The sequence below is a fragment of the Castanea sativa genome, chromosome 6, assembly GCF_040712315.1.
Source record: "Castanea sativa cultivar Marrone di Chiusa Pesio chromosome 6, ASM4071231v1".
NCBI lineage: Eukaryota > Viridiplantae > Streptophyta > Magnoliopsida > Fagales > Fagaceae > Castanea > Castanea sativa.
In genome coordinates this window covers 48,893,474-48,965,562 of record NC_134018.1, presented here as the reverse complement: position 1 = coordinate 48,965,562, position 72,089 = coordinate 48,893,474, and the positions used below count along the sequence as shown (strand labels likewise).

Below are 72,089 nucleotides of genomic sequence, written 5' to 3'. Positions count from 1 at the left end.
TGTGGAGGTAGCAGCCTTTATCTTTGACATTTCTCCAACATCGGTGCTTCTAGGGCATTCAAGGGTTCACCCCCTTTAATCATTGGCCTTGACCGTGTCATTTCCTAACCTTTACCATGAAATCCCGAGTTCTCCGGTGTCCATCCGCAGAGAAATTCACCCTCGGCTAGATCCTCGGATCCTCGGCGTATGGGCCGACCCATAGTACTAACAAGTCCTAAACCCAAGAGCAGGTCGACCTTCCTTAGCATGGCCCAACGGCCCATGTACCCATCAGGGTCTTTTTACTCCCCACAATAGCCCCTCAAAACTCTAATTTTCAACGTCCGAGGAGAAAAATAGGGTTTTGATCTGACGAGAACTTACTCCACACACTTTGTGAGTTATGGCACGTGTGGAAATCGTTTCGCGTCCCAGAAGATGCCACTTGGCGGTTTTATTTTCAAAAACGCGCGCATTTATTACTGTAAGTTACACTTTGTCCCCCATGTTCAACGGTGAGATGGGCATCCAACGGTCCTCGTTACTCCACGAAACTTTAGGCGGGACAAATATAATTTCGAGGCCGCATTTTCGCACGTCGTGACGCTTCAGGAACCTGCGCCTTCATTTAATTCCTCAGGGGCTAATCCCATCAAAACATCAGCCATCATACCTTACCTGCAGAAAACCGTGGAAATTTGGACACCTTCAACCTTGTAAGTTCTTGCTCTTTCTATTCTTAACCTTTTCTCCTCGGTCTTTGTCCTCGGCTGTCACTACAAACATTCTCCCTCTTAGAGTTTAATCTCTCGTTCCTCTGTAATGGGAAGATTCAAGTGTCTAGTTGATACCGCCGCTGGGATGGAAGGCTTTAGGGCCAAGTATTGTATTCCCAGCGACGTAGGTCTAAAGTATTGTCCGGCGGAAGTAGTGGCCGATTCTAGGAAAGAGGGAGAGGTTATCATCCCAATGATAGCCTTTATAGATGGTGGGATGACCCTCCCAATGAAACCTGTAACTAGGGAGTACCTTCGCAACCACCGGTTGTGCCCCGACCAGTGCCTCCCAAACGTTTTTAGAGTTTTGGGTAGTGTCGATGCTCTAAATGAGCAAATGGGTCTGAACCTCACTTGGCACGATGTCGTCTTTCTGTATGAGTCCCATAAACTTTCCAACGTAGGTTACTACATTAAGTCTCGTTCTAGTATCGTTAGGTTAATCTCCTATCTGCCCAAATCCAACAAAGGCATGAAGGACGACCACCTGATCGTCTCTGGGAACTGGCACGACGGCTTCCACTGCCCAGTTGAGTGGGGGGATCCAGGTGCGATGCCGTAGGATTAATCTCCCCACAACACAACTTCCTCTAACACACACAGAAATGCGTATTCATACTTACTTAAACTTATTAAATATCTGTGTGAATCTGACCAGGTTTGTTTGTTTTGATGTCTTTTTTGCAGATAAGCAACACGTGCATCCTCGTTTGAGTCACTGTAACATCACAGACCTAAACCGAGTACTTCGCTCCGAGGTGTTCGTTAGCGAAGACTTACAACTCCGGGCTGCTCATCTCATTCTGGGATACACTCCCATTTCCTCGGACTTCCAGGAGATAGAAAACGCTATAGTTGCGGGTGACCGAAGACGAAGGAGGATAAACGTAGCCCGGCCCCACTTTCTGGGCGACTGCGATCTCCCGGACGCCCCTCACACCGTTTTGTACAACCAGCCTATAGCAGCAATTCCCCTCGCCGTGCCTCACGGGGCACGTCGTTCCCGGAAGAGCGGGTGTCTTCTTCGCATACACTAGACGACGAGATAGATCAATTCCATTTTGAAGACAGAGACCTCGCGGGGAATCGGTTGTTGTACTTTCCGACGAGGGAGGAAGAAGCCACCGAGGCCTGCGGAATTGCGGGGGTTTGTAGTTGCCCTACCCGAAGACGAATGCGAGGAAGATATGGGCGGGATGCGGGGTCTCTAACCAATAGAGCTGCGAAGGTTGTGGAGAAAAAGACGGGGACGTCCCAAGTTCCCCCGTCTTTACCACCTCCGCCTCCTCCGGTGAGCCAAAACTTCCACGGCCGAGGATCCCAAGAAGAAGAAGAAAGGGGGATACCGAGGGGACGATCAATAAGGACCCCCGAAACCACGACAACAACTCCCCGGTTTAGCGACGGCGTGGACAAAGGCAAGGGTAGAGCCCGCTCGGTTGAAAGCGGGGAAATCGGGGACGAGGCCGAAGTGCGCCGAGCACCGACCACACAGTCCCCCCGACCTAAGACTTGGGGACGGCGTACCCATCTCCCGCCAATCCGGTATAAGGGCGGTTCAACAAGGCCATGCCCACCACTTGGCCGAAGTGTTGGAGCGCCCTCTTCGTGCTTGCCCAAGGACATGGAGACCTTGGAAAAAAATGAGCCGGCCACAATGTTCCTTTCTTTAAAAAGGGATTTAGCGCTGGTAATTTTACCCCTTTTTAGGAAGATTCCACTTTTAATAATATTCATAAGTTGTTTACTATTCCTGATTCCATCATACTTTGTTGCGGGCCATTCGGAGGTCTTTGTAGCCGAGAAATTTATAGAAGACACTCGGAAGAAGGCCGAGTAAGCTGGAGATTAAGGCGGAGACCGAGAAGTCCTTGAGCCTTGCTCTTGCTTGAGAACGAAAAGCTTACCTCGGAGGTGGGCGAGCGAGAGAGAAAAATGGGGTCGAGTCAAACTTGAAGACCATGAAGACCCGGATAGAAGGACGGCGCAAGCTCCTTCGCGAAAAGAGATGAAGAGCTCTCCCGAAGCCCCAAAGGGAGTGCTCGGATGCGAAAAAGGAATTGGCGCGACGAAGGAAGAAGCCGGCTCATTCCAACTCTCTCTACAGGGCGCAAGCGGCGAGTTTCGAGGAAGGGGTAGCAACCACCGAGGAGCAGCTGACAGAGGAGTTCGCGGCTTTGTGCCGGGAATACTGTCAAAAAGTCTGGGGGGAAGCTTTAAACGTAGCAGGAGTTCCTCTATCTTCAGATCTGAGGAAGTCCGAGAACTTTTGGCTTCCCCTGGAAATACAGGAGATTGAAGAGGCTCCTGCAGCTACTCCTACTCCTGAGACAACTCTTCCTGCTCTTCCTCCCATGGTCCCGAAGCCAATTCCAGATCCTATAGAACCTTCGGGTTCCAATAAAGACAAGGAAGGAGGCGGAGATGCCGAGAAGGAACTTAGCCAAGCCATGGAGTCCAATGTCCCTCCAACGAAAGTAGCAGACAAAGAAAAAAAGGTTATGTCTCCTTTTGAGTTGGAGTTGAAAGAGACAGAGGGAACCAGCACTTCTCAGCAAGATCCTCCTCCAAAAGCTTAGGACTTAGCTTAGGGCTTCTCTTTCTCCATGTTCAGCCTTTATATGTAATGCATACCCAAATGATTAATGAAGAACAACTTTATTTGATTTTTACTCGTGTTGCATCTGTTTTTACTTTATTCTTTTTATATTTATCGCAAAAGTTTCCCATTAATACATAACAAAAGTTTCTCAGAGTAAACAAATCTAACTCCAAGGATTGCACAATCATAACTTCCATATAATCATACGCACATTATTAAAGATTTAACAGAAGGTGATATGGTTGAGATATTTAAACAATGCCTTTGATTAAAAAAGGAAGAGAAGATCTCGTATAACGATTAAACCCTTGTAATGTACAGCATCTTTTCTAGTAGGATGTAAGGTCCGAGGACCATTCCTTACACAAATTTGCTTAACACTTAAAGATACAAAACTTAAGATCCAAGTTAATAAACAGCAACGCATTAACACCCAGACATAATAAGAAGTTAACTTTGATCAAAGTCGTGGTCCGAAGATAAGACTTAACCAATTTTTCGTTTGATTCTTAAAAATTGTAACTTCAAATGTTAATTTTCCCAAAGCAGGAGGTCCGAAGACCCGGCATAACTAAGGTTCTGTTTAACAAATGACAAGACATCAATTTCCACAAGGTTTGTGGTCCGAGGACTGCACTTAACCAAGTTTCTGTTTGATTCTTAAAAATGATAACTTCAAATGTTAATTTTCCCAAAGCAGGAGGTCCGAAGACCCGGCATAACTAAGGTTCTGTTTAACAAATGACAAGACATCAATTTCCACAAAGTTTGTGGTCCGAGGACTGCACTTAACCAAGTTTCTGTTTGATTCTTAAAAATGATAACTTCAAATGTTAATTTTCCCAAAGCAGGAGGTCCGAAGACCCGGCATAACTAAGGTTCTGTTTAACAAATGACAAGACATCAATTTTCACAAGGTTTGTGGTTCGAGGACTGCACTTAACCAAGTTTCTGTTTGATTCTTAAAAATGATAACTTCAAATGTTAATTTTCCCAAAGCAGGAGGTCCGAAGACCTGGCATAATTAAGGTTCTGTTTAACACATGACAAGACATCAATTTCCACAAGGTTTGTGGTCCGAGGACTGCACTTAACCAAGTTTCTGTTTGATTCTTAAAAATGATAACTTCAAATGTTATTTTTCCCAAAGCAGGAGGTCCGAAGACCCAGCATAACTAAGGTTCTGTTTAACACATGACAAGACATCAATTTCCACAAGGTTTGTGGTCCGAGGACTGCACTTAACCAAGTTTCTGTTTGATTCTTAAAAATGATAACTTCAAATAACAGAGCTACTCATGACATTGGAATATCAACTGACAAAAGCACATTGCATTAATAATAATACCTTCTAAGATTATTTACATTCCATGGACGTGGTACAATTCTTTCGTCTAGGTAAGCTAGCCTATACGACCCTATGCCTGCCACTGAAACAATACGATAGGGGCCTTCCCAGCTGGGTCCTAGCTTACCCCAAGCTGGGTTCTTAGAAGTGCCTACAACTTTCCTTAGTACAAGATCACCTGGCGCAAGTGGTCTTAGTTTCACGTGGGCATCATATCCTCGTTTTAGCTTCTGTTGATAATAAACCATTTGGACCATAGCTGCCTCACACCGTTCCTCAAGTAAATCAAGACCTTTTTCTAGGAGGCCCTTGTTATTCTCTGGGCTAAAAGAACTCGTCTTTAAAGTAGGAAAACCAGATTCTAGTGGTATCACCGCCTCGGCTCCATAAGTCATAGAGAATGGCGTTTCTCCAGTGGACCTGCGCGGTGTGGTCCGATACGTCCACAGGACATGAGGGAGCTCTTCTACCCATCTGCCTTTCGCATCGTCCAACCTCTTCTTGAGCCCGTTGACTATGACCTTGTTAACGGCCTCGGCTTGCCCATGTCCCCGAGGATAAGTCATTTGGGGTGAGTATCTATTTGTGATACCCATGTCACCACAATATTGCCTAAAGGCGTTCTTTGTCAAATTGAACACCATTTTCTGAGACAAGTGTATGTGGTATACCGAATCTAGTGACAATATTTTTCCATATAAATTTCTTGGAATCAACATCTCGGATATTGGCTAAGGGCTCAGCTTCAACCCATTTAGTGAAGTAGTCGGTCCCTACGAGCAGCCATCTTTTGTTTCCCGGCGGCTCTCGGAAATGGCCCTACAATGTCCAAGCCCCATTGTGCGAAAGGCCAAGTGGAGAGAGGGTTGAGAACCCCTCCGGGTTGGTGAATATTAGGGGCGAACCTCGACATTGATCACATTTTCTAGCATAGTCCGAGCCTCCCTGCGCATATTGGGCCACCAATAATGCGAGTCAGGGCTCTATGGGCTAAGGACCTTCCCCCAGTGTGGCTCCCACAAATTCCTTCATGCAGTTCCTCCAGTAATGCTTCTGTTGATTCAGGGTGCACACACAACAAGTACGGTCCTGAAAAGGATCGTTTGTATAGCTTCTGGTCCTCGGACAACCGGAAACGCGGCGCCTTTCGACGTATCTTTTCTGCTTCAGCCTTGTCCTCGGGAAGGATGTCATTCTTAAGAAAAGATACGATCGAGTCCATCCAGCTAGGACCAGGCCTTATTAGATGGATGCGAGGCGCGTTAGCAGTTACAAGAGAAGGTTCTACCAAATCCTCAACGAGGATAACCCTAGGTAAACCTTGAGCCGAGGATGTTGCCAACGTAGCCAAAGAATCTGCATGAGTGTTTCCACTCCTAGAGACGTGAGCTAAGGCAAAGGAGTCGAATTCAGCCTGCTGACGTTTGACCTGGGCCAAATATTCCTGCATTCTGGGGTCTCTAGCCTCCATGGTCCCCATGACTTGGCCGACCACTAACTGAGAGTCCGAGAACACATGGATTTCCTTGCCACCCATCTTATGTACCATCTGCATGCCTACCAAGATTGCTTCATACTCGGCCTTATTGTTAGTAGCCGAGAAGGCCAATCTCAAAGATTTTTCGAAGACAATTCCTTCAGGGGACATTAGAACAAGTCCAACACCAGACCCTTTCTGATTAGCAGCCCCATCCACATACACTCTCCAAGCCGAGGGCAATACGGCCGTGATCACACCAACTGATTTTTCATCCATATGTGCTTCTTTTGAAGTTTCTTCTAACAATGGTTCGGTAAACTCCGCCACCAAATCAGCGAGGACTTGACCCTTCACCGAGGTGCGAGGCTTGTATTTAACATCAAAGGCTCCCAAAATGGTTCCCCATTTTGCCACCCTGCCATAATAATCAGCACTGCGCAACACAGCCTTGAGAGGCAACTGGGTCAGAACTACCACAGTATGAGATTGGAAATAATGAGGAAGTTTGCGCGTGGCGTGGACTACAGCCAGAAGCGCTTTTTCCAAGGGCAGATAGCGCACCTCGGCCTCATTCAAGGACTTACTAACGTAGTAGATCGGTCTTTGCACTCCGTTTTCATTCCTTATAAGGACTAAGCTCACCGCGTGGACAGCCACGGCCAGATAAACGAACAAAACCTCGTCCACCTCAGGGCGAGACAAAATGGGTGGCCGAGAAAGATATTGCTTAAGCTGTTGGAAAGCTAACTCGCAGTCCTCGGTCCATTGAAAACCTATCCACTTGTTCAACAACTGAAAGAAAGGACGGCACCGGTCAGACCGAGAGATAAATCTATTCAACGCCCAGCAATCATTAGGTCAATTTCGAATCTCTTTTGGGTTCCGAGGCGGCTGCAAATTCTGAATAGCCTTAACACCGGGTTTACCTCTATGCCCCTACGAGTAATCATATATCCCAAGAACTTTCCGGACCCCACGCCAAAAGAACACTTGGAGGCGTTAAGGCGCAACTTATACTTCCTTAGCATACTGGAAGGTGTCGGCCGAATCATCATGTGTGAAGGTACTTGTCTTACTCTTCACCACCATATCATCCACGTATACTTCTATGGTTTTCCCCGATTCTTTGTTCAAACATTCGGGTCATCATTCTTTGGTAAGTAGCCCCGGATTTTTTAACCCAAATGGCATGACCTTATAATGATAGTTCCGGTTGGAGTAATGAAAGCGGTCTTCTCCCGATCCTCTAACACCAAGGGAATTTGGTGGTAACCACTGGAAGGCGTCCAAGAAACTCATCCGAGGATGTCCGACAAGCATCTACCGGTTGATCAATCCGTGGCATTGGGAACGAATCTTTAGGACAGGCCTTGTTCGGATAAATTGGAAAGTCCACACATACTCTCCATTTGCCGTTCTTCTTTTTAACAACAACGATATGAGCCAACCATTCGGGGTAGAAAACTTCTTTGATAGCCCCCGCCATACTTTTTGCGTTTAAGAACCTCTTCCTTCACGGCCTCGAATGTTCTCGGGAAGATCGTCGAGGTGGCTGCCTCCTCGGAACAATGGCGGGATTGACGTTTAAACGATGACAAATGAAGCTCGGATCTACGCACGGAGCCTCATGGGGGTCCCACGCAAAGACATCTATATTATCCTTCGAAATTCCAACAACTCCATCTTCTCTTGGTGTGGCAAACGTATGCCAACTTGGAAGACCTCTCTGGATCATACGCTATTACAAACTTCTCTAACTCCTCACAAACGGCCTCATCTCCTATCATCGCTCCAGGTGCCTCCGTAGGCGGTAATTGCTATGACTCTGGATGGGCAAAGTTGATGACTCAATTTCGGCGACGAAGCACCGCAGCCGATGTATGCTGGCACAGCCTACCCTGGCTGCCGAGGGATTTCCTCAACATGCTCCCCGAGGGGAAATTTAACCTTAACGTGCAAGGTAGAGGAGACGGCTCCCAAAGCGTGCGGCCATGGCACGAGGGATGGGCCGTATATGGAGAGTACGCGTCGGCCACGATGAAATCCACCTCGACCGTTTGTCTTGCCGGATTGAACGGGTAAACGGATCTGTCCCTTCGGCACAACGGCTCTCCCTTCGAAGCTTATAAGTGGGGAGTCGTAAGGAGTTAGATCTTCCAACTCCAACCTTAGCCCCTTAAATAGATCAGGGTACATGATATCTGCACCGCTGCCCTGATCTATCATCACCCTCCTCACATCATGACAAGCCAAATATTGCAAACACTCGAAAAATAATGGAGAATATTGTAAATCAACCTCCTCGGACGTAAGCCAGGGGTTGTTATTATATTATCTTTTCCCTTTTTTTCTTTTCCTTTTCGATTACAAAGAAGTCCGTCCCCCTTTTTTGTTCTAGGTTGCCCCTTAAATACTCCTCTTTTTGATACTTTGTACACGTGTTGTCCCATCTCCCCCTTAGCCTAGATATTTCTTTTCTCAGTGTCTTTGAATAGTAACCAGAAGTTTCCCTTCCACTGTTCAGGTGTCACTTCCCCATTAATGCGGCCAGAGTGGTAGGTGCAGAGTCTTTAATGTGGAAGTAGTAGCCTTTATCTTTGACATTTCTCCAACATCGGTGCTTCTAGGGCATTCAAGGGTTCACCCCCTTTAACCATTGGCCTTGACCGTGTCATTCCCTAACCTTTACCATGAAATCCCGAGTTCTCCGGTGTCCATCCGCAGAGAAATTCACCCTCGGCTAAATCCTCGGATCCTCGGCGTATGGGCCGACCCATAGTACTAACAAGTCCTAAACCCAAGAGCAGGTCGGCCTTCCTTAGCATGGCCCAACGGCCCATGTACCCATTAGGGTCTTTTTACTCCCCACACTTATACTATATCATATCTTATATTTAATTTTACTTACATCTGAATACCTTAATCACTTACAAAGATTAAACACTTTTCAAAAATATAAATAAAGACAAAAAACACATACCTTTTGGAAACCCCATATGTTGTTAAAGCATTGTATCAAGCTTTGATAGTGTTGTTAAGAAGTTTAGATCATATGCACCTAAAACCAAAGCCAATTTCATACTCTTTTTTACACTAATTTCTCACTCTTTGTCTCTCTATCTCTCTAGTCCTATTTTTCTATTGGCCTTTTGATATTTTGTGAAACTGGAATATATAAAAGAACATTAAAACTAACATTGAATGGAGAAAACCTTTCATTTTTTAAATTAATGAAATTAAAAGTGGAAGAGTTCAAGAAATTGGAAAAGGGAGTACAAAACAATCATTGATAAGAAGATGGGAGGTGAAAGGCTGAACGAAAAAATACTCATACAAAGCGCCACATGGTAGAACCTCATGCACTTCCGTATGAGATCTCTACTTTTATATATACTAGCATATGACCCGTGTAATGTGTGGACTACTTTTATTATTATTCATGGAAAAATATGTAAAATCATAAAAATATTATGACAACTCCATAGATAATTAAAATCAAATAAATTGTTTTTTTTTAAAGAAAACGAAAAGGAAAAAAAGAAAAAGGAAAAAAACTTCCCATTTATTTTTATCTTTCTTAATTATTATTATTTTTTAAAATGATGAGAAACTCCCTTAAAATTGAAGGTGTGTTTATGCATTAAATATGGTCTAATGAAGACATAATGAATAAAGAAAGTACAAAAAACCTCAATTATACAAACTATGTTGTCGCAATTATAGGATTCTTATTATAGCTATCCAAATTAAACTACACAAAGGACAACTAATTTCAAGAATACATACAAAAACCGCACAAAAGATATTTGTTGGGGTAGGGGAAAAAAAAAACCAAAACTCTTGAAAAAGTCAAATTGTGGAGTTTTATCAATACCAATCACTGTACTGCCCCATAAAAAACTAAAAGATGGTGGCACTAAATCAAAGTTAAATTTGTGAAATCTCAAAGAGAAATCTACAGCTACCTACTCCTTTCCTAAGTCATGTACATTTGGTTGATGCTTTTTAGCACAATCATTTTCCATAAATTTCTTGAAGCATAAGGATATTGACAATTTTTGCATTCTTCTAAACTTCACTAATGCGTTTTCTTCTTTGTCTATGGCTCTTTATCGACTACTCTCCTACTCCTAATGAGGACAGAGAAGATGAGGGGGAAAAAAAGACAACAAATACAAACTTACATGAGGCATTCTGAAGTAGAAGCCACACAATCAAACAGCCATGCCATCATCCTAGCAAACTAGTTCTTATTAAGTTAAAAGAATCTTACCTTTCAATCGGGCAACTTAGCCCTATAAACACTACCAAGCATACCTTCACCATAAAATTTTCATGAGAAAAGCTAATTGTATACTGTTGAAGCAACGCAATAGTGAACTTTTGCAGAACTTGCATTCGGACTCTTTGAAGGATTTATACTTGTAGTTACTTTGAAAGGTACCATCAGTCCACAGAGACCTTCTCGAAATGATAAAATGGAGGAAGTCGTGGTGGCAAGAACTCCATATCAATGCGGCTTATGACTGAATCATGATTCTTCTTGGGCAGCGAAACTGCTAGTGTGTTTTTCACATCTCTGAAACTTTGGAAATACACTTGTTCTTCCATTGTCTTCAACATAACTATCTCTTGGTTTTGCAACTCTCCCTCTTGGCACAGCTAAAGATATACAAAAAGACAATTTAAATTTAGAACCGAATAAAAAAGGTAAGGAAATTTCAACAATTTTAAAAAATAAGAATGGACATTACCTTATATTACATCCCTATTATTCTATACATAGCAACTTATATAAATTTACAAACTTAAAAGCTCTGCAAAGATTATTATGGTTTTGACACAACCAATTAATGGTAAGCACCCTTCACACACTATATACATCATTCATAGTAGGTTGACAATTTCCCTAGAGCATTAGAGTGTGTACATGACTAAATCTAAGAAAAGGGCAACAAATATAATGCATCTTAAAGAATATTAAACAGTCAGACATATTATTGTCTTATAAATGCAAATGAGGTTAAAATTCAATTCAATAAACATAAATGATAATAATATAGTGTACGGGTGGGGCCAAGATTTTCTGGACCTAAGCAACTAATCCATTCTCTGCCATAGTTTGTAATTCGACCTTTTCTTAGCATTAATTTGCAATTCGAACTTTGTGATACATATTTGTATTGTAAATGTTATTGATAGATTATTATGGTTCTTTATTGTTATCTTTTTGCTTAACTTTCAAGTGTATTGGTAAGAAATGATGTTTGTGCTTTCTGCATGTGTGTGTGTTTACAATAACGAAGAGGTGAAATTCGATTCAGAGACAGGAGGGTCTTGTTTATCATAAGGGAAAGTCGAAGTTGTGCAATATATATATATATATATGTAAGGTCGCAATTTGCACCTAAGCCCAAGACAAGATGGGTGTAGGCCCAAAGAGCCCAATACAATAAACTTGTAGATAATGAGATCTAAATCTAGATTCTAATGAGTTGAATTAATGATGATAACAGGCTAAAATTACAGTGGAATGAAGATGAAACAGTTTAAGTACTGAGATTTGTCCTCGGATTCAAGCCGAGGAGATGGATTCTTGTATTTCTCTATTCTAAAGACAAATTACATATATTGTTCTTGAGTCTACAGTATTTTTCTTTCTCCTTCTTTTTTCTCCATCCCTCTCCTATGGGGGATCTTTTATTTTGTATAGATATTTTCAGATGATCTTGACCCTCCACCTGTTCATTCTGCAGATCATGGCCCCTTTTCCAATCTTCTCCAGCATCTTCTTCAAGTTTCTGAGAGATGTGGCACCCAAGACAATATTGTTCACATGTCTTCTCCACATAAATGCGGTCAGAAAATAGTATTAAAATGTTTTCTCCACATAAATGTGGCCAAAAGGTTTGGTGGGATGCATTAAATGTGGTGACAGTATCTAGCCTTTCACTCCCGTCACTGCCATCTCCCCTCTCAAAGCTGTTTCTGCACAGTAGAGCTTTCTCTGATAGCGCATTGATGACATGATCATAAAATCCAAGGACGTGGCCTCCTGGGCCCAGCAACTGTCATTCTTGGCCAGGCGTGACACGTGGTGTGATCACCTTACTTGGAATTGTCATATCCTACAATATATATATATATATATATATATATATATATATATATATATATATATATATATATATATATATATATATACCAAGAAATTATCAAACAGTGTTAAGATTGTGAAACAATATAATTTATCACTTTTTAATTATGAACGTGACAAATTTTTAGATGGGCTTTTTTTTCTTAGTTGCTAACCCATGTAATGCACAGAAAACTTTTAAATTGTATTTTAACATGTTAAGTTTAAATATTTCTCTAAATTTAAACTATTTGAGAGCTAAATTGGCTCTAATATAAGATGAAAATTGTAGTTTAAACATTTCTCATGAAAAACCTTCAAAATTTTATATATAAGATCCTTATAAATGAGAAACAAATAAAATTTTATATATACGATCCTTATAAATGAGAAACAAACAAATATTATAAAGCAATATATTACAATCATCATAATGTGCTATACATTTGGTTTAATAAGTATTACAAAAAAAATTAGTCATTTACACTTAAATCTTGAAGCTTTATCAATGCTTTTCAAGAATCTGTTTCCACCTATTCTTAGGCTCTTCTCTTTCCTCAACTTCTCAAGCTACTTAACTCTTCACCAAGTTTTTTATAAGCATTTGATATCTTTATCTAAAACACAAATAGTCCAGTTTCAGATTCTTCCCATAAACAAATTGCCAATAATGATGCGGCAAAAAACAAATAGAGACTAAAGTAGAAAACTAATAAAGACTTATCACTGCTACGGTGCTACCCTTGAATTGATGAACATGGGCATCTAATACAACAAAACTACTCAAAACTGACAAAGCCCATGGAAAAAAAGACTTTCCCAAGGAAACAATAGCTTAAACAGAACGAAACCCACTTAGGATCCACTTCACACAATCATCTAATGAAAGATGATGAAAAGAAATTAAAAAAAAAATGAAAAACAAATAAAAGAAACAAACAAACAAAGATAATGACCTCTTTACGTAACAGCCACAAGTCTATAGTGACTTTTTCCTGCCTAAAAGTGTTATCAATCAGCAACACTGACTCAAAAAACAAAGTGTGTGTGATTAACACAAATCTTATTATAATCCTAGAGAAAACTTAAAATTTTGCATATAAATCTGTAAGTGTCTCAGCTTTAAAAAATTTCAAACTAAATCCATGCAATAGTGTCTCAGCTGTAGCCGCGTTTTTTAGCCGCGTTTAAAAAAAAACGCGGCTATACTTGACCTATAGCCGCGTTTCAAAGAAACGCGGCTATAGACCAAACCTATAGCTGCATTTCTAGGAAATACGGCAATAGACCTAACCTCTAGCCGTGTTTTTTATAAAACGCAGCTTTAGACATAACCTATAGCCGTGTTTGTATGTGTGTAGCTGCGTTTTTTTAAGGGCCTATAGCCGCGTTTCTGAAAACGCGGCCATAGGTCCAGCCAAATTTTACTTTTGAGCTTGATAGCATGTACAACCCAATAAATTTTTTTTATAAAGTGGGGGCTATAGCCGTGTGTTTAGAAACGCGGCTATAGGTAACAGGGCAAATCCACATTCAGCATGAGCTTTGATCGGATTAAAATATATTTTTTTTAAGGGAGGACCTATAGCCGTGTTTTTTAAAACGCGGTTATAGGTAACACAAAAAACAAAAAAGGAACACGCTGAGATATGTAGAAGAATAAAATATAATATTTCTAACAAAGTAGGACCTATAGCCGCGTTTTTAAAAACGCGGCTATAGGTCCTACTTTTAAAAAAATAAAAATAATGACCTGACCCCCCACCTACCCCATTTACTCCCTACCACTCAATTCAAAATATCTCATCTTTTCTCTCTATGCCCGTGTTCTTCGTTTCTTTTATTTTCTTTTTCTCTCAACACATCCATTCTTTTCTTTTTCTCTCAACACAATGGATTCTTTTCATTTTTCGGGCAAAGATGACCGAAAATCTTCATTGGAGAAGCTAAGGTTCACTCATCTCTACTATTTAAGGTAAAAAATTTCTAATCTTCTTATGGGTATTATACTTTTGCTAGAGCTTATTTTTATCTAAACTTTATGAGCATTGGGAGTAATATTTATGTGTTTATATGTATGGGTTTTACATTAGTGGAATTATTTGATTTTGAATTTTTTGGATATGTGCTTGAATTTGTGCTATAGTGCTTATGTTTAAATGGGTTTGTGTTCTTGAGCTTATTCTTTTCTATTTTTGGGCTTATGCTTTTGTGTTCCTTGAATGGATTTAGTGTTAGCTTTGGGTTGATTTTGTTGAATGAGAGGAGATTCATGGGTTTGTGTTATCATATTTTGGAGCATATTATGTTTGTATTATGAGAATATTGTGTTTGATTTTGAATTTTTTGGGTTTGTGTTTGGTTTTGGATTTTCTGGGTTTGTGATTAATTTTGAATTTTTTTTGTTTGAAGTTTGAATTTTTTGAGGAAAAAAAAAAACCCAGAATTTTTTTTTTTGTTTTTAATAAAACCTATAGCCGCAGTTACAAACGCAACTTAAAGTGGGTCTGTAGCCGCGTTTTTTAAAAACGCGGCTATAGACCCAATGCCTATAGCCGTGGTTAAAAAACGCGGCTATAGACCCGTAGGGCTGTTGCTGCGCCGCTTAGGCCTCGGTTGTAAACGCAGCTCTAGAAAACGCGGCTATAGCCTATAGCCGCGTTTTTGGGGTCTATAGCCGCGTTTTTGAAATGCGGCCATAGACCCTTTTTTTTGTAGTGAGAAGAGAGAGAAGGGGAGAAATAGAGAAGAGAGAGGAGAAGGGGAATGATGTTTGGTGTTTGGGATTAATTTTCAGGCTTAGTTTGGATTGCGTTGAATGCGTCCAGCGTTCAGCGTTTTCCTTCTTTCTTTCTTTTTTCCTTTGCTGCACGCATTTCAATAGGGTACAAAGTACTGTTCAAACACTGTTTTTCACTGTTCATATAATGTGCACGTACTGTTCATGCATTGTTCACACACTTTTCTGCCACTTTTTTATTAAAAATGGGTTCCACGACACTATTCACACATTTAAAAATTATTTTGCTACAGTGTTTTCAGTTTTCAGCTGTATCCAAACAGATTCTCAGATTTGAGTTTTGGAGAAGGAGAAGATAAAATTTCAAGAGTTTTTTTTTATAGCTAAAATTCTCACCCAAAACTCAAATGAAAACAATTAAACATTCTAGAATCTTTACCTGCTCTTCCTATGATATAACCATAGCCCTTGAAACAACTTGGGTGCAAGTCACAACTAACTTGGTTGGGATTTCAAATGGTGTTATTTGGTAAGTTTCAATTTGAAGCAGTAAGTTTCAATTTTGAGTGAGACTTTTTGTCAAACATGTGGAGTACATATTCTAAATGGGAGTGAAAAGAATGTTTACAGCATGAATACACCCAAAAAATGCACCTAAATTAAGCACACTACAATTGAACATTGACAGAAGTGAAGGAAAAAACTTCAAAATAATCCATAACGAAATTTAAGAAACATTAGTTAAAGGCAACCCCTTGTATATTTTCCCTATATAGCAGCAACTTTAAAGAAATCAGGAAAGTGGACACATATTTTGTATTGATTGTAACCCATGACTTAAATGAAAGAAATTTTATGTAACAATGATCATAGAGTTAGATATGACTGAAGCTAATTTCTTTACAACTTTGATCCTTCACAACAATTCACAACAGGGTATCTAATAGTTATAAAAGATGTTGTCTCTATAGAGAATCATTTGAAATGTCACTATTATACTCACACAAACTGCTATTTAGCATTCCCTTTGCTAAAGTTTAAAGGATCAAATCTAGGCAAAGTAGAAAGCAGACATTGAATCTTTTGCTGGAGAGACAAACAAAATGGAGAAGATTTTAGGAATGATGGTAACTTGACAAATTAGTGCCAATTACTGATGCTACAATAAAAGATTATAAAGATCACAACTCTTGCGACATCAAAAGACTTGTCTCTGTCTCTCTCTCACTCGTCGGTAGATTTTTTTTTGAACAAATAGTAAGGATTTATTAATTGAGAACCAGCATTAAACACCTATCAGTAGGAATGGCAACGGGTCGGGTTCGGGCTGGGTTTTTGCATACCCGGGCCCGACCTGCGGGCCAAGACCCGAAACCCGGACCTGGCCCGATTATTAATCGGTTTTTTTTTTCTCGAGGCCCATACCCGCCCCGCCGGGCCCCATTTATCTTCTTGGGCCCAAATCTAGCCCAACAAAAAAAATTTTGAAGCCCATTAAATTTTTTTCCTAGATTCAAGCCCATTCAAGCCATTTAACATGGCCCAAATGCCAAAATTTGGCATTTAGGCCACATTATAGGGCAGCCAAATCAAACCAAATTATAAGTTAATCATAAATCAATAAATCCCCTGTTAATTATATATCAATAAATCACAACTAAGATTTTAAATCAACAAATCACTTAAAAAGCTACAAAATAAATTCCACAAGTCTAAGAAATTACAAAATGTTTTATCCTCCAACCAACAAATGAAAAAGACTAAGAAGTTCTTACAAAATGTCTTATCCTCCATAACCGGGTTTTTATCCAGGGCGGGTCTCGGGTCAGGTTTCGGATTTTTTTATAAAACCCAGACCTGACCCGAACCCGCTTCGGGTTTTTAAAAAAAAACTCATACCCGACCCTATTCTTTATCGGTCCAGGTAAAATCCGGCCCATTAGGGTCGGGCCGGGCCGGGTATCTACGGGCCGGATCTAAATTGCCATCCCTACCTATCAGGCACTATAACTGAAATTTCGAAAACCCTAACTTTAAACTAAACGGATTTAATTTGGAATGAAAAGAATTTGGAGAATTACCAAAAAGTACCAAATTTCTCAATACCAATAGATCTAAGAAAGAAAGGAAAAAGAAAATTACCAGTGGTAGTTCTCACTTTATTGCTATATGCTCTTACGGTGTTGATGGTCCATAGATTTTTCTTCTATGACGAGGCTACTGACGATGTAGGAAGCTAGATTGATGCTGGTCGCAGCAACATTCACGAACATTATCTCTATATCCCTCCCAATCATTCTGTGTTTTAAAAACCCGAAACAAAAACAAATCAAATCTAAACCTATCCAACAGGAAAACCCAATCAAAAGTAACATTTCATACCCAAATTAATATTTTTAGTGATTTCTGTAATCTAAAAAAACAAACAAAAAACAAAACAAAACAAAAGCAAATATCTAAAATTGAGAAAACAATCATTTTGACAGAGATTTCTAAAGCCCAAAACAAAAACGAATCAAATCTAAACCTACCCAACAAAAAAACTCAATTAAAAGTAACGATTTATACCCAAACCTACAAAATTGAGAAAAAAATGTACCGTTGTCGATGTTAGTTCTGGCGATTTGGTGGTCTAAATCTGGCAAGGGAACGGACGGTATATGGTTCAGACAAACTCTGTTCTCTTTCCCTTTTGATTGTAACGCACAATGGACGGCCTTAAGAACTCTACCTCTTTCTCTGTTTCTTTCTCCATGTCCCAAGCCTTATTTTATTTCATCGCCTCTCCCTTTTTCTGCTTCTTTCTCCGTGTCCTCATTGCCTCTCTCTATTTCTGCTTACCATTCACTTTTGTCATTGTCTAATGGTGGGCTTAGGAGGACAACTGAAACATGGTCATGGATTTGGAAGTTGAAAATACCTCCTAAAATCAAATTATTTGTTTGGAAATGCGCCCACTATCACATTCTCACCAAATTAGTCATTTTCCCTCACGCTAACTTGAATGCCTGACTGTGTCCCCGTTGCACTGATATTGAAACGCCGATTCATGCTCTTCGTGATTACTCCTTTGCACGACACATTTGGTCCTTCTCACCGCACTTAATTATCTCGGACTTTTTCAGGCTTGAGCTCCGTACTTGGTGTAAAACTAACTCCAAAATTACTACACCTTCATGCTATATTCCATGGAACATTATCTTTACTTTCACCATTTGGACTATCTGGGTAGGCCGAAACTTGTTAATCTTTATAGGGAAGCTCATTCCACATCACATTTTAAAACCAAATGCTATGTCGCCTGCCACATAGTTCTTCTTTCTCAACTCTGTCTCGGCATGGCACCCATCCTCATCATCACCAACTACCTCAACTAGGTGGCGTCCAGCACCTCTACCTTATGTTACTATCTATACAGATGGAAGCTCGAAAGGGAATCCAGGTATGTTCAGTGCAGGTGGTGTGGCACGTTCGGCTACTGGCGAATGGCTATGGGGTTTCTCCTTGCACCTGGGATTTACCAACAATACCATGGCTGAACTATGGGGTATTAGGGAAGCTTTGCTTCAAGCCTGGAACAACGGTCACCACCAAGTTTGCCTTTAAACCGATTCTTTTCTTGCTTCTAAATGGTTGAATACTAACGTGGTTTACCCTATGGAGTTTTCTAACTTGATATTGGATGGCTCCTCAACAGGGATTGGGAGGCACGCGTTAAGGACCTATGGAGAGAGGAAAATAGCTGTGAAGACTGGCAAGAGGTGCATCTAAGTGCCCCACCTTTTTGTGGCAATCTTTATATTGGGACTGCATGGTTTTTGTTTCATCCCGGAGTCGTCGTGGTTAATAATGGTCCAGTTGTCTTGCTTTTTGTTTTGGTATCAGCTATTAGCTCTCATGGTTTGTGGTAGTAGGTTGGTAATGGTCTGTTGTTGCCCTTTGCGGTTTAGTGGACTGCTTATGTGTTGTTCTAGTTTGGTTTAGTGTCTATGTGTTGCTGTATGTACTGTCGTCGAGTGGTGCTTATTGTACTGTTTCTATTTATCTAATCTATCCTCTCTTTACTGTCGTCGGTTAAGTCAGGTTATTTTATTGCAAGGGAAATATCAAGGGAGATGTATGGTATGGAGGAGTGCTCAGGCGTGAGAAACAGAGGACTAATATGGCCAAGGCTGTGGAAGCTCCATTTCCAAGTAAAATCAAGGTGTTTGGATGGTGAGCTTGTCAGGAATTTTTACCTACGATGGAAAATCTTGCTCGTCGACGAATCATTGAGGATGGGACATGCAAATTATGCAGGCAAGAAGCAGAGACGGGGCTGCACGCTATGTGGGGTTGTAGGGTGGCTCGGGATGTGTGGGCTGGCTGTCAAGGAAGAATTCAAAAGAGAACAGGAGGCCAAATTGATTTTATACAACTGGTTGAGGAAATGATGGACAAACTAGAGGTGGAGGAGCTCGAACTCTTTCTTGTTCAATGCTGGGTGATTTGGAACCAAAGGAACTCTGTTTTACATGGAGGGGTGCTTCAGGACCCTTCGCGGCTTGTCAAGCGTGCAACAGATTTGCTAGAGGAGTACAGAGGATCAAGGGAACTTCTGGCTGTCCATAACACTACAAGGTTGGTGCAGAAGTGGGAACCTCCAGTGGGTTTAAGTTACAAGGTAAACTTTGATGCAGCGGTTTTCGCCGATGCGGATGCGTCAGGAGTAGGGGTGGTTGTGCGCAATGATAAGGGAGAAGCCATGGCATCACTGTCTGCTAGAGGGCCACCGGTACAGAATAGCGAGGAAGCAGAGGCGTTGGCATGTCGGAGAGCTATGGTGTTCGCGGTGGAGGCTGGGTTCACGGACGTGGTATTGGAAGGAGATAACAACACGGTTATTAAGTCTATCATTTCTCTAAAACGTAATAGATCACGGCTAAGCCATATGTATGAGGATATACAATGTATTGCTGCAAGTCTCCGGAGTTTTGAGGTTAGCTTGGTTAAACGTAGTGCGAATATTGTGGCCCACTCGTTGGCTAATTATGCTTGGCATGTGGAGGATGAAGTTGTTTGGCTGGAAGATGATCCACAGCCAGTAGTTGAAGCTTTGTATGCTGACACTCCTTATTTAAATAATTGAATGAAGTCTGATCACTTTCAAAAAATAAATATATATATATATATATATAATCCTCTCTTTACGCCAAAAAAAAATCAATTATTTAAATTGGTAAAGTCAATATCTCCATTGTTTATAATGGTAAATTCAAAGAGCCCATTAATGTAAATTAATTAAAACGTGTGGCAGAAGATGGGGAATGGTTATTTCATTACTTCCTTGGATCACATGTCCTCACGTTGATGTGTTTGTTCCTTTTAATTTTTTATTTGCTGTTTTCTTGTTTGTTGCTTTTAATTTTTTTTTTAGGGAGTTTTAGCTTATGGTGTCTGTTATTGATGATAGCTTTTTATTATTAGACCAAGATATCAATCAGTTTTTTTGTGTAGGCGGGGATTGAACCGTAGATTTCTAATACAACCATCTAAGACTTTATCAGTTGAGTTAACTAGAACTCACATTTGTTGTTTTCTCTTCATTTTATGTGACGTGTTACAACTTGCAAATAACAGTGTTCTTCTTCTTTTTAATATAAGTGAGTGGTGTGTGACATGAGATTAGGGCTAGTTTAATAAGAGTTTTCTAGTAATGTTGTTTGTATTTTTTGAAAATATGAATAAGTGAAAAAATGTATAAAAATACGTGTAATATTGTTTAAATACTGAAAATTATTTTTTAAACAATAATAACAAATGTGCCATATTTTACTCAGCCACACATCCCACATTGTGGCAGTACATTGGTTTTAAAAAAAAATTAATTTCAAGTTTAACAAGTATAACATTTTTTTTTTAGAAGGTTAAAAGTGGTTAATCTCATTTTTTTTAAAGAAAAAGATTGTCGATTCCATTATTGGAAAGCCAAATCGGCTTGGAAGACAACATTGAGATATGGTGGAACATTCTCCATTCATATAGAAAAAATTGGTAAATTAATTTTATATTATTTGTTAGGAAACACTTCCTCAAATTAAAGGATAATATTTAACAACTATTTTATTTAAGTAAAACTTTATCATTTAAATGTCATCAAATTTAAATTATATTCAAACTAAAAGTCTATTATAACAAATTTTAAACTTAAATCCCAAACTACAATCCATATTTTCTTTATTAAAAAAAACTCACGTTTTGACTTCTACTCTAACTAAAAGTCTATTATCAATATTTTAAGAACAATTAATTAGTAAATTAATTTTATACATTTAAACTTCAACAAATTTGAATTCTATTCAAATTAAAAATCTAACATAAAAAATTCTAAACGTAATTCCAGACAACAACCCAAGTTTTCTTTCTAAAAAAATAAAAACTTTTGACTTCTACTCCAATTAAAAGTCTATTATCAATATTTTAAGAAAAACTAATTAGTACATTATTTTTATATTATTTTTATGATATATTTCCTTAAATTAAGGGATAACATTTAAAAACTGTTTAATTTAAATAAAATTAAAAGTCTATCATCAAAATTTTCTAAACTTAAATTCTACACTTTATTATCTAAGTTTTAGAAATTTGAATTATATATGATAAGGAATGAAGAAAAGTTACTCCAGACCGTCCATGGTCATCCACACCAGCAGCCGTCCAGAAGAAAACACCAAGACGAGGCTAACGCTCATGGTCGTCCATTGACGAAAACACACCCGCATCACTCGTCCTAGGAAAACGCCCATCCCCGTCCTGAAGGGATTCGTCCACAAGAGGACCCCTGGACGAGACTTTTACACTTAGGAATTACTAAGTACATTTCACCACTCCGCAACATACGCATAACTTCCGGTGACCGTTGTATGAGAAAATATAACTCCTAAACATCTGTGAGAGTTATCCTTGAACCCTCCAACCTCCTCAAATCCAAGGGAGGTTACAATTCCAATAACTGTTCATAGGACACTATATAAACACCTATTCAGACCAGAAAAAGGTATGTTTTACTTCTCCCAAAAAGTTGGAACTCCAAAAATATAGAGAGAAAACTAACTTTGCCATCGGAGGGTTCTTAGCCGGCGACCCTGGTCACATTTGATCGCTTTTCTTTGTTTTTCAGGCCATCGAGAGAGCAAGTAGTCATTTCAAGTCCGAAGCATCCAGCCTACTGATTTTTTTTGTATCATCAATATATATATGACAAGACTTGGGTACAATACTTAGGTACTGTTTCTTAGGTAATCCTATTTAGATTCTGCCATGTGGATTTTTCCTCATAGAATGGAATTGTATTTTTTAATTAAGTAGCCACGTAACTCAATCTTAAGTGGAAAACCTAATGAACAACACCTAAAGTATTGTACCTAAGTTTTGTCTATATATATATATATATATATATATATATATATATATATATATATATATATATTAAGCCATGAATTTTTGATATAATATCTGTTAATTAATAAAGTCATCCTTATAATAAGATCCCACACAAAAAACCCCTTATTTTTGTTTTTTTTTTTCCCAAAATGCAACTTATTCTTATGTTTTAATCTAATAAATTCATCTTTACTTATTGTTCTTTGCTTATGAATTGCGTGCAGGATATTATGTCAAAAGAAGTTTATTATAAAGAAGTAAAATAATGGACAGCAATTTAAGTTCTTGGTTCTCTTAAGTTTTTAATTTTTTTTACTCTCAATAATTAGTAAATTAATTTTATATTATTTTTTATGATATATTTCCTCAAATCAAGGGATAATATTTAACAACTTTTTAAATTTAGGTAAAACTTTATCATTTAAATTTCAACAAATTTAAATTCTATTCAAACTAAAACTTTATTATAAAAAATTCTAAACTTAAATCTTAAATAACAACCCACATTTCTTTAAAAAAAAACCCTGTTTTGACTTCTACTCCAATGGTCTATTATCAATATTTTAAGTACAGCTAATTACTCCGTAGTAAATTAATTTTATATTATTTATTATGATATATTTTCTCAAATTAAGGATTAACATTTAACAACTATTTAATTTAAATAAAACTAAAAGTATACCATCAAAATTTTTAAGCTTAAATCCCACACAACTCACCTTTTGTTTTCCCTCAAGTTGCATCTTATTAAATTAATATTTTATGAGGACATTAAACTATAGGACTCTTGACTAAGAGATAAGATTTAACAATAATTAAATTTAGACAAAATTTTATCATCTACATTTTAGAAATATAAATTCTACTCCAACTAATAGTGTATTATCAAAATTTTCATATATATATATGTGTGTGTGTGTGTGTGTGTGTGTGTGTGTGTGTGTACATATATATATATATATATATATACATATATATATATATATATATATATATATATATATATTTTTAGTCATGGCCTTTCAATATAATCTCTCTTAACCAATAAAGTCATCTCTATAATTAAATCCCACGCAATACACCCCACATTGTTGTATTTTTATTTTTCACTTTTTTTTTTCCCAATATGCAACTTACACTTATGTTTTAATCTAATAAATTTATCTTATTTATTGTTCTTTGCGTATGAATTTGCATGCAATATATTGTGCGAAATGAATTTTACTATAAAAGAACAAAACAATGGACACCCATTTAAGTTCTTGGTTTGCTTATATAAGATTCTTGATGAAGCCATTGTCTCCTCCGCATTAATTGCACTATACCAGTTAAACATGATGCATTAATGGCCGAACGACAATTTTGAACAGTGCCTCAATAGCCTGTTACCTACTTAGTTTAGTCTCAAAATAAGGGGAATGGAAAGATGTGACAAGTATCTTACTTGAAGGATCATCCACTCTACAAGTGGACGACTGTTGATACCCATTTTCGTGACACATTTTCTACAAGCTCGATTCAACCAAGCTCGACTTCCTTCTTGTATTATATTTTATTTATTCTTTTAAGCATGACCTAAGCCCATGCGACATATTGGAGAAATTGAGAAAGTGTGGTTTGAAGGGTATGGGTCGGTTTGTTTTGGATCTTTTGCATGTGCCCAACACATGCGTGCTACCAAGTGGGCAAGGGACACTGGTAGCACCTCGGTTCATGGAGGAGGTCTTGTACCTGAAATTTCCACCCTAAAACAACTTTTATGCTTTGGCTGATTGTGGCCCAAAGTTTCTGCTCTAACCTAATTTTGCTACCATATTTTCTTTTCCACCCAAAAAACATAGCTGACCTTAAACTAATTAGCTAGCCTATTGTAGCCAAGCTGTCAAAAGCCTACAATGACAAGGAAACAATAGCTAATAGAATCAGCCACTTTATTTCCAAAATCATGTTAAAAGCATGCCAAAATCTTCCCTAAACAAAAGCAACACAAGCCAAAACACCAAATTAGTATCATGGGGAATAAAAGCCTCTTCCACTACTCAAAAACAAATCATTAACGACACCCCAAACTCTATATAAAACTCTATCTTCAACAAAAAAATAACCAACTATGTTCTACTCTCAGAGCTGAAACTTTAGAGCAAAAACCCATTTAGGTAATTAACGTTCTCACAGTTCCAAAGCTTGGGGGTGGTGTGGGTCGAAGTTCCAGACTTGTTATGTTTTTATGTTTTTTCTGCACTTTTGTTATTAGCATTTTGATTCTCTCTTGTCAAAACACCATTAGCTTTTTGTTCATTATATATTTGGAATTTTGGGTTTGATTCTCTACAATAAACACTTCAAAATAACCCAATAGGCGATTTGGGGCGTCCTCACATTTTCAGTCCTTGTCGCAAAAACGTCCCCGACAACGACTAAGATGGAAGCACTAGAACTATAAATAGGAAAAGATCACACATGTTGTGGGATCGAGTATTACCAAGCCTAAGAGAGAAAGAGAGAACATTGTATGATTGTAAACACTTGGGGGAATTTCATCTTGTATTCACACCACTGTAATAGTGCTCCTCAGCTATTCCGAGGGGAGTTAATAAACATCAAGATATTGCTTGTCCTTAATCTGTCTTGATTCCAAAGTTTCTTTTCTTTATTTGAGTCTACTTTCATTGCTTGACTGTTAACCCTAAGGTCCATCTCTTACAAAATAATTATTTGGGATAGAGGCCTAGCCCAAAGATGGTTTCTTGGTTTTTAGCCTATACAAAAAATATTTACTTATTTTATAATTTATTATAATATTTATTTAATAATATTGTTTCAATTATATTTTAAAAAATTTAGCTTACATATGAATTTTTATGAAGCCATACATTGCATGGGAATAATACTAGTAAATTAAAATAAATTTATCCAAGAACTGATTATTATTATTATTATTTTTTAATAATAAAATAGCAAGTAGGTGTGTGACATAGGGTTAAAAGTGTGATTATTGAATAAACACGTGGCACCCCAGCCTTCTATTGCAGTTGACATTGTATTTGTATGCTCTCATTCCTCGAGAAAATTGGCGTTTAAATTCTCCACCTTCCCTTATCGAAAGTTTGAAACTAGTGACATTAAAAAAAAGAAAAAAAAAAAGAAAAGAAAAGAAAAAGTTCTAATAATATACGATCCATATGACTATGTGAGACACATATGAGGACTGAGTACTACATTTAGAATGCACGGGCCAGTATTATCGGCCCTATTTGTAACAGCTAAATGGGCTAAGAGTGGCCCAATGGATGTCAGGTGGACCTATCTCATTTCATCAATAAAATTTGTTGGAGCTCATCTCTTTCTTGGCCCAAGAATGAGTGCAGTCATACTACATTGCCATGACACAGTTTATTCAATAGGTGGACTTTTTATTAATAATTTTGAATCTTTTTTAAAATTATAAAAGATCAAAATGACGTCGTTTTGGGACACTTAATTGCAATTCTAACAAAAATAGATGGAATGACTTCATTGAATAAAGTTAAAAGTTAGAGGACTAAATTGAACGAAATCAAAATTCTTGGATTGAATTAAATTCTATGACTGCTTTGAATTTTAAACAAATTTATAGAGTATAATTTGTGATTAAAAAAAAAAAAACTGATTCAAGTTCTAAATTATTGAAAATTTCAATCAAGTGAATCATGTGAATAATTGAATTGTTGAAAAATCCGGTTATTGACAAAAGAATATTGATACAACACATTCAAAAATGTCTACTTGTAAGGTTTCGTGTGATTATGGCAAGATCAAGTATCTCAATGGAAATCTATAAATGGTCAAGATTTTCAAATAATGCATTTTAAAGTAGTAACTTCTTGTGAATAAATTAAAGTGATCCAAGGCACTAATAACCTTTTTTTTTTCTTTTAATTATGTATCAATAAGGCACTTTTTATTTCCCTTACTTTGAATATTCATGTAGCGTTTCAATTGTTATCCTCATAGGAGAATATGAGTATTGATTTCCTTAGAGGGCTACCTTCTCACTTTTCAAATATTATTTTCTTAAACTTTGTTTGAATATGAATTGTGGGGAGTAAAAGGACCCAAATGGGCATTTGGGCCCTTGGGCTTTAGCAAGGAGGGCCAATCTGTTCTTGGGCTAAGAACTGGTTAATACTGTGGATCGGCCCATACGCCGAGGGTCCGAGGGCACATCCGAGGGTGAGTTTCTTCTCGGACAGACCCAAGAAAACTCGTAGATTCAGTACGAATGTCAAGACAGAACTCTGGAAAGACTGTTGGTTAAGAGGGGGAAGCCCTAAACCTCCTGGATACACCGATGTTAGAAAGGTATCATGAGCTAGGGCTACCACATTCACATTAAAGACTCTGCACCTACCTCCCTGGCCGCATTAATGGGGAAGTGACCCCTGAACAGTAGAGCTGAAACTTTTGGTCACTATTCAAAGGCACTAAGGGAAGAAATATCTAAGGGGGAGTGGGTTTGAGCAACACGTGGATAAAGTGTCAGAAAAGGAAGTATTTAAAGGGGATCAGTCTGTAACTAAAGGGAGGGAAGAATTGTAATCTTTAAAAAAAGAAAAGAAAGAGAAGTAATACAAAAGTAGTCCTTGGCTCACGTCCGAGGAGGTCTATTTGCAATTATCATTTGTTGTTTACAAGTGTTTCACATCTTAGCCTGTTGTTAAGTTCTCAGTACCTTTAGTCTAGATCGCGAGCCCACACTCTACAAATTTTGTTGTTTAAGGCTCATTGGGCCTGAGCCCGTAATCGTCTTTGGGTCCAGGCGCAATTGTGCACTTACATGAATCATTCAAGTGATATATTAAAGTGTAAAAAAACTTATGGCAAGAACTTTAATTTAACTTTTTTTTATTTTTATTTATTTTTTATATAGGATAGAAATTATATTATAGTATAATTTAAGTGTATATGTGTATGAAATTCCCTCCGAGAAACTTGAACCCTGATCTTTGCCCCCTACACTTGACATGTATTTATATTTGTGGAGTGACCACCGCATATCCTTGATGTGTGGTAGTTTAACTCATACTTTATAATATTTCTCACAAATAAAATTAGGATTTGAATTCTCCTTCTCCAAGTATTGTAATTATCAATTATTAAAAAAAAAAGTAATTATGGGTGTAAAAAACGATGCTCTAACGTCACAAATAATTTATGAAGTTTAGGTATGAATGAATCCACAATGAGAGATTTAAACAAGGGTAAGAAACTAAGAACATCAATCAAGAACACTCAAATAAAAAAAATCCTTTTTTATTCTAAAGAAATTTCCATATTACAAACACACATTCTCACTTCTCTCTCTCTCTCTTTCTTTGTCTTTCTCTGTCTCTCTAGATCCCTCCTCTTCTACATGCTTTGCTGCTTTTTATACTCTCTTTTGCCTTTCTCCTTGGAATATTTTGTGACCACATAGCTGGTAAAATACTTGTTCTATTAGATATCTTCCTCTTTCTTTTCATTATGAATACGAACTTTTGGGGCTTGATACACCATTCCAGCCCGTCATTTAACAATAAATACGACTGTATCAAGGTGAATATAATTAATACAGATGTGACTATTACTTTATTAGGAAACTTGATTAGGACTCTTCGGACATTTCAGTGTCCCTCTGTATCCCTCATCAGGGGCTCTGAAGCTACTTGATGGTGGGGCTGTTTGTAACGCACCTCGGCAGGAGGACATCCATCTTCCTTCTATTGGGCTTGTAACCCCATTTTGTCAGGACGAAATGGGCCAATCTGCCCACCAGGCCCAATACTTCCTAAGCTCAAGGCCACTTCCCTACAGTAATTATCAACTATTTTTTTAAAAGAAAGAGAACAAGAAGTACACTTATTATATAGATGCCAACTCTCGTGAAAGACAAAACTCAGAAACATCATGTAGTTCAACATTTTTCAGTAAAAAAAAAAAACTCCCAATATATTAAAGTGGACTGGTAGTTTGGCAGGTAAGCAGTTTGTACTTTGTCCCGGGTAAAACGACTAGCCATTAGCCGTAAAACGACACCACTCCATTTCCAAATCCATAAAATTCCACGCATACAGACAACTATCCAAAGCGCCAAAACTGTGTCCAACACAGCTCCCAAACACAACCCTTCCCCCAATTCCCCATTTCTAAATTCCAATCTCTAAAATCCCAAAACAAATTAACAAACACCTTGCATGCACGATTTCAAGTTCTCCACAGTACTCTCACTCTGTGTCACTCACACACACACACACACTCTTCGTCTTCCTCGAAATAGTAAGTCAACCTCTTGACCCCTGTGAATCGCGAACAAAAAAAAAAACAAAAATGTCGTCGTGGATAAGATCTGCGGTGAGCAAGGCCGTCGAGGTCGGCAACAAGAACAACCTCACTCGCACCGTCAAGAACTACGCTGACTCCGTCGTCCACCACGCCGGTCAAGCCGTCGCTGAAGGCGCCAAAATCCTTCAAGATCGCATTGTACAATTACTCTTCCTCTTTCACTTTTTTTTTTTATTCGCTTTCTTCTATTGCTGCTAACTTTCACGGTATCGGTTCTGATTTGTTGTTGTTGATAGTATTGCATTTTTGTAATATTTGCTGCTATGTTTGGTTTAGTTACGTACTTTATGTATAGCTGGAATTGCTTTACTGTTGCATTTAGGGTTTTGAATATTTGTTTTTCGTCGAAATTGAAGAGGAGGCAACCTGAATTAGGAAGTTAATTGAAAATGGCATCTAATTTGACAGTCTGGAAAGCTCTAATTTTGTTGGAAAATGTAACGAGGATGAAAAAACAAAAAAGGAAAGAAGAGGTTAGATTTTTCATTATATGTGTTTGGTAGGAGGGATAGAATAGCGAAGAGAAAACAAAGCATATTGTCTTGAATTGTTTTGATTAAACTAGAGGGATAAAACTGTCAAATTGCCTTTGTAAGACGTTTTTTCTGATTCCATTTTGGCAAGATTAAAAATGGTAGTTTGGATAGAAAAACTAATCATCTTTTGTTTGTTTCCTTTCTTCCACTTTTACACTCCGACAAACTAGTGAAAATAGCAATCCATTTCCCATTTCCATACACTGTGCCAAATGCACTCTAAGGCGAGTCATTTGGGAAGTCCATGCGATTCACTATTTTGTAAAGGAAGATATAAGAAGAAGATTTGCATTACACTATTTGAACCTTTTTTTTTTTTTTGTGGTGATAGGTAAGAACAATTGTATTAAGAGAAAACTACTCAATTAAAATAATGAAGTAGGCAAAGAAAGCATTTACAAGTGGCAATAAGAAAACAGAAAATTATGTACAAGAGGAAAGGGAACCTAAGAACAGCGGGATGGATTCCCTAGAAGTAAATCCATTTATTTGAACTTTCATACTTGGTTTTTGAAGTTGATGGGAATGGTCCGTACTATTTTGGGCGATACTCGTCATTGATGATAATTGTTTGATACAAATGATAAATTGCTTTTTTAGCTTGTATGTACAATGTATCTGACTTTGATAATTTGGACGGGTGTGCAGGTGGCTCGGAATTATAGAAGTGTTAAGCTGACCATTAAAAGGTTGGAAGAGGCTGCTGTTTCGTGTAGGGGCCCTGAAAGAGTTCAGTTACTAAGAAGATGGTTGGTTGTGCTTAAAGAGGTTGAAAAATTATCTGGACTTCCCCTTGAGGATAAAGAGAAGCCCCTTGAACAACAGGTTGCTTCAGATGAAGCAAAGGATAGCCCAAGAAGACCACCTCCGGTGAGTAAACTTTCTTTTCTTTATTTGGATTCTTGAAACGCCATATTGTAATAATAGTATAAGAAGTTCCATCTTATTTTCTTTGTAATTAGGTGTCAAATTATGTTAATATGCTCTAGGTTGACCGTACCTTGTGACTGTCTGTTTCATGAATTTGATTGGCTCTGAATAACTTCTAAGCAGCTGTAGGGGTATTTGTGTTATTGGAACCTTTTAAGTAAAGGGAAGTAACCTTCCCACATTGAATTAGTGTCTATTACCAATTGTCAATAGTATATATTTTTTATTTATTAATTATTTTATTTTATTTTTATATTGACCTTTCCATCCAAGGGAGGTAGAGTCACTTTAATTAAAAGCACTCTGTCTAATTTACCCACTTATTTCCTATCTTTATTTCCTATACTTGCTGTTGTGGCTAACCAAATTGAGAAACTTCAGAGGAATTTCTTATGGTATGGCATTGGTGATGAACCAAAATTCCATTTGGTTAAATGGGCTACTGTTTGCGCTCCCATTTCTTTGGGTGGCTTGGGGATAAGGAAGGTAAGACTTTTTAATGAAGCCTTGCTTGGGAAGTGACTATGGAGATTTGGGATGGAGAAGATTGCCCTTTGGAAGCAAGTGATAGAGGTGAAATATGGCTGTGGATGGTGTGATTGGTGTACTAGGCATTTTAATGGTCCATATGGTGTTGGCTTGTGGAAAAATATTTGTTGGGGATGACCTTCTTTTTCTCACCACATTCTATATGATATTGGGGATGGGTCTAGGGTGGAATTTTGGCAGGACTGTTGGTGTGGTGAGACATCACTTGCAGTCAGCTACCCTGAATTGCTTAGATTTTGCTGAGATAAGGAGGCTAGTGTGGATGAGCTTATGGAGTTTGATAATGGAGCCCTGTTTTGGGATGTAAGTTTCTTTAGGGGTGTGCATGCTCGAGAATTAGAGGCATTTCATGGATACTATATATGGTGCTTTAGTGAAGGGGTTTGGTGAGGATAAGATGTGCTGGAAATTTGATAGAGAGAATGACTTCATGGTTAAGGATTATTATAGTCTTTTAGTGGGCTCTAATGACTTTTGCTTTCCTTGAAAAAGTATTTGGAAACAGAAGATTCCTTCTTGAGTAGCTTTCTTTGTTTGGACTGTTGCTTTAGGGAATGCTTAACGATTGATAATTTACAAAAAATGAAGATTTGGATATTGGATTGGTGCTACTTGTGCAAGTGTAATGGTGAATTGGTTGATCATCTTTTTCTTCATTGTTCAGTTGCTATGGATCTGTGGGCTATGGTGTTTGGCTTGTTTGGAGTGAGCTGGGTTATGCCGCAATTTGTAGTGGGGCTTCTAGCATGTTGGAAAGGCAAAGTTGTTTGTCATCGAAATAGGTATATATGGTTGATTGTTCCCCGTTGATTGTTCCCCATTGCTTATTATGGTGTCTTTAGAGGGAGAAAAATAGTAGGTGCTTTAAGGATAAGGAGAAATCTATATCAGACCTGAAGCTATTTTTCTTTAGAACTCTAATGGATTGGTTGGCTGCTTTGTGGAACCAATCATTTTTTTCCTTTCTTGATTTCCTAGATTCTTGTAACTTTTGTTCTTGATTGTTTGATCCTTTGTACACTCCCTGTGTACTAGGGTGTTCCTTTTTTAATATCAATAAACTTCTTACTTATCAATTTTTTATTTTATTTTATTTTTTTATGTTGACCTTTAATAGATTCACTAATCCAAAGTGAATTTTGAATTTGTTTTTTATGCTATTCCCTCTCATTCTTCATTTTTATTTTACTTTATTATGTTAATGAGAAGACAGCACCACCAAATATTGTAATACATTGCTTTTATTATTATTTTATTATTTTTTGTTGTTATTATTACTTTTGTTCTTTTATATCCTTGGACATGTTACACTGGTGAGAAGCTCATTTCAGTTAATCAGTTATGCTAACAGCTTATGATTGCATTGGTAATAGTTTTAAGTAATTCACCGTGTTCACTGATTTTCCTTGATAAAGGACCTAAAGGACTACTATGTATCATGTTATTGCACATTGTTTTTGAATCTTAAATGCTCGCTGCATGACTGTAAGTTGGGCTGAAATTACTTGTGTGAAACAGTTGGTAATCAGAATAAAATGGTCGTTATTTTGTTTAACTGATTCTCTCTCTCTTGTTTTTCCCCATCTTCTCTTATAGGTTCTGTACTATGACTCTGATATTGGTGGTGAACCAATGAATTTTCGTGATGTTTTTCTTCAGAGCCAGGCTTTGGAGGGCATAACACTGTCTATGGTATGTCAAACCAGCTTCTGTCATTTAAACAGATTTACTTTGACATGTACTTAGAAATAGTTGAAAGTAACTTCATTGTGTCGTATGTACTTATAAGAAACTTTATTCTATTGATTAAACTATGTACACTGGTATACTTTGATTGAAATGGTAAAGAAGTACAACTGGAGCGATTAGTTGGCCGAAGTTTGTACTGTATAAGATGCTTCAAATTACAAAGATAAAGACAGTAATTTCATAAGTTGCCAATATCCTAGGCTATAGTCCATTTCAGTTCATTTATGAAAAATGGTCAGGGAGATTTACAAGGACATTTCCATAATATTACTGTTTTTTTATGAGGTGGTGATGTGTTCTTAAGTGTTATGTCATTGTGTTATATCTGGCTAGTTGGGGAAAAAAGTTTTTGATGCAGTTAGAATGCCAGTTATGGCAGTCAGGAATTGAAAATTTTAAGAAATGGTTCAAGTGTTTAATAATTTGGCCCTTAATATGCGCACATGAAAATTTGCTGATGTCTGGTTATGTTCAATGGATGATTCTTGATGATTCTGTTATCTATGGATAAAAAAATACTGAAAAAAATTGATCTTATTGATTTTATTTTCCAAGTATCTAAAATTAATTTATTTTGATATACTTGAATATTTTCACATTGTCAAGACATATTTTGCTACTTCACAGGATTTTTTATTTATTTATAATAATCTATCTAAATATTGAATTAAGGCAAACTTTTGCTTAGGTTGTTGATCAGGACTCATTGCATGGGTTTTCGTCATTATTCAAGCCTTATATAATGACAAAATGCTTTTTTGGGTATAATGTTCACTCAACCTTTCAAATCAACACAATTCTAAAAGAATCTCCAATGTCTTGTAATTGCTGATTAAGTAGTTTAACCGCAGGTTAACTCTTTTCTATGCCTCAGATTCTTGAAGCACCAACTGAAGATGAATTTTCTCTGCTCCTGGAGATGTTTGGGTGAGTCCTCTCACTATTGCAACTGTGTCTAATGCTGGATCTTGGTTGGAATTGCCTGCATTTATTTAATATCTCACTGGAATGAAACAATATTTTTCTTGTTAATAATGTAAAAATAATATCACCTTGGGGTTATAGAATATTTGATAAATTAGATTTTAATATGAGGGAATGGTTTTGTTTTTCCTTCAATTGTTTTTTGGATTTTTTTTTTAAATTTTTGGTCTTTTGTTGACAAATTGACTAGTGAGTGTTAATAAAATGGCTAGTGAGTGATTGAACGTAGGTTAAGACTTAAAATAAGAACAAAAAGCCAGGAACCTTGTAGGTTTGTATGTTAGATCTTTAATTAGTATGAGAACAAGTGGAGGCATCACAAGTAAGTTTTAATCACAGGTAATTTTTTGTGGGGTTCCTTCAGAGGAGTGTTTCAAATACCCTTTGGTGGCTTGGGAAAAGGTCTGTTTACCTCTTGAGTTGGGTGGATTGGGGCTTCAGAAGTTGGTGTTTTTTAATTAGGCTTTATTAGGGAAATGGTTATGGAGGTATGACCATGAAACTACTCATCTTTAGCGGAGGGTTATTGCCATGAAATATGGAGAGGGGAAAGGGGGTGGAGTACTAAAGTTTGTAGGAGGGCCCATGGGTGTGGTTTATGGTGAAGTATTAGTGAATGGTGGGAGAGCTTTTCTAAACACTTGAGTTTTGTGGTAGGTGATGGTTTTCGTATTCTTTTTAAGGCTTCTAGTTAAGTAGTACTAAATAGAGTATATGGAATGTAATTCTAGTAAAAGTTGAAAGAAAGATGAAAGGAGTGAGTGCTTTTGATATCTTGGATCAATATTTTTAAGGATGGAGGGATTGAAGATGTGAATCATAGGGCAGGGTTGATGAAATGGAGAAACGCATTAGGAGTATTGTGTGTGACATAGAATACATATTAAAGTTAAATGGCTAGTTTTTTAAGATTGCTATATAAACCTATCAAAAAAAAAAAAAAGATTGCTATATAAGACTGGCTATGCTTTATGGTATTGAATGTTAGACTATAAAGAAGCAACTTGTTTATCAAGTGAGTATAGCTAAAGTGAGAATTTTGAGATGGATAAGTGGAAATGCAAGGAAAGATGGATATTGAAATGAGGAGATTTGCTTAAATATAGGGGTGGCTCTTATTGATGAGAAAACGAGAGGGAGTTGCTTGAGATAATTTGGTCATGTGCAATAGAGAGTGATTAATGCACAAGTGAGGAAGAGGTGAGTTGATTAAAGCCGAGAGAACAAAAAATAGAGAGTAGAGAAAGACCTAAAATAACATTATTAGAAGTAGTAATATATGACATTTCAATTAAGGAGATAATAGAGTATATCTTTGGATGGGATAGAATGGTGAAAAATGAATATATATGGCCGACCTCGATTAGTTTGTTGAGGATTTATAGACGACCCCAAAGTTTTGGGACGATGGCTTAGTTTGTTATTGTTGTTTGGTCTTTTGCTGAAAATGTAAAATAGGTTGTCAGGATCTTACTTGTGTTCACCCATAATCAGATCTTAATCTTTTCTATAATATTATCACTTGCAGGCTCTGTCTTACTGGAGGAAAAGAAGTTCATAATGCAATAATGAGCAGTATACAGGATCTGGCAAAAGCTTTTTCAAGCTATGAAGAGGAAGTCTTGGTAAGGACATGTTTAGAAATATGCAAATTATAAGAAACCACACTTTGAAAATTATTTTCTTTGTATGGGATTCATGCTTAATGATTTTTGTCATGTAGTTTTTGATAAAATATAAATTCCTTAGCAAAAGTGTCATTACCAAGTCCACTCGATGGGGTGGTAGTTTATACCACTATTTCCCCTGTATATTTCTTTTTGTCCCATGATAGGAAACTAAACCTGTTTTTTTTTTTTGGGTAGTGAAGTACTATAATATTAAAGGCATCAATAGAAAAATAACCTATCGGAAAAAAAAAACCAGGTCACTTTTAAAATAGAGACACATGATTGTGATAAAAAAAAATCTTATGGCACTCTCTCTCTCTCTCTCTCTTTAAGTTAACCTATCGGAAAAAAAAAACCAGGTCACTTTTAAAATAGAGACACATGATTGTGATAAAAAAAATCTTATGGCACTCTCTCTCTCTCTCTCTCTCTTTAAGTTATTTGGGGAGAAAAAAAAACACTCCCTAAACTTTGTCAAAATCAAACTGATCCCCTCTCCTAATTTGAACTTGTAGGTCCTTAAACTTTGATAAATAGCAAAATTGGTCCTTCTGTTTGCATTCTGTTGGTTTAACTAAAGGAATTAGGAATTACTATCACATGCTGTGCATAGCAGCGTTTTAATAAATAATTATTTTTAAATTAAATTTAATAAAATTCTGTTTTAAAATCCTTTTTTCTTCTGGCAGCAATGTTGTGATATTGTTTGATGGGATGTTATTTAACCTATCAATTTCACGAAGTATGTCCATTGAGTTCCTACTGGCAGCAATATTGTGGAGTAGCCCCATCAATTCCATTGCGTATTGAACACACAGAGGAATGCCATGTAAATCTCTAATTCAAAATTATCCGAGAGCAGTGCCATTGCCGAACTATTACAACCACATCAGCAACATTATCATCCCATCCATTTCAGCCATACTCAGATTATTGTCATACCACTCAAACCCATGAACCATATAAGGCTGGATCAAGCAAATTCCACATGGCCATTCTTAGAACCACAACACCGAGAACACAATTTGATTCAAATCAAATCAAGGCCTAGTTCTCATTAGCATATAAAAATCTCTAATTCAAAACTCAAAACTTAAAAAAAAATTTAAAAAAAATTTCCCAAATAATTCTCTGATTCAAAACTGTCCACTTTTGGCCAATGAAGAGAAGCCTAGCAACACTGCCTGAAATGGATGAGCAACACTACCCTTGTTTGTCTACTTATCAAAAAAAAAAAAAAAACACTACCCTTGTCTGTCTTTGTGCTGTTGCAGGTCACTATCAAATCCCAAAAGAAACCCAAAACCCACTTCAGTGGCTGTGGCACAACAGAAGTGTGTAACTCGTTGTGATGGTGGCACCACCATCCTGAATCATTCAAACTGCCACCCAAAAGCCACAATCAATAGCTGACTTCTCCCATCACCTACCCTTCTTTCCCCCTTTGTTATTTGGATTTTGTGTGCGTGTTTTGTTTTCTCTTGCTGTCAGAGAGAGAGAGAGAGAGAGAGAGAGAGAGAGAGAGAGAGAGAGAGAGAGAGAGAGAGAGAGAGAGAGAGAGAGATTTTAAAAAAAGAATTATTTATTAATATGTTGTCACATGCACAACACGTGATAGCAATTGCGTCAGTTAAACCAATTGAGTGCTAACATAAGGGCCGATTTTGCCATTTCTCAAACTTTAAGGACCTAGAATTTCAAATTAGAAGAAGAGGTGTCAGATTGCTTTGACCTAAATTCTGGGGGTGTTTTATGATTTTTTCCCAAAGTGTTTATAGTTATATTATGCTTTTAGGTAGCTCCACTAAAATCATAGCCCAAAACTCTATTATTTAGATTTCTAACAATGAGTTCAAATGTCAAGCAGGCCTTAGCATTCAATCATTATGTGTGCATGCTTTTTTTTTCCCCTATTTGTGCTTTAAAGTGAGAATTTGCTGTTTGTTTTACATGTATACTTGATATTTAGGTGAAGCGGGAGGAGTTGCTTCAATTTGCACAGGGTGCCATTACAGGGTTGAAACTTAATGCTGATATTGGAAGGTTTGTAAGCTATAAGAACCTATAATTATATATATCCTTCCAATATATTCTTTTTCATTTGGCTTTGTGTCTACCTGTCGTTTTATGACTTACAGATGTGCGCTGTTTGCTGTTGTTTAAATGTCTGTTCAAAATTTTACCTCGTTCTTGTATTTGCTCATGGGAGATAATGATAGTTTCATCTTTAGGATGATATTTTATTTCATTTTTTTCAGAGCAGTCTTGATTTTCATGTTTAATTGAGTTTTTTATCACTAAAATTTTTGCTTTACCGTGGAGTGTGAACAGCTTTTCTCATGATTGTGGTTCTTTGATTTCTGTTGTAATTCAGTAATGAAGAATTGAAGATATCCACACAGTCTCTTAGTACAAGATTGTCTAATGTCAATCTCAACTAACCTGAATGCCATATAGTCATGGTCCTGCCTTTTTAACATTCTTGCTTGTGTGCATGTGATGGACATCCACCTAGTTTAAGGGAACTTGTCAATTTTATGTTAGTAGAACTATAAAACACTGTCAGTACTTTTGGCCATGCACTTGCCACTAGTTTAGGAGGTGAAAAGGTCAGGTGGGCTGGGGTGTGGTTGGGGAAGGTTCAGGTTTGAATCTTGCTTAGCAAGGAAAATCAGATGAAGGTATTTAGGGTGGTCTAGTGGGAGTTTGCCTTGGTATCCTACACTTACTAGAGTGATGCAGGATTGGGAAACGACTTTCATATTAGGCCTTTTTAAAGCTTATATTGGGGGCTGAGGTGAGTGGAATTACAGTGGGTTGGTTTCAAACCAATAACACAAAATTTTAAAATGAGTTCTTACTATAAGGTCTCTAAGAGATGGTGTCACGATTCTGAAATCTTCCTTATTAGTACTTTTGGAATTTTAGTGCATACTTTGGTACCCAACAAGGTGGCTTTTCTTTGTGTATAAATTAATGATTTATTAGTGTCATATATGTTGAGTGGTGGGGAATAATCGGATTATATCTTGTTTTATTGCAAGATTTTCACTTTATTCTATTTTATATGGAGTGAATGGTGCTTTGAAATTGAGGAATGAAGGTGATCATAAGTCTGCTTTTGACAAGTCAAGAAAAGAAGGATGGCCCAAAAAGTGGCACCATTTTGTATTATACAAAGCTTATGCGAGGGCAGAACAACTCAGTTGCAGAAACTAATTCTTGCATAGAAAATTTGATTTCCTGAGAAGTTTTTGCTCTGTAGCAAGGGTTAATTTTTCTTCCTTTTTGTCAAATCCCCCTCCCCCATTCACAAAAAAAGAAAAAAGGTCTTTGGTGCTTTTCTAGCCAATTGGGGCTTACGTCTCTTGGGTTTATCACTTTTGGCACCTTTTTTTTTAATGAATTCCTTAATAGAGAAAGAAAAGAACAGATGAAGAAAGATAATTCTAGGACTTCCATGGGAAGACCTTAACTCTTATATTTGGTTTGCAGAATAGATGCTGAAGCTGTTAGTCTCAAGAGAAAGCTTGATGAAATTGCAGCTCCCAAGAAGCCTTCAGATGAAGGCCATGAACAAACATCTGAAGAAACAACTTTAGCTACAATAGAGGTGAGCTTGGTTGTGAATAGGCAAATACAGTTGATTAGAAAATTAGCACAATTGTGGTGATATTATTGTTTCGTTAAAAGCGGATGATAAAATTATTGCCAATGCATGAATCATGATATCCTTTAAGTCCTTTTGATTTCCAATTCTTTTGCTTGTATTTTTATTTTTTTTACTCTACCTGAAAGTAATATATCTAACTCTTTCCATGTACAAAGTGTAGGCTGAATCCAGTCCTTTCTTTGTTGTTGCTGATATTAGCAATTGTTCTGGAAAGCAAGTAATTTTTTTACCATTTGTTGAGGGAAGTTATGAAACAGAGTTTTGTTGTCCCATGTTTGTGGCAGGCTTTGAAAGAAGCACTTGCACAAATTCGAGTTTGTTCTAGATTGGAAGGGCTGTTACTGAAAAAGAAATTCCTAAACAATGGAGACACTCCAGAGGTTCATGCTCAAAAGGTATGCTTTTCTCTTGCCGTTGGGGGCCTTGGGGCACTGCTTGGTTACTTTTTTAAAACATGGCTCTTATTGTTGGTATCTTGCTTGTGCTTAACAGTTATGTTTCCAATTTGTGGGAGTGTATATGATTTTCAATTTAGCATTTACCTGTGGCTGTGGTCCACACTGCAACTTTCAAGATTTAGATATATATGGGGTGTGAATTTACTAGGTTGAACACTTTTTAGTCTGTGTGTGTCTAAAGGTGTGTAGGAAGCAAAAAAAGATTATGGAATTATTTTTCTACAATAAGCGGCATGTTTCATGAGTTGTATGAATGTTAATATTTGTTCTAAGTGTCTGATAGTGTTCTCTGCGCAAGCTACATTGTTATTGTCTGGAAACAGTCCAATGTACCATCTGTGACGGGGAGAAGTCTCTGACAAAGCGTAGCACACAGACCTATGCCGTAGTGAATAGATCATCTCTCTTACAAATATTAGCATGATATACACTAATCAATTCTTCACTCTTGGATACATTTTTCTGACATAATATTTAAATGTAAAACTTATTTAATATCAAGTGTGGCGGCCATCTACGTATCCACAAACCATAGGTTGGATTTATTTCCTCTGATTGTGGGTCCAAATCAAGACTAAGCATAATGGAGCATATTTTAGATGTTCTGTTGTGCCAATTTCTTGGCCTTAATTTGTGCATTTTCTTTTCCCCTTCTCTCTCTCTTCTTCCCCCCCACCCCTCCTTTTTCTCCCGGTGATTTCTATTTGTATATTTTGAGTGCACATATTCATCTCTTTTCTTTCTTACCTGTATTAATCAGAAAATGCTTAGTATCAAAAGCTACTGTCGCCACTACTATTTTTCTTGTTTCTATGAGCAGGTTGATAAGTTAAAGGTCTTATCAGAATCTCTTGCTAGCTCTGCTGCAAAAGCTGAAAAACGTATTTCCGATCATAGGTATAAATCAAACTAACTTTTCTTAAAGATATTGGATTATCTCAAATGATAAATTTAAGAGCTAGAAGCTGTTTTTCATTTAGTTTTTTTTTTTTTTTTGGTGAGAACACTTTATTTCATCTTCTTAGAAATTCAGCTTGTAAATCATTTTTAAAAAGTATTATGCTATCCTGTGGGAAGGACCTATAATTGATTTTTGGAGGCTTTTTATTATGAGGAAGAAAGGATGTGGTATTATACTAAAGATGGACTTGTATTGGGCTGAACTCTGAGTTGGGAATAGCATGTGATAATGAAGATATTGATGAGCCAATTTGCACTGATAATTGTTTCATGGTGCCTTTTTTGTTAGTGAAAAGATTAGCATTGTTTTACCAAGATTCTTTAAGGCTTCCAAGTCATCACTTGCTCCCAAAAGAAGCATAGCGTTTCCATGTATTGAACACTTATTGAGTCATGAACATGCCTGGCTCCTTACATTGTATTATTAATTAAGTGTTTCCCCAGGGTTTTGGTAAATAACATGGTGTCATTTTACCATTGGAGTAGCTCATCACTAATTTACCTCATTATGCTCTCAGTAAGTCCTCCACGCATGGAATCTAGGATTACTAGCTACTAGTGCTGGCTAACAATATTAGGCTGATTTGAGAATGAGTCAACTTTATATCAGTTTCATAGATGGAAACCTGGATGCAAGGAAAACCTGAACCTCTTTACATTTCCTTTTGGGTTTCTCTGGTGGATACATGATATCTTAAATATAATGAATGGCATGTACTTTATGCTTAATTTACTGTTGACTTTTTGATGTTAGGTTTATAGATGTTCTTTCCTTGTTGGCAGATTGCAAAAAGAAGAGGCATTAAAAGTTCGTGTGACCAAAGCAAGTGAAGTTAGTGAAAGAGAAAAGGTAATGCGCACCCACAAGCATTGTCTTGTCAGGTACCAGTAGTGACTAGTGAGTAAACTTTAGCAGATAAGAAAAGACACCATTCTTTGGTGTCTTGTCTTATCTAAACAATGGCATATTTTCTTATCTACTATAGTTCAATCATTCTTTGTGTTTAATCAATAAAATATTTACTTATAAAAAAAATAAGAGAAAAAAAAAAACCGAAAAGGCATCATTCTTTTGCAGTCATAGTTAGGAACGTGAAAACCTGGTATGATGATTTTTTTTAATTTTTTTTTAATTTTTAAAATTTAAAAGAGGCTTGGTAATTTCTCAACTTCTTTCAATTATGTGTCTATAATTGCTTCAAATTATATGGAAATTATGGAGGGTTATAGGAAGGTTTGCTAAGTGGCGTGGATGTTAACTGTGTAGAAATTATTATGAAGATTTGCCCTTTGATGTCTTATTATTTTTTTTATTATTGTTATTTTTTAAAGCTGACAGTAATGGTTTATGTAGTTTTGAAATCATTGAGAACATCCTCATCTATGTGCATGCATCTGCCACTATCAAAACACCTTGTTGCTTGGTTTTGTAGTGTTTCACACTTTATGGTATTGCATGGCCTTGTAACAGGATAGTAGCTTCCTTTTTGGTTGATGATCTTCCTAGGCTGTATGATATACATGTGGTATAAAGCCCATGATTTGCTGTTCCCATTTGTTTTAGGAGAAAAATTATAAGTTTTTGTTCACAAATATGTTTTCAGGAATTAACAGTTGAGATATCAGAACTCGAAAGACAAAGGGATGGTCTTGAAGCTGAATTGAAAAAGGTTTTTTTGCTGTCTCCTTCTCTTTCTTGCCTCAAAAAAAAAAAAAAAAAAATTTAACGGGAGACACTTTCTTGTCTAATTTAATTCTTATCACTCATGTAATTCTATCTTTCCTTATGTGTTCCAATACTTGAATCTACTCTCTTACCTCACTGATGCTGCTTCCAGATTATGATTTTTTCTTATATTATTCCATCAAAATTTTATGAGAATAGCGTTTGCAGAGTTGATGCCATTTACCACTCATTGTTATCGGCATTGCTTAATCCAATGATTAACTTTGAGGCTATTTTGCATTCTATGCATTGTGGCTTTTTTCAGCTACCATTAGCTTCTTGATTAAAGCTCACTTTTCCTTTCACAAAATGTCATATATCAAGTGGCATTCTAGTCCTTGGAACCTATTAGTGGCTAAAATCATCAAAGAATGCATTCTACATCCCACAAAACTATGATTATGTGACTAATTATCCTTACTAGTTGTACACTCGCGCGTTGCGCGTGATAATTTTTTTTAGAGTTATCTCATATATATATATATATATTTTATTCTTATTATTATTGTTTTACTTTTATCTATGTAACTTTTGCAAATTTCTTATATGATAAAACTATCCAAATCATGCTATGTAATAGAATAATATTATATTCTTTATAATGCAATAGGATAACATTTAACAATCAAGGAGAACAAAAAAAGAAAAAAACTTAAAACACAAAACTAAATTGCATCAACTCAAAGTAGAGATCTTAAAAATACAAAAAATTAATAACCTAAAGCAGAGATGCAAGAAAAATAAAAATGTTTCACCCAAAAACTTAGCATAAATCAGTATTTACTCTTTGGAAGTCAAGAGGCTACACATACAATCTAACATACATCATTACCCAACAATGTTTTAACTCACCACACAGCAAAGTAATCATGCAAATAAACTTTGAAATATCCATTTGGTGTTACGATCAGTAGTATGTAGCTTTCAGGAAAAAAATATGTAGTGGTGGTAAATTAAACAACAATATTATTCAACTACTCAGATTTATCACGATATGAGAAGATATGAATGCATTATGACCCCTTTGTTCCTTATGTTACAGTTGATTTTTAATTCAAATGATTTAGATGACCTAATTAGTAGGGTATGTGCTCCATAAACTTTCAAAAGATTAGTAACATTAGTTACATAGACAGACCAAACATTAGTTTCTCTCACACTACTCTTAAGGAACAATGTATAACTTAGAGGAGATGATCCCTATAAAGCAAATTATTGTAGAATTTATTTTACTATTATTTTATTTTTCATATTAATTGCTCAATAGAATTCATGACCCATACAAAATTTAAACGGTTGGAATTAAGAAGAAATAGATTTCTAAATATATAAATAGAACAGTTTTTGTTAGAAGTCAATCACTGAACATGAGGAGAGAAAAAAAATCAAATGAAAAGATAACGTATCAAGTCTAAAAAGGAATTTCATAGAACAAATGTCATGTTGTACAAAAATAACATATATAGAACGACTAAATAGGTAAATTCAAAACAACCCAGACTAAGAATCTAAAGAAAAACACATGTAATAAAATTAAAAATTAAAGAGAGAAAAAAAACTTAAATCACAAAACTAAATCGCATAAGCTCAATATAAAGTTCTAAAGAACACAACAATTATCAACCTAAAGTAGAAATGCAAGAAAAATAAAAAATTCACCAAAAAATTGAGAGAGAGAGAGAGAGAGAGAGAGAACCTTTTTTGTGCGGGAAAAGTATGTAAAGAATGGAAGAGAGAATGACAAATTTATAGTAAGAGCACGTGAATAAGAAGGGAAAAAAAAAAAATGAAGATGAAGGGAAAGATGAAGAGTGATATTAAGGTAGAGGGTAGTGGGAAGATAAAAAGGTAAGGTAGAGGGCAGTGGGGAGATGAAAAGTGATATTAAGGTAGAGGGTAGTGGGGAAATGAAAAGGTAAGAGATAGAGAAAGGTTAAAAAAAGTGTAAATATGTTTTTTTAAAAAGAGTAAATGTTAAAAAAAATTATAGGAAAATTGGAAAGAAAAATGATAGTGACGTGGACGTTGATGTGGCTCAATTGGAGTGTAGCAATAATAAATGCTATGCTTCAGCTTTTAGGTATATATAGATATAGATGAGTGATCACCTATTACATACCTTGCTTTCTGCTTCTGTTACTTGGGAACAAGTAGGCCTTTTTTTCCCCTTTAAGAAAATTATAGTCATACTTGAAGCTTTTTCCTTTGATATCTATATGCCACAGGGAACACATTAGTGGTTAGCTTAATGGAGTGTAATTAAATATTAGCATTTTGCATACCTGACCGTGTTCATTGAATTGTGCGAATGATGTGTTAAGGCTTTTAAAATTGTTTAAAGTCATGATTCTGCAATCATGTCCTCAGAATATATTAGCTTAATGTCCAAAAGTAGATTGACATGGGTTGGTCAATGCTTTTTCCCAAGATTTTTAGTAAGCTTTCTTTGTAGGTTTGTGCCATTTGACATACCCTTCATTGATTCTGAGTTTTTAACAATAGTGCATGTGGTGCAGGTTAATATATCCTTGGCTGCTGCTAACGCACGCCTTCACAATGCCAGAGAAGAGAGGGACCAATTTGAAGAAGCTAACAATCAGATTGTTGCACACTTGAAAATGAAGGCTTGCATTCTTTTTTCCTAGTTTCTCTCCAAGTTTTTTCATAATTAATTCTGATCATAAATTATTCTGTCCTCTGGCTTCTTTTATCATTTTAATGCCTGAAATATCTTATGAAATTTGTTTATAGGAAAATGAGCTTTCCAAATCCATAGCCTCATGTAAGGTAGAAGCAGATGTTCTCAAAACATGGACTAATTTCCTGGAAGATACTTGGATTCTCCAACGCTCGTATGTGGAAATTAAGGAGAAGCAGGTCAAGTATGTACATAGACTGAATGTTTTAGTAGTGCAATCAGTATGTGTGTGTGTGTTTTAATTTTTATTTTGGGCTAATTACAACTTACCTACCTGTGGTTTGGCCGAAATTTAATTTGTCTACCCGTGGTTTGAAATTTGACACTTTATCTACCTGTTGTTAGCTCAGTTAGGGTTCTGTTACCCACCTCTGTTAAAAATGAGGCTAACTATGTATTTTTGCTCTCTTTTATGTCTCTCTCCTCTCAAAACATAAAAGAATAAGAGTAAACAAGATCAAAAAGTGAGGGTTTTGTAAAAATTATGAACAGACATTACCACTACCATAGAAACTTTTGTCAAGAATCTTCTCCAGCAAAAACAATATCCTTCATTCATTTCTAAGCAACCAACAAACCCATAGCATCTAAAGCTTAAATCAAACCATAAAATACCCACAAAAGTTGCCGACTCAACTAATTTGGAATTGATACTCTCTCTCTCTTTGATTAATTAAATCTATGATTATATTCACTGTTAATGTATGAAGACATGGTATTAGTGAGTATAATAATTTTCTGTGTACATTTGTGTTGCTTTTGTTTATTGTGGTGTCCTGCTTTTTTTGGCACTTGATAGATGGGGGTATAGTGGGCGGGACAGTGGAGCACAACTTTGCTGTGTTTGGCAGCAAACAATGTTCCAACTGTTGTGGGAAGCAATAAAAAGGGCCAGTGCTGATTTTTAAATAATGGTATAATAAGGAATGTGAATTCTATGGGGAAATTTTTAACAGTGAATGTTTGTGTAAACGGTTGATTGCTGTTATTAGATTTTGACCCAGCTAATTTGTTATGGCTTTTTAATTCATTATGATGGTGATAATGGTGTTACCTATTATAATTTATCATGGACTACGTCGAATACTATCTCTCTAGGAACAAATCCGGCCAGCCTTCTTCTCAGATCAGCTATGGAGTTTCAACAAATTTGAAGTTTGAATTTTTTTTTGGTGGGTATTTTTTGGTTTGATTTAAGCTTTAGATGCTATGGCTTTGTTGGCTGCTTAGAAATGAATGAAGGAATTTGTTTTTGTTGAAGATGATTCTTGACACAAGCTTTTATGGTAGTGGTAATGTTTGTTCATAATTTTTACAAAACTCTCACTTTTTGATCTTGTTTTCTCTTATTATTTTATGTTTTAAGAGGAGAGAGACCTAAAAGAGAGAAAAAATACATATTTAGCCCTATTGTTAATTGAGATGGGTTACGGAACCTTAACTGAGCTAACCTCAGGTGGGTAAAGTACCAAATTTCAAACCACAGGTAAGAAACTTAAATCTCGGCCAAACCACAGGCAGGTAAATTGTAATTATCCCTTTTATTTTTAAAGCATTTGTCATGCATGTTTTTTTGAAACCTCCCACCTAGAAGATAAAAGTTCCCTGTTCTTTCTTATGTGTCATGCATTCTTACTTTAAATTATTTGCATATCCAAGTGATGAATTGGAGAGGCATGAGGACTATTTTGTGAACATGGCCATTCATCTCCTTTCTAATTACAAGGTATGTATTATATTCTTTGTATTAAAGTTTTATTCCAGCAATGGACCTAAAGTTGTGAGCTCTTCCCTCGTCCTTATTCAATCTTGTACCCTTGATGCAGAAAGAGTTGGGGCCTTCAATCAGCCATATCCGGAAATTTGTGGAGAACTTGAAGAATTTGAGTGATGGGTAATGTCTATTGTTGCACTGAAATGTTCTGACCTATCTTAACCCAGTTTTTGATTTCTTCTTACCTGATGAGACAGGTCAGAGAAGGCACCTACTTTGGATAATGAGGATTCCACAGTATTAAACCCTAGGAAAAATCTCGAGGAGGAATATTTGGATTATGAAGCCAAGGTACAAATCTCTTATATTCATAATTACTGCACTAAATTATCGATCTGTTCATTTTTAAAATTTCAAAGTTTCGTTTATAATTTCTCTTCAACTATATGGAAAATTCTACCTTCTGGCTCTATTTTCTTTTGTTCTATTGTCAGAATTTTTGGTTCAAAATTGCAAAAAGCTTAAAACCACTTTTACCATTTACCAGTTCTGTTTATCATGGCATGTCAATCAAATCTGGATTTATCATGAAAATGACCTTTGAATTCCCCAAGTATTATCAAGATTTATTTTTTATTTTCTTTGTCCATGCACAACAAACTCCCCTTTGTAACCTCCTTTAATACTTACACTTCTGTTCGGTTGGAGGAAAGGCCAGTAGGGAAGGAGGGAAGGCATTGGACTCAAAAAAATGTGAGGGAGTGAGAGGAAGCTACTGTTTCTTCCATGTGTCTGGTTCTCTGTGGAAGAAGGAATGAAATGAAATGAATAGAAATAGACCTAGTATATGTGTCTGTTGATTTGCTTTCTTGTTGCAGATCATAACCACCTTCAGTGTAGTGGATAACATGAAGGAGCAGTTTTATGCTCAGGAAGGCAAAATTTCCAGGTTTGATATTCTGGATAACCTGTTTTGTTTTTTTTACTTTATATTTTTTGTTTGGGTCCAAAATTTTCCCTCAAAATGTAATACTTGGCTCCCGTTTATCCAGGAAAGATGATCCAAAGGTCAAGGAGCTTTTTGATGAAATTGAAAAGTTAAGAGCAGAATTTGAGTCTATTGAGAGGCCAAATTTAGAAATGGAGACTCCGACCCTGAAGGATGAAACTCAATCTAGTGAGAACCCACAGAAAACTCCATCCCCTCCTCCAATGCCAGATTCTGAGACACCAAGAGCTGGTATAGATGAACAGCCCAAGTCACCTGCAATCAAGGCAGAGCAGGTGCTAGATGCTGAGGCAGAACTGGCAAAGTTGGAGTCAGAGTTTGGAAAGGTTGGTCGAGACTACTCTGCAGAGGAGATTGGTGACTGGGAATTTGATGAGCTTGAAAGAGAATTAACAGCTGGTGATTCAGCGACAAGCAAATAAACTTGTAGCTCTCCTACACAGATATCCAGTGATTCAGGTCTAATAAACGAGCATGCAAATGTATAATTACGATATAAATTTGTGTGTGACAATCTGACCTCCACAAAGCTGCTTGAGATCTCCAACCTCTCTTTGTAACATTTTATGGAGTTCCAATTTATTCATTCTTATGTAAATTCTCAAACTCATATCTTGTGTAATGAATATATTAAACAAATGAATGTAAGTTGTTAGGTTGTAAATGTGAAACCTTAACAATTCTTAAGGACTATTCTGCTTGCATCATAGTTGCAACATTCATGTAAAGTGGGTAGGGTAACGGATACATCGTTGTTTCTTTCTTTTTCTTTTCGGTGAGGCTTGTCTTACAATGTCTTACATGTTGTTGTTGTCCTGCAAATATCTTACTGTCCCAAGACTACCTACTTTGAGTGAGAATGTGGCCAAAATTGTCTCTTGGAGAAGTTGGAGGGGAATGACCATTCGGTGTTGAAGGGGGCCTGTCGTGCCTTCGTGCGTAGAAATGAAGGAAACGAGAGGCAATTGTGGGGTTCTGAGGTCTTTTTTAATGTTGATTTATTGAAAAGTTTCCTGAGATAGAAGCTGCAATTTGTTCCATCTTTGAAGAGCATCATGATTGTACGGGATGTCTATTCTTTCAGCACCAGGGTACAGAAGATAGTGGGCTGGGAACACCTTACCAAAATTCCTTAAAAAGGCAGTTTGTAAATTGACTACCAGAAGACATTGGTTGGAACTGTTTAGGTGCTGTTGCAATTTTCTTCTTTTGTTAGTGCTGGTTGAATACCCGGCAAGGGAGCCACTGTGCTCGAACCTGAGAGGCTCTACTGGTTGATACTTGAACCAATCAAATTACTCTAGCATCCAGATTTTTTGGGTGGTGGGTCTTTCGGATGGATATATGAATGGCTGTACTTTGCTTCTACTTTTATGTGTCTGTAAGAAGAATTAATCATCCATAATGTTCATCCACGTCTTAGCAGTGACTCATATTCTCAATAAGAGTAGGTTAGGGTATAATGGAAAATTCAATTTATCAGGTTTGGTCCATCCAAAAAAAAGTATCGGGTAAAGGTTTTTGGGCAATATAAATGCGTTGTAAATTCTCATTTTTGTAAGAATTTTCAACCGTTCACTTCTGTGAGCGTTGGTACACAGCTAAACCATGTAAATTTCTATGTTGAATTTCTCTCTATTTTTCACTAAGATTGCTTAGAATAGAAATCTTCAACACAACACTTCTGGGCAACACAACGATTCCGGGCTGTGTGGTAATGTAAAAGCTATCAAGGGGGTGACATTTGGATGTAGGCTTTAGCATGCTCTTCTTACAATTATGATCCGATTATGCTCCGATGGTTAAAAAATATTTCTTTCTTGAACCTTGCATTGGTCAACATGTTTCTAGGAAGCTATAATCTAACAGGCAAAACTTCTGTCCAGTGCTCTGGTGGATTGAGAGCACTAAATGGGACACATGATTATTTTTGGACACTTAGTCATGTTTTGTCGCGTTCAGTGTACTAAAGCATTGAACGCAAGCCAAACTCTAATCTAATTGCTTGCACCTAAACCATGCACACCACAATTCTGGTGGTGTGCTCCCTATGGCTATAAGCCTATAACCACAATACTTGTGAACACAACAGCTATAACAAACTGTCTCGATTTTGAGAATGGAGGGCTCCCTATAGCCTTGTTATAGTGGTTAAAATTAAGCATCTAAGAGTGGAAACATGGAATGTTTTAAAAGAAGAAAAAAAAATCTCGAGCTTCGCATGCATTCCATCCAAAATTCCCTTCCCCACCATGAATTGTCGGATCATGTGTTGGTCCTTTCTGAGGTCAACAACTCTCTCTCTCCACCTTATTATTATGTCAACTTTGAGTTAGTGAAGAGAATACAAGCTTAAAAACTATGAAAATCTAAGAGGATATAAAAAAAGAATATTTACTAAAAAAGAACAATAAAAATATCCAGAGACCAGATAGGTACTTAATTGCAAAGAAATTTAACGAAATTTTTTCTTATAAATGATTAAAAAAAGTAGTTACAAAAAGTAAAAACACACCCAGGAATCCAGTGAAAGTGATAAAAGCATGTAGTATAAAGCGATTCCCTAGTTCTAAGTATTATTCAATATGAAGGACCATTTTCGAGTTTGTTTTTATTAGTTATGGTGCATAGAGAGCAATCAATCAAATACTTCCTATATTGCGGGTGTGCAGAAAAGCCATGTTTTAAGCTATGAGCTGGCTTGAAGTTTGAATTTGGATGTGGTTGATAGGGGCTTGGTGAGTTTTGCATAAAAAACCAGAAATATGTAATTCCTTTTTAGGTACTTGCTCTTAATCATGGTTATCTAATTCACTAAATAAATTGAAAAAATCATGCAGATTCTCCTACTCTTTTGATGCAATGGAAGGGGTCTGGAATCCACCAGATAAAAATAATAGAAAACATCTCTAAATTCTATTAATTAATAATTTGAATGCTTAGGGACTACAATCTCTAATTTATCGTAAAGAAATCTTGTTGCGACTAGGATACGCTTAGGAAACCCTAATTCGTGTTAGACACAAAAAAGAAAAAAAGAAAAAAAAAAAAAGAGAGGTTAATATGATAGGACTCTAGGAAATGTTCTAGAATTGATAGGACCTTATGCAAACTCTTATTTTGAAAATTATTACAAAATGAAAATATTATGGGGCTTTCATCTCTTGCCTCAGAATCAAAATAGAGTTGACCCATCTCATCTATGTTCCTATTTTTTTTCTCGATAGATTATAAATCTAAAATTGAAATGAAGATATATTTGGAAGAATTATAGAGAAAGATAACCGAATAACTACAACATAAAGTAATAAACAAAAAAGGAAAGAAGAAAAAAAATCCAAAACACAGAAAAAATGCAATCTGCCTAAAGTAGTCATCTAATAAAATATTGATCTCAAGAACTTAATCTTAAGTTTTTGAGAGATAAATATCAGCAGCAGAAAATTTGTTATTAGAAATGAAAGCGTTTGAGTATAATTAAAGTACACGGGGAGTACAAGCTGCAGCCTAAAATAAAATGAAAGAGGGGAGGGGAAAAATGTAAAAGAGTCATGTTAGAAATTCGATAGTTAGAACAGGAGGATTTGAGCTCTAACTGTTTCTGTTTTAAAAACACCTGAGAGTGTCAATTGAACTATAAAGTTATTAGCAGTTTTCACAATCATTTTCTTTTTTACGATCATTGATGTGGTAAGTCATAATTAGAGTGTTATCATTTTTACATTGATCCATCACTGACATCACTTTTATCAACACTAATCAAAACATATCATTTTAATAGTTGTGAAAAAGATTATGAACTTATTATAGTTAGAGGTAGGGTATATCAAACATGGAATTTTCATAGAAAATGGTATTTGCAAATTACTCATTTTTTACACAACTAAGTTTGGCTAGACAAATGCTAACCCTAGTACTACAACAGTGCTAGAATGTTAGGTGAATCCTTCAATGATCAGATCCACTTCTATGAATATCTGATAATCATATCAAATCAATGGGGGATGATTCATTGCTCATGGATCTAGTCTTCTGATCACAATTTAATTTGAGAATCTGCAATATGGCATATGGTCCCAACAAATAATCAAGTCTTAATGATGCCTACAAAGTGCTTTGTAAGGAACAATGAGCCCATGAAAGAGATACTATAATATTGCATAATTCACTGATTAAAATCATTACTGGTTTTCTTTTAACTTCTTTAAAGAGAAACTTTTAAACAAATGAGGCCATTTAATAACTAAAAATATAAATGAGAAAAGCAGTGAGCCACAAGAAAAGAGAAATGTAGACATGAGTCAGTGCTGGGACATTTAAAAAGCTCCTTAATGTTTCTGAATTTTATATTTGGAAGCATTCAAAGATATTACAAATTTCGGACAATAAAATTTATTTCTTTCCACAATTTGCATCATCCACACTTTAAAGGGTGCACTTGCCCTCTTCCTTCCTCAGAATGCTCAACTCTCATAAGCTACTTCATTGAGAGAGAGAGAGAGAGAGAGGTCCATCTTATCAAACCAGGATTGAAACTTGAAATGGCTGTGAACCTCCTTTCATGTGAGCAAGCAGATGATGACTACATTGACATGGAAGTAAGCTCATACTCTCACTTCCTTTCCCATTCTTTAAGCTCCCCTCCACACCCCAGAGAATTTGAGTTCCAAATGTCTTCCATCTCTCAAGAGAGAGAGCCTACAACTTCACCAGCTGATGAGCTCTTCTACAAAGGAAAGCTCCTTCCTCTTCACCTCCCACCACGTATACAAATGGTAGAAAAACTCTTGCAAAACTCCAGTCCTGCTTATGATACAAGAAAAGACTTCTTTGAAGAATTCTATAGCACCCCATTAACCACTAGTGCCCCAACACCAAATTATAGTACCCCATTTGAGTCCTGCAACATCTCACCCTCGGAATCATGCACGGTCAGTGGAGAGCTGAACCCAGATGATTATCTCTACGAGTATTCCAATGAGGTCAGTGGCTTCATTGGTGAACACCCAAAAAAGTCTTGGACCAAAAAGCTCAAGCAGTCCTCTCTTGGCTTAAAGCTGAAGGCATCCAGGGCTTACCTCAAGTCCTTCTTCAGCAAATCCGGTTGCTCCCACGAGTCCTGCACAGCTGCTACAAAGGATGCAGATGAAGGATCGGTTTCAAAAGCCAAGGAATGTATGAATAAGTACATGAAGGAGTCTAAGAAAATCCCATTTGGACAAATTTACAAGGACAAATGCTTAACTTCAACTAGTAGTGTGAGGAGCGTTGACAAAGAAAAGAGTGCAGAGATTGGTATTGTTGGTCGCCATAGGAGATCATTCTCCATGGCTATCAAACGCCATTCGACAAAGAAGTCTTCATCCTCTTCAGAATCATCTGGATCTTCTTCATCTTCAAGCTCAAACAATTCAAATGGATTCCATGAGTTGCAATTTCTCAAGAGATGTAACAGTGCTAGGTCAGATATTGAGATATCAATCCAAGGAGCAATTGCTCATTGCAAGCAGTCTCAGCAGCTCTTCCATTCCAGAAAGACTGTAACTGAAGTTGGGTTTTACTCATTGTCAACTTCAAGGATTGCAGTTCTTGAAGATCAAGAAAGGCCAGACCTTTGCAGGGGCTGAGAGAGAGAGAGAGAGAGAGAGAGAGAGTCAGAGAGAGAAGAAAAACAAGGGCAAAGTACAAAGTTGTAATTGGCTAATGATGTGCTTTCCTTCTTTCATAATTTTGATAATGACTATGCTTTGATCCAAGACTTATAATTGTGTATGGCTCTTTGTAATTTTTAGATCAGAGCAACCTGTGGAAGTTTATGAAAACTCTGAATAAAAGTTCTCTTCCTCAAAACAAGTTATAATCAGTACAAATGAATGAGGTTCTTCATATAGATTACTCCACTTTAGTGGGATTTACCAATATTAGTTGATTGAAATTTCTTGTTCCCACATCTTCCTTAGACAAGAAATCATAACTCCGTCTATTCAAAAGCCACTTTGGAAAATTCTGTACAAACAAATCTTCTTTTATGCACAAGCTGTGTTTCACTTTTGAACACAAACTACAAAAGTTTCCCACCAAAGGCCTCTTGACTTAATGGTGCCTCCAGTTCCACCAAAGGGGTGAACTTGGGTTCAATCCACCAATTCCACTTTGGGGTAAGCTTGACTTCTTTGATGTCCATGAAGTTGTTACAGTTTTATTTTGACGGATACCAAAAGGAGTTACAAAGATCATCGGCATATATATACTGCCATATTACTTGATCGACATTCATGTGTGAAATTACAATATTGAGTATAGGGCAGCCAGTGTATTCAAATATTGGAAATATTCCCAATAATGGTACAGACACCCGTTTTATGTGATTCAGGACTAGACCTGCTGGCTCCCGAATCCTCAGCATAACCAACATGGTAGATTAGACTCCATGCACATCCCATCACCTGGCTATCAAGTTGACTTCAGTAACTCCAATCTTTTAAGACATTAGTATTTAGGTTGCGGATATCACAATGAATTATAAGGACCAAAGTATAAGAATGAAAAATCAAGATAGCGTCTATTTTATATGGACCTTGCTTCTCTTAAATGATTCTAACTAATTCAGGGAACATTGACATCAATTTTAATCCTTCAGGTGTACTGTACAAATAAAAGTCTGGTATTGATAGTAGGATTTAATATCCTTGCTTCTTCTGAAATGGAAGCTATTTGAATCTAGGCTTATTCACCTAGATAATAACTTAATAGGAAGTGGATTTGATAGTGATTGTTTATAATGAGAAATACAATCTTTTCCAATTTTATTAAGTAGCAAAAAGTAAATGATCATGTTCCATAACTGACAGTTTCTATCATTGTTATGAAGTTAAAAAATTGGAAGATATAAATTAGAAAAAAAATCCCAAGCTTGTCCATGATTTTGCAAAGCCTTCCTAATGACATTCAAGCATTTCCCAACATAATTCTCAAGGCCTCCCTAATTTCAACTTTGTTTTTAAATGATTAGGAGAAAAGAAAAAGGATACGTGCGTTTGGCCAACTTATTTTCTGCAAATTTATTTGCTTTTTACTTTAGAGACAAAAAGTGATTTAGCAAATTACCTGGCTTATAGTTAATTATTAGTTATCTATTTATTCCAAACAAATAGAATTGTATGTTGCTTACCTGTAAAGTTAGGTTGTTCTAATCACCAGCCATCACTTCCACAAGCTGACTTGGTTTCCTTCAAATACATTACAAAATAATATAAACTACACAAAGATGAGTATCATTATGTTCCAGACAATTATCAAATAACAGAATTAATCATGACTGTTATACTAGAAGCCCACTTGTCCACCCCTCTAAAGCAATTAAGAGACACCTACGGCCTCTCTTAAATTTTTTATCGCTTCTGACAAAAAAATGAAACATTCTTTTACAAAGTTTTAGAAAACCGCTCAAAATGTTGGAAAAGTGTTTGGATTAAGTTTAAGTCGCCCATACTTGCACGGGTAAGTTAAGCTAAGGAAAGACAATAAAAAACAAAATATAAGAAGAGGAAATCTTTCAAGTGCAGACAAAAAGCTTTTCAGGTGGCTCTTTTGCCATTCTTTTTATTTAGCTATAGTGGATGTACAGTGTACTATACCTTAAACTAAGTAAACATGTCAGCCAGAACTTTGACAGGATTAAAGGCAATGGAAAGTAATAAAAAGGCCAGTTTGATGTTGTTGAGCACCAAGGTGAGAAACCCGTTTCCCCACCCAGCTTCTACAGGATATCTACTGGTGTGCCTGATTAGTGATTACCTCAGCTTGTCCTTTTGTAACTTACGTTTTCAAAATGGGGTAATTCTTACATGCTCCCGCACCTAAGTTTTTTCCTTCAAAATGACCCCCAAAACAATTACACAAAAAGTCAGTGTACGGACACTCATGAGTGTGCACAATGCACACAAATGGCCTTTCAGGATCATGAAGTTGGATGCATAGCTAAATAATGCCTAATATATTTGCAGCCATTACATTTAATCTGACATCTGAATATCTCACTTTTGAGAGTAATTGACTTCACAATTATGTAGTGTTTAACCCAGGGCGGAACTAGGATTTTTACTTTGGGGTGGGGGTGAGAGATGTGAGACCAAACTATCACATTGATTCACAATTCAAAAAAAACTCAAAGTGACACACACACATAAGTCTTGGATTTTTAATTCCAAAGTGAGTCATAACTCATATATATATATATATATATATATATATATATTGCATACAAAAGTTCTATTTCTAAAAACTTATCTTTTATAAAAGTTTTACATTTTTCTAAACTCTATTAAATATACAAAAGTTTTCTAACCCGCAACATGGAAATGTCATAGCTAGGGCCCAATTATTTTCTTGGAAGGGGGGCCAAGTCTATATAAAAAATTGGTGAGTCTTATATTTTCCTACTACTAATTAATTTTAAAAAATTTTGTGGGAGCAATCTCACCCCCTATGTTAGACATGATTCATCCCTGGTTTAACCAATATGACATAGTATTTTGAAGTTCAATTGATGTGAATACTTCACACCAATATATACAAGTAAGCTAATATCAGAATTTATTGGTATGGAGCACCACATCACTATAATTCAAGAGTAACTAATAATTTTCTGGTGTTTAACTTTGTGCTTCACTAATGATCAATATCGGTTTTTAGGGAAAGAGTTTGTGGGTATGTACTTGTTGGAGTATTATTAATACAGGGAAAAAAGGTTCCCCAAGTTTACTTAAAAATTATTTGAAGATAGACTTAGTGCATGAAACCTTGCACACCTAAACAAAGTTGCCTCATGTGATCCAGGTAACCTTGTGAAAGTACATCATGCAAATCAAAAGAATGAATGTTGTTGTTGTCCATTTAACAGCCCTTGTTTTCCTTAGAAAACTGTTGGTCCCAAATCCCAATGGAATAAAAAAGGAGCTTGCAGAATATATATATAACCAGAAATGTGTGTGTGTGTGTGCGTATATATATATATATATATGTAGCACTTACAGGACAACAAGAATCACTGGTTAGGTAAGTTTGAACTTTGAAGGCTCGGAGGACCGCATGACATTGGTATGTGTTAGGATTATTGCTGCTAAGTGCTTTTTTTTTTTTTTTTGAGAAACTGCTGCTAAGTGCTAACAATTCAATAATAATCTCATGCCTAGCTACCACCTGAACCGAAGTTAATGGACTCTAGGTTGGCTTAACCAATGTAAAGGAAAGGAGCACTGAATTCCTCTCAAGTCTCCTCTAGTGGGTCCATCTAGCTAGAAGCCTAGAACCCTGAACTATTAATTTTTCAGTTGGTCACACCTAGAACTGCGACAATTGCCACCTTTTTATTTATTAACAAACAAAAAGAAAGAATCTCTGGAAGAAGAAGAAGATGGGTCTTCGAAATGTTAAAGAAACGAATTCGCTTGATCAAGGGCCCAATGAACAGAGTGGGGTAGAGCAGAGATGAAAATGGGGCCATTTCAGTTATAAAATAGAGTCCACTGGCCATGTATACAGACGAGTTGCTCACTCAGCACAAAAGAAAATGAGCAACAATTAAAATTCCTATTTATGTCAAAAGCCTTGTAATTCAATGATATTGCTTACATACCAATTTAGAGAGGTCTCATATTACGATTCTACCCAACCGTGTAAATATTGTCCACTATGGAACCATACTTTTGGCTAAAGTATGGCTCTTATACCATTTGTTCCTGCCCCAACTATAAAGATATTGTGCTTTGGAGAGAGAACAAAACTGTGAGGGGTATGACCCAAAGCGGGTGGGGTCATTACATCTCATAAAAGCATCTCGTAAAATACCCTCCTGCTCTACAGCTACACTACCTTGTTGTAACTCAGTAACTGAAACTGTGGATATTCATAACCCTTTAATCAACAATAGAAAGTAAAACGAATGTTGTGTAGTAAATACCAAATAATGAAAGGCTCTTGTTAAAGGTATCAAGCCCAATTATAATCAAGACCCAAGCCCAACCCTTATGGTGCAAAATCAAGAATCCCAATTCGTACTTATAGTACAATTCAATTAACTATGGTTTACTGTAAGGTTAATTTAGAGTTTAGCCTCTTATAAATCATATACTATATAATAAAAGTTGGGCTTAAAAATTGTGATTGTGCCAAATAGCTTCACCAAATTGCAGAAATTTTGTTAGAATTTTTAAAAAATAAATAAATATATTTTTTATACTTATCTTCTTCTGTAAAAGTTGATAAAAATTTTAATTTGATTACAATCCAAATTCTTCATATTACAATCCTCTAAGTTAATAAAAATCTTAATTTGATTCAATCCAAATTCTTTATCTAATCATTTTATTATCATAATTTATAAATCAATAAAAAAATCAAGAAAAAATTTACATTACAAAGATGTATATAGCAATCCAATTACTTTTTATTTGGTCTTTATTATATCTGGTTGGTTTAATCTTCTTGGGTAACTAAGCAAGTTTAATCTTTCAATCTCTTTTTCTTTATGTGAAACAAACCAACTAGATTTGCTAAAGATGAAAATGATGTACACATATGGCTAGAGGATGTACCCCCAATAATTTGAAACCTGGTTTTGGAATTAACATTTTTTTTTTGTATTTAATTTTCTTATTCTTTGTAAGGCATTGATTTTATTGCTTTTTTTTTTTTTTGATAAAGTTTATGATAGCTATTTTGTTTTTTTAGGGTTTGATGTGGTATTTTACTGTGATTATCAATACTAGTAAGTTGCCCGTGCGATGCATGGATAATACTGTAATGTTTTATGTAATATAATTTTGGAGAATGTTGTACGCATATTATACCATAATTGTCATAGAGCTTTGTTAGTAATGAGTTAATTATAAGAAGTAACAAAAGCTAAACAAAATAATGAAATAAAGACGAAATTTAGAATTTTTTTTTTTTAAAAAAAAAAACCTTGATGAACCAAACGCTAAAATCCTCGATTCATACACTATTGAAATTCATAGAAAAGAAAGCACACACAACATATAGATCATTATACAATCACCATTAAACCAAAACTCAAAAAAAAAAAAAAAACCATTAACCCAAAACTCAATTTATTTTAGGAAAAAATTCAATATGTATTTCTTAATTGAAATATCAATCGAGAAAGAAGCTTTGGAGTCTAAAGAATGCGGATTAAATAGTCGTGTTGTTTTTCCTCTGTAAATTCAATTGCCATTGACTAAATCACCTCCACCCTATTACTGCACATCCTTAGTGGGATGGTCGCTCCACAAGTATAAGTGCTTACGAGGTGTGGTGGGTAAGAGCCGGGGTTCAAGTTTCCAAGAGGGAGACTCATACACATATACACTTAGATTTGGTTAGAGTAGAATTTTTATCTTGTATAAATAAAATAAAATAAAATAAAAACCCCTCCACCCTAGATGATAACTGCTTGATCCCTATAATCCAATTTATGATTTACAGCAGGTTTAGCTTTTGTTTATTTTGAAAAGACCAGTCTACTCAAATCATATGCTAAGATTAAACAATCTTGAAATGACAATGACAATGAGACTTATACACTACAATAAACAATTATCGACTTCTCAGTTCTAGACTTCAAGCATCTTTTGAAAATCGATATACACAATAACACAACCTATAAAAGAAAATAGCAAAACACAGAATCTCACGATTTGAACCCTACCGATTGTAAGTGAAGAACTGAATTTTTGAAAGTAATAAAAGATAGCTTGAACTCATACATGTCAAGGCCACTTAATGTGCGATGGATAGCCACTGGCTACAACAAAAGATCACAAGAGCAATAGGTTTCTTCTATTGGCCTAGTGTTTTAAAAAATTGTGAGTATGGAAACAAAATTTGAGAGTAGCAGTAGTTTAGGAAATTTAACTATTAAAGGTTTTTTTTTTTTTAAGAGAAAGAAAGTTTTTTTAAGAGAGAAAGAAAGAGAATGGAGGCATATAGTTAAAGTTGAGAGGGGAAGGTAAAGCGTGAGAGAGAGGTTGGGGAGTTAAAGGTTTAGAAAATCCTACATTAATCATTATAGCAAAGTATTGATAATGTACATTAAGTGAAAACAAAAAGGCAAAAATCAAAACGTCATTTTGGGGGCTAGCTGTGATTAATGCATCTACACAATCATAAAGGCAGAAACTTTTTATATAACTAATATAAAAACTTGCGGTACCAAAAAAAAAAAAGACTAACAGAGGAGGGAGACTTTGTTTATGAGATGTTTTTATGTAAATTAATCACCATAAAATAATAAGGATTCCCATAGAATAAAATAATAATAATTATAGTAAATAAAATATATGAATTTGTGTAATTTAGGCAACAAAAATGCTAGAAGATTATCTATCTCGATCTCATTAGTTATTAGTATCCATTTTTATTAATAAAAAAAAAAAAAAGCTGAAACATTTGGTATACTAAAAGACATGAAGAAGAGAGAGAGGTGTGGTGTAAACTCAGGCAATTAATGAGAGAGTTGAATGATTGTAGAAAAACTTCATAGGAGGTGCCACTTGGCAAAAGCTTAGACCCTCACACAATGAGGTCTCTGCTTTTATATATATATATATTGATTGATGTATTTTAAGAGTTTTAATCGGTAACATATATTCTTCCATGAATATAAATTAAAGAGAAATTTTTGAAGAAAAAAAAAAGAAATAGTAAAATTGAAAAACCAAGCTGGTTGATTATTCAATTTTATTAGTTTTAAAAAACAATTTCAAAATTATATTTAAGAAAACAGTATATCTTATTCATGATATAAACATATTTACCGTTATATAAATAAATAATACCTTATTAAAAGAGTGCAATAAATATATTTGCTTTTAAAATGCGTTGGGCTTAGATGTCGTAGTTGCGCCAAGTGGTAGCACCAAATTGTAGAATTTTTTTTTAGATTTTTAGATTTTAAAAAGAAAACATTTACATGAAAAAGTCTAATGCATCTTAAATTGCAGCAACGTAGACATAGTTTAATCTAATTCTTCATATTTTTCAATTACTCCACTAAAAAAATTGTCTAATGTATCTTAAATTTCAGAAATCGTATACTACACTAAAAAAAAAAAAGAGGTCTAATTCATCTTAAATTGCAGCAATGTATACTACACTAAATCAAAAGGTCTAATGCATCTTAAATTTCAACAATATTAATACCCATAATTTTTTTTTGAATTTGTCATTAATCTTTTTGCAAAATTTGTCATTATTTTAAATGTTTAGTAATTTAGATTGTTCTTAATTATTGAATTGAAATTTCCACTTAAATATGATTTCAATTATTGTTTGGGATTGTTTTTAATTATTATATTCAAGGTTTTTCTATTTAGATATTCCTTGTTGATTAATTGAGCCTTAAAGCTCAATATATATATATATATATATACACACATATTTTATAATACCTTAATTTCACACCATTTGTATTCATTAATTAACTTAAAAGTCAAATACTCATTTATTTTCATTATCTATTCTGTTATCTAAGTTTAAGTAAATTATTAAATAAAAACTATTTACATATGAATTTTGATTAAGTCGGGCATCACACGAGTATAATGCTAGTAACCCTAGGAAGTGAAGACGTATTCTACTTCTTCACAATGTTTGCCTTTTTTTTGGCCTTTTGTTCCATACTTCCAGCAAGCCTACATCAGATTCGTTCCAAAAAAATAAAATAAAAATCAAGCCTTATTCAATGTACCGCCGCTGAAGCCTTATCGAGATATTGCAACGTTGCTGCTCAAGCTTAGCCTTGAAGTGCTGTCACCTTCAAACATGTGAAAGCCCAAATGTTGCAAATTGACAAAATTATGGCAAAGTGTGGCCCATCCAATAGGAATTTCAAAGCATGATTTAAGTCTTTCTATGCCTATGACAACCACGTGTTGTTGAAGATGCTTATTGTTTTCAAGGCTTCAAAGACCATTGAACTTTAAGCTAAAGTTATGTCCTGCTGCTACTCCTATGATTAAATTGTTGTTGGGTTTTAGACCGCTCAACTTATGCATGCCCGCAATCAACTTCACAAACACAATTGCTAATATGGACCATCTTTATTGCTCTAAGTTGGCTTTTATATGTTGTAAGTTTCTATGGCCTCTATTAATTGCAAGATCAAGGTTGTCTTTGTCACCATCACTGCCTACTCTGTTGGATCATCCTAATTTATTCTTTGTCATGAAAAACATATGAACAACCTCGAAGATCTTGGTGATTACAGCTTCGTTGATCAGTAGCCTCCTATATATAGTCTTATCTTTTTTTATCATGCAGGTTCATCACACCTCTAATTCGTAGTCCTACAAGTATAATATGCACCACTCTTCATTGAAATCTCAATTATTGGTGCATTTGAATTTCATTGAAACCTTTAATCATCGCGTGCATCTCACCAATTATTGCTCTATTTAAATCGGGTGTCTCACTTTGTTTTTAGCATGGATTATGATTTTGGGGTCCATTTGCTCATGTGAGTCACCAAATCACTTGAATTGACAATTTTATATTTAGGTTCAACATCTTCGACATTATTAACTCAGTCACGCACTTCATCACAGCGTTCAGTGTAGTCATCCATAGGTCATAACAGCCCCTCCTTGGTTAGTGATGCACCCTTCTTAATCCCTTATTATCTTCTAGCATTCATCAAATGTTGTAGTTCATTGTCATACACAATTCATTCTCCATCCATGTTGGTCATTCATGGTCATCTTTTTCAAGACATATTTGAGGCATCTTCACTTTCCAAACTCAAGTTGTCTTCAAGCTTCCACTTTGAGTTTAAGTGGGTGCTAAAGGTATCAAGTCCAATCATAATCTAGACCTAAACCCAATCCTTGATGTGTAAGTCAAGAATCCTACTTGGAGTACAAGTCAATTAACTGTTATGATTAGTTTAAGATTCAACCTCTTATAAATAATACCCATCGTTGTAACACAAGAATTGGGTTTATAATGAAGCTGTAGTTGTCAAAGGCTTTCCCCCATAAATATAGGCCGTAATTTTTGTGTTTTCTCATTCTCTCTATTCTCTCTTTTATAATTTCAAAAATTCTAACAGCTCCATATGCTTTGAGATAAGGTATTTTTATGGTGGTTTTTTACAATAAAATAAGTAAATTTAGAAAATAAAAATAATGTGTTATTATTATTTGGTTGAGAACATGAAATTAATATTTAGTGTTTTACTTGCTCTGAAAATTGCCATGTTAAAATTAACAAAAACAGGTCCATGACTGTAATAGCAGAGAAGGTATAACGAGGTAAGGGAAAGGGGGAGGAGCAGAGGTGGCTAACTACTGTTACTGAGATCAACATCTGTACTTACATATCTCATATTAAAAGTAACATTACATGATTTTATCATTCCAAGTTTTGGATCCCAAAAAATAAGCCTGCAGGGATGTGGGAATACATAGACATGCACAAGAATGTAACTGTTAAGAGGTATTGTTTCTTATTGAATACCAAAGCGATTCTTAAAGGCATACCTAAACACGTTTGTACTCTGTTCTGCATGCATTTTCCAGTCTATATAGTCCTACATACTTCCAATACTAAAAGTCCCCCAATCAAAGGGCATAAATCCGATCAACTTCTGAGTTGGAGAATTCAGATTGCGGCCACGAGTTGGACATGCTCCTACTCTTGTCCCTCTTCCTCATTGAACGATTCCTCTTAGACTTCACCACATAATAAGTCATGGTGCCAAGAACCCCGGCCATTATTGCTCCCCCCACAACTGTAACCAAAATCGCAGCCCATTCATGCCTCTTCCCAACCACAATATATGAGGAGGCCATAAATGCCACCGAAGTGCACACAGAAGCCAACCACATCAACTTGTTAATTATCTCCACTACCCGTTTTTCTGCTTTTGTCTCACCTCTAACCAGTGTAATTTGAACAACCACAACAGCCAACGATGTAAAAAGTGCAATGGCATTGGAGATGAAGAAAATTTTAAAAGAAATTGAGTTCGCCACCACGGCCGAACCATCATTATCATCCCCACCAGGCAAAGTGAAAATAGCTGCAAAGGCAACTGTGGCAAACAGCACAGCCACCACAGTAACTGAGTTAGTGGCATTGTTGATACCTTCTCGGTGAAGTTTCCTGAGCTCTTTAGAAATATTATGAACATTTTTGTTAGTTTTCCTCGTTTGTTCGAGCTGGATATGAACATCTTTCTTAATTTGAGTCACAGTTTTCCTCAACTCATCCCTTGGTTGGTTCAGATCATTAGCTCTGAGAGCACCATATTTCGAAAGGCACTCCTTTATCTCTGACGATTCTTCAGAAAGGGGAAGCTCTACAGCTATGTCAAGAGCTGTTTTGTGGTCTCTGGTCAGTGCATTGACATTAGTGTCAGGAAGGGATAACAACTCAGTCACTATCTGCAAGGAGAAAAGGGAAGGTCAGTTCCAGGACAACTCTTTCTCCCCTAAATGTATATATGCAGACTTCAAATAATATAAAGCATGCACAACTGGAACAAGCAATCAAATGAGTTATCTGTTATGCCTAGAGAGGAGTGGGGGGTGCATCGTGATATAATTTACTAACTTGGCATAAATGGAAAAACACAGAAGTTGGATAATTTTAGTCTAATATAGTGGTGCGGACACAAGGTACAAGCCCCCAATTACATGCATGTATGGGAGGAAGAGCAAAAAGAAGACGGCCCCACCTGTGGCCTTATGGATGGAGCCTGTTAGTAATTGGGCTTGAGATTAAGCAAGGCCGAGCATTTAATAATTAGGGTTTCTTTATGCATTTTATTGTTAGCTATTTAAGCACTTTTTCTAATTATTGTAAGACAGTTTTGAGAATTATAAAAAAAACGTGTGTTTCTTTTACACTGGTGCCGACTCTAGTGTTTGCTTAGTGCTGACTCCAAGCACTCCTTAGGTGCCGACTCCTAGGGTTTATTTTGTTATTTATTTGTTCCATTGAAATAGTGTGGTTGTCCTACGTCATATAGCCAATTATTGTGACTTGGTTCAATTCAAATATAGTGAATTCAAATTCAAAGGAAGAAAAACTTTAAGAAAAATAAGCATGATATACATGAGAGAAGCAATTAACACATGCTAGTTTTCCTGCCGCGGAGTTAAAATATGAGGAAAACATTGATGGTAGAAGACCAAAGCAACATGATATTTTTCATCTTTCAGAATACAATTAATGCCCAAGAGAAACAATAAAGAATTTGTGACAAGGTAAGATGTACTTAATTTACACTACATTGGCAAGTAAGCATAAGTTCATTACAGAGATATTAATTGCATAGTTTGAAAGAGATAAGATCCAAGCTACACACTTGCAGAGATCAAGTGGCAGGCATTTGGACATTGGAAAGATTCAAAGGAAGTAGCACTAATTTAAAAGAAAAGTTGGTACTAGAAAAGAGCGAGTAGTTTGATTAGAAACAAAAAAGGATGAAAGACACTAATTTAAAACTTTAGTTTTAGGCTGACACTAGGCATCAATGTGATTTAAAGCCATTGACTATAATTTAAAATATACGGTTTTTATTATTATTATTATTTATATGTAGAAGATACAAATATTATTAGCATTCAAAAGATACGTGAGCAATCGAATCTCTCAAAGTATACACTTCTAATTCTAAACAAAAAAAGTGCAGCATCACCAAAAGAAGCACCTACCTCTACTCGCTTTTTCCTTGTGGCGACATGTAACGCTGTATTGCCAAATTTATCAGGAAGCATAACAATTGCAGCATCAGCATCAAGAAGCAATTTCACCACCTCACAGCTCTGCCCTTTTACAGCCATATGCAGAGCAGTCTGCCCCTTCTTGTCAGTCCTTCGTGCCAACTGTGGATCTTTGGCCAGCAATGCTTCTACAATGCCAAGATGCCCTTGTCGGGCAGCCAAATGCAATGGATTTTTCCCATTAGACCTAGAGATTTCCAACAAGCTACAATCCTTTGACAGTAGTTCTTTAACTACTTCTGTATGGCCTCTTGCAGCTGCAGATATAAGAGGAGTTGCATTTGATGGGCCAATTGTTTTGCTGAGCGTAGGGTCATGTTCTAGTAGCACCTGGACAATGGCTGTAACAGAAGAATCATTATCAGTGCACTGTCAATTGTATAGAAACCAGAGATTTTGCAACTAGTAGCATATTTTACATATGTAGTCATTATGACATTCAATTCTTTGGTCTCCATAACTTTCATGATTTTAAACAGATTAAAATGGAAACTTGTAATCTTGAAGACTGAAGCAGAAATCAGGGCCAAAAGCAATAATACTAAAAAAGTGGAATTTCAAATAGTAAGGGGCTGATTACAATCCACTTGAGCTCACCATTTCTTTTGGTAAACGATAATCTTCTAAAAGTTAACACATATAAGCTAATACCGAACCAAAAACCACAGAGAACCTTTATAACTGTTAACTTGTGTGAACATGTCCTCTGTAAATTTTCAATTTTGATATCTATCCATACATAGGCATTTAAAGGGCAACTACAAAGAAATCTTTTTTTCTCAGTTAACAAACTTGGTAGTTCATGAAGTTGCAAGTTGCTACTTTAGAAAGCACGGACACAGACATGGACACGAGTACCATACGGTGACACGAGCAATAACAGCCGGTACAACACCGGTATGACACAGATTTGACACCCTAAATGAAGTATCCGTGCTGCTACTTCTCTTAATTGCAATCAAACAGAGCCCAACTGTCAAATACCTTATATAAACCTTCTACAATTACCAAAGGTAATGAATTTATACCTATATAACAGCATTCATTGAATAAATGCCACATCTCTAACAAACCCAATACCTATATAAGCTTAACTTTCATCTTTAATAATCTGTACCATAATTCAAACTACAAAAAAACCCATAACAAAAATTCACAAACCACATAATAAAAAAAAACAAGATAAAAGCTACTTGATCCATTACCATGGTGCCCTTGACTTGCAGCTATATGCAACGGATCAAACCCGGACCGGTTCTTCTTCGTAAGAGTTTCCGTACTCGAATAGTTCAACAATTCCTTCAAAATATCAAGGTACCCTTTCTCCGCCGCCGTATACAGCGCCGTCTCTCCCAACTCATTCACTTCATTCACAACCGCAGCCCGGACCTCCGCGACTTCGGCATCAAATTCCGCGCCGCTAAAAGTCTCCATCACCTGCTTATCGATATCTTCCAGTATCTGCTTCACGGCGGCCAGATCGCCCCGCTGCGCCGCCAGGTGGAGCTCGGTGTCGTTGTGCCGACCAGTCACTTGCTTCACGTACTTCTTCTTCCCGGCTTGATCGATCCGCTTGCCGGAATTGGATAGGACTAACGCCGGAGCCGTGGCCGTCGCCGATGGAGACGGAGTCGGCGACGGCGAAGGCGAAGGCGAAGGCGAAGGCGAAGCGAGAGAGTTTTGAGTCGATGATGGCGTTGGAGTCACCGTCATCGTCAGTCCCTTCTCTAAGTCTCTCTCACCTCCTGTTACCATTCAACAAATATTAACAACTACAAAGTCAAAATACAATACCTAACAATTTTCTTTAGATCATTGAAGAGAGAGAGAGAGTACCTTGTTCGATTTGTGACGCCATGGTTGAATTGGAAGAGAAAGTGGAAACCCTAGGGAGTTTGCTGTTAAGCTTAGGAGGTCATCCAGAGAGAGAGAGAGAGAGAGGAAAGGTGAGGTGTGAGATTGAGAGAGAGAGAGAGAGAGGAAATAAGAGGAAGTGGACAAGGGAAAAACGAGAGGAGAGGAAAGTGCAGAGAAGGAGAGGAAGAGAGAGAGGATGCGTTGGAAGTTGGAGTAAGAAAAAGGCTTTTTGGAATATTTGTTTGTTTCTTTCTTTCTTTCTTTCTTACTGACGAAAGATGAATAGACCATTGCCGTTTGAGCTTTTACTACAGTCAACAAAAGAAACTGGCGCACTTAGCACTTCACACTTCCCCACAGTCTTCGGTACTTTTTCTGTACAGTGAGGCCAATCCATGCAGTTGCCGCGAAATCACTAGTAAATAAAAATAGAAGCTTTTTTACACTGTAGACTTTATTGTGGCCGTCCGCGGGTTTAATTTCTAATTTCCAAATACTCGTTTACTGTTTATGTTAGGTAAAACTGCTGAAAACACGTGCGACGGAAAAAAGAGCAATGCGCCAAAAAAATCTCAAAACTTTTGTATAACAAACTTGAGCACACTTTTGATACTGTAGTCACTCTACAAGTGACCACCAAGATAAATTATGGTAAAATTTGTAATATTTACTGTCTTTAACATTTTTTGAGGAAAAAAAAAAACCACTCATTATTGTTGGGTCTAGAAATTATTCTTATTTAAAATGAATTTTGATAAATCCACCACTGAATTATATCTTCTTCTTATATCTTTCATACTTATAAAATTTTTAGAAAATTAAAGATCAATAACTATGTTATTAATAAATTATTTAAATTACAAGTTTTTGTAATTTAAAATTATGCATAAAATATAAGCTTATAAATCATATAGTAAATAATATCCGATTGACACAGAATTTGACATGTGTATTGAGAGCGTAAATAATATGCAATTTGATAGTTAAATTTTCAAAACATGTAACCTTAGACTACAATCAATTTTGTAACTAAATTTTGTTTTTAACCATCTCACTTAAAAAAAAAATCAACAAAAGTTGTTTTATTTTAACATTCAACACAATAAAATAATATAAATAACATAATAAAATAATATATCTATTACAATAAACAACCATCACCATCACCATCATTACAAAATAATATATCTTTTAATAATATATATATATATATATATATATTTACCATCTTAGCTACATTGCACAACCATCTTTGGTTGTGCATTGTAGCTCAACTACCAAAAAATTTGGTTTTTTAGCATTTTAGCAATTTGCCTCCATCAATACTAATACTCTAACAAAGGCTTACACTTAACTGTGACGAGTATACTGTTTGGTGAGACAAAGTTCTCCCTCCTCTCTCATAAGTGAGCTTAAGAGCATTCATGTAGTCGTAGTATTTGTAAAATAAATAAAAAAAGTTTCACATTTTGCCTAATCAATCCCCAAAATCTTGCACATCATTATGTATAATTGTGTAAAAATTATTCACAATTATAGTAATCATATAAATCTATGTTGATACTATTTATATTATAATGGATGAAAGTAATTGTATGTGAAGGAAGAGAAACATTTTTAAAAATCAAGAAAATTTGATATTTTAATGAAATAGAGTTTAAAATAGATTATTTGATGATAGTATTTTTGAAAAATTGTTATATAAAATAGAAAAATTAAGTTTTTATATTAAAATAAACATTAATGTTTGCACGACTTGATATGAATGTCTTATTTCTTGAAATTTGATTAAAGGAATAATTAGAACATTCATTACACCTAGAACATTTTAATAATTTAATTATGTTTAAAAATTAATTGGCTGTTAAAATAATTTTAGACACTCTATTGCTAAAAAATTCATCACTACTAAAAATAATAAGATGAAAATAACCAAATTTTTTAGTCTCAACAACCACATTTCCCTTTTTTGCTTTGGGCAATGACATGAGTTCATTATAATTAGTAGCTACAGTGACTCCAAGTCTTGGCGACGAATATTATTTTAATGATTATGGTGTATTTTAAGTTAAGTAGTAAGAGTTACACACTATATATATATGGCACATAACTAAAATTATGTTTTAAAAACACAAGTTCAGTTAAAGTGGATGTAGCAATATACAACTCACACTATGCAACAATAATTAACATTTTAGCTCCTAATTGAAATGAGATGCAATTTACTTTCCAGGTTCAAAGCCTTCACATTGGGAAATATCAGAAATATTTCATAGTCAACCTGCAGGACGAGATACCGTACGGGGCATGAATTATTAACTATGCGTTTGGATGTTGCTGAAAAAACTAAATTATTTTGCTATTTAATTTATTTTTGTAATTATTTATAAGCTTCATTGTATTTTTTGGTGTTATTTATAAGTTCTATTGTACTATTTCAGCTAACTTTTAGTTTTATTTATAGTACTTTTAACAAAATTTTTTCAATTTCAACAAAATAAGCGGTCCCAACATATTCTAAAGGTCCGTTTGGATAGAACTTATTACTAAAAATTAAAAACTAAAAACTAAAAATACTGTAGTAAAATAATTTTAAAATATGTGAATAGTACCGCAAATCTATTTTTAATGAAAAAATTGCTAAAAAGTAAAATTTGTGGCTCCGTAAACAGTGCACGGATGCACTATTCATAGAAGATTTGGTCAACAACTGCGGCTGAAAAAAAAAAAAAAAATCTGAAAACGCAAAACGTAAATGCCAAATCCAAACCCATCCTAAAAGTAAATAGTTACAAGCCAGAGAGTTGAAGGTCAAAGTTGTAGTCTGTAGCTTCAGACTTCTGATCCAACTCGGACATTGAGGGTCCCTTTGGCCTGAATTTCCTAGAAATTGTACAAAGAAAATTAGAAAGTGAGACAAGGAGAATAGCTAGCTATATTGATGTTTTTGGCATTTCTACTTTCATTACTGCTTTAAACCTGTCTTCCACTTCCACTAGATGTTTGTCATTTTCATCATCCGAATATAAGGTTTGGAAAATATGCCTCAATATTGAGAAATTGTGGGATGTAGCTGCAAATGCTTAATGGAAACGATCAATTATAGTAACTTATAATATCTCCTGGTAGGGTTTGTAATGAAATGGTGTCACAAACTCATAGGAAAATAGAAGCCGGTGATTTCTTCTCAGATAAAAGAAACCTCTATTTAAAATTAAAGTGAATAGTGAAGTGCTTGAAAAAACTCTACACATCATGGCCTGTTTATTTATATATTAAATTGTAGACGTATGAACCTTTAAATTTATGGGTAATTTTGATTTTGCCTTTCAAAATTTTAAACTTTAACAGTAGATAACATTTGAATTAAAGTCTTTCCATTTATGTTAATAAAATAGTTATTAAATGACACTTCAACTCAAACCGACACAATTTTAGAGGCACTAAAATTACGTTGTTTTACCCACATGATCGATATGCTTTTTATTAATCCTTATAATTTATTTTTTTTCTTGTACATCTTTTCTTATTATATTGGGGGCTTTGTGTGTGTCCCCCCCCCCCCCCCCCCCTTCGCCACTGCCATTCAATTTTGAGGTCACCACTTTCGCCACCACTGTTTGGTTCCTCCTTTGCCATCTCTATCTTATTTTTTTTATTGACTATGTAGTTTAAATATATTTAAACTATGACATTTTAGGATGGGTTGGCATTTAATGAGCATCTCATCCGCAACAAATTATATATAAAGGTGTAATTCTAAATGAAAGGTAATGCTGGGGTGTGAATCAAAATTTTGAAATTTTAAGGGACAAAATTAATATTATCCCAAACTTTAAGAGTGTAAATAGCAATTTAGACAATTAGAAAAATTCAATCAATGGGATAATTGGGGTTATTAAGTAATTTTGAATCACTTCTTCCTTCTTCTTTTTTTTCTTTTTTCTTTTCGAAAGAAATGTTGTATGAAAAAAAGAGTAAAACTCAAGTATATAGAGTAAATTAAACCCCATATTTTACGGGTGGTCTCAAATTGAAAGGTATAATTTCAAAATTTTCAAATCAAACTCTAAAGTTTATATTTTTCACAAATTAAACTTTATAATTTCATGGGTTTCAAATCAAACCTTAGATCAGGGAGTGAAATTAATACAATTTTAAAAGTTCATGGTTTAGTTTAAAACAAATGAAAATGTAAGATTGAATTTATAATAGTCTTAATTATCATGGTTTAATTTGAAATTTTTGAAACTGTAAGTGCACAATTGCACCTGGACCCAAAAGACAATTACGGGCTCAGGCCCAATGAGCCTTAAACAATCAAATTTGTAGAGTGTGGGTTTGAAATCTAGGTTAGAGGTACTGAGAACTTGCTAATAGGCTAAGAGTTACAAACATTTGTAAAAAAGAAATGATAATTGCAAATAGGCCTCCTCGGACATAAGCCGAGGACTACTTCTGTATTATTCCTCTTTCTTTCTTAAAAGTTACAACTCTTAATTCCTTTCTTAGTTACAGAACCCCCCCCCCCTTTTCTTTGGCGTTCATCCCCCTTAAATACTCATTTTCCTGATGCTTTATCCACGTGTTGCTCCAACCCCCTCCCTCCTAGATATTTCTTTTCTTAATGCCTTTGAATAGTGACCAGAAGTTTCAGTTCTACTGTTCAGAGGTCACTTCCCCATAAATGCGGCTAGGGAGGTAGGTGCAGAGTCTTTAATGTGGAGGTGGCAGCCTTTGCTTTTGGTATTTTTCTAACACCGGTGTACCTCGAAGGTTCAGAGTTTCCCCCTTTTAACCAACAGTCTTTCCGGAATATTGCCTTGACCTTCATAGTGAAGCTCCGAGTTCTCCTAGGTCTATCCGAGGAGAAACTTACCCTCGGATGTGTCCTCAGATCCTCGGCGTATGGGCCGATTCGCAGTACTAACAAATTCTTAG

General features: G+C 35.9%; 4 protein-coding genes across 4 annotated transcripts; 3 read left to right on the top strand and 1 right to left on the bottom strand.

The window, feature by feature from the left end:
* The first annotated feature begins 19,307 nt into the window (after positions 1-19,307).
* LOC142640111 (uncharacterized) lies at positions 19,308-20,192 on the top strand. Its single transcript, XM_075814205.1, has one exon. It carries the CDS (start codon positions 19,308-19,310, stop codon positions 20,190-20,192), a length of 885 nt encoding a protein of 294 aa, XP_075670320.1.
* Positions 20,193-28,384: 8,192 nt separating this feature from the next.
* On the top strand, positions 28,385-48,166 carry LOC142640455 (uncharacterized). The gene is made up of 18 exons (XM_075814562.1): positions 28,385-28,984; positions 30,031-30,252; positions 32,458-32,553; positions 33,485-33,537; positions 35,123-35,219; positions 37,234-37,307; positions 38,760-38,877; positions 39,222-39,332; positions 40,216-40,292; positions 41,139-41,205; positions 41,960-42,025; positions 44,598-44,705; positions 44,833-44,963; positions 46,439-46,505; positions 46,606-46,673; positions 46,751-46,844; positions 47,372-47,442; positions 47,546-48,166. The coding sequence occupies exons 1-18, from the start codon at positions 28,832-28,834 to the stop codon at positions 47,922-47,924; spliced, it is 2,052 nt and encodes a 683-aa protein (XP_075670677.1). The 5' UTR covers positions 28,385-28,831; the 3' UTR covers positions 47,925-48,166.
* A 3,814-nt stretch (positions 48,167-51,980) lies between these two features.
* LOC142638127 (putative membrane-associated kinase regulator 4) lies at positions 51,981-53,270 on the top strand. Its single transcript, XM_075812123.1, has one exon. The coding sequence runs from the start codon at positions 52,044-52,046 to the stop codon at positions 53,127-53,129; it is 1,086 nt and encodes a 361-aa protein (XP_075668238.1). The 5' UTR covers positions 51,981-52,043; the 3' UTR covers positions 53,130-53,270.
* Positions 53,271-62,856: 9,586 nt separating this feature from the next.
* LOC142639210 (ankyrin repeat-containing protein ITN1) lies at positions 62,857-67,358 on the bottom strand. Its single transcript, XM_075813338.1, has 4 exons — positions 67,128-67,358; positions 66,497-67,036; positions 65,223-65,632; positions 62,857-63,947 (listed from the first exon to the last, which is right to left on the bottom strand). Exons 1-4 carry the CDS (start codon positions 67,147-67,149, stop codon positions 63,123-63,125), a joined length of 1,797 nt encoding a protein of 598 aa, XP_075669453.1. The 5' UTR covers positions 67,150-67,358; the 3' UTR covers positions 62,857-63,122.
* Positions 67,359-72,089: the final 4,731 nt, after the last annotated feature.

Excerpts from the sequence above, each read along its gene's own strand:
- LOC142640111 (XM_075814205.1), top strand. The coding sequence starts at position 19,308 with ATGGAAAATCTTGCTCGTCGACGAATCATTGAGGATGGGACATGCAAA.
- LOC142640455 (XM_075814562.1), top strand. The coding sequence starts at position 28,832 with ATGTCGTCGTGGATAAGATCTGCGGTGAGCAAGGCCGTCGAGGTCGGC. Across the intron at positions 30,253-32,457 it reads GCCCAAGAAGACCACCTCCG|GTTCTGTACTATGACTCTGA; the intron begins GTGAGTAAACTT and ends CTTCTCTTATAG. Across the intron at positions 44,706-44,832 it reads TTGCACACTTGAAAATGAAG|GAAAATGAGCTTTCCAAATC; the intron begins GCTTGCATTCTT and ends ATTTGTTTATAG.
- LOC142638127 (XM_075812123.1), top strand. The coding sequence starts at position 52,044 with ATGGCTGTGAACCTCCTTTCATGTGAGCAAGCAGATGATGACTACATT.
- LOC142639210 (XM_075813338.1), bottom strand. The coding sequence starts at position 67,149 with ATGGCGTCACAAATCGAACAAG. Across the intron at positions 65,633-66,496 it reads TGCAAGTCAAGGGCACCATG|CCATTGTCCAGGTGCTACTA; the intron begins GTAATGGATCAA and ends CTTCTGTTACAG. Across the intron at positions 63,948-65,222 it reads CAAGGAAAAAGCGAGTAGAG|ATAGTGACTGAGTTGTTATC; the intron begins GTAGGTGCTTCT and ends TTCTCCTTGCAG.